Source organism: Apodemus sylvaticus, chromosome 13 (genome assembly GCF_947179515.1).
Source record: "Apodemus sylvaticus chromosome 13, mApoSyl1.1, whole genome shotgun sequence".
NCBI classification, from domain to species: domain Eukaryota; kingdom Metazoa; phylum Chordata; class Mammalia; order Rodentia; family Muridae; genus Apodemus; species Apodemus sylvaticus.
In genome coordinates, this window is record NC_067484.1 from 94,375,209 (window position 1) to 94,447,297 (window position 72,089).

At 44.6% G+C, this 72,089-nt stretch overlaps 1 protein-coding gene across 2 annotated transcripts; it reads right to left on the minus strand.

Annotated features, from left to right (window-relative positions):
* Nucleotides 1-16,788: 16,788 nt before the first annotated feature.
* Gata6 (GATA binding protein 6) lies at nucleotides 16,789-49,855 on the minus strand. Of its 2 annotated transcripts, XM_052155580.1 has the most exons (8): nucleotides 49,583-49,855; nucleotides 48,674-48,753; nucleotides 47,116-48,269; nucleotides 43,113-43,279; nucleotides 39,233-39,358; nucleotides 37,909-37,996; nucleotides 37,715-37,818; nucleotides 16,789-18,098 (listed from the first exon to the last, which is right to left on the minus strand). In XM_052155580.1, the coding sequence occupies exons 3-8, from the start codon at nucleotides 48,230-48,232 to the stop codon at nucleotides 17,931-17,933; spliced, it is 1,770 nt and encodes a 589-aa protein (XP_052011540.1). In that variant the 5' UTR covers nucleotides 48,233-48,269; nucleotides 48,674-48,753; nucleotides 49,583-49,855; the 3' UTR covers nucleotides 16,789-17,930. The 2 variants fall into 2 exon arrangements, with proteins under 2 accessions (XP_052011540.1, XP_052011539.1); XM_052155579.1 differs by lacking the exon at nucleotides 48,674-48,753.
* Between the last annotated feature and the right edge of the window lie 22,234 nt (nucleotides 49,856-72,089).

A 72,089-nucleotide genomic window follows, 5' to 3' on the forward strand; every position in this document is an offset into this window, starting at 1 on the left:
CATGCATACGTGTATTTGAGATGTGTGCATGAGAATGTCATGCATGTACACACTACGATTGGCACAATCACACTCATGGGCATGTTCATTACCGCCCACCCACTCCATGCTATTCTTGGAGAATAAAGGGGCTTGTCTTCTGCAGCCCACCCATGTTTGTAGTCATTAAGGAAGCTGTGACAGCAAGGGTAGCCCTGTGTGCATCACAAAGCTCTAAAGCCTGAGCTGGACCCCAGAACTCAGCGAAAACAGACAATTCCTGAGAGCTGTCTCTGACCTTCACACACACACAGCATGTTGTACACTCACGTGTATACACTTATAAACATACACGCCACACTCACGCGTATGTAAACTCATACACACACACAAACTCGCATTCACACACACTAATATTTTTTCAATTATTTGTCATCATCTCTATTAATATTTTCTTCTCATTGTTGCTTGTTTGAAGGTTTTGTTCTTTGAGACAGGATCATACTATGTATTGATATGTCAGACTGGCCTGGAACTTGAACTCTTCCCGCCTCAGCCCCTGGAGTGCTGTTGTTATGGGGGTGGTTACAAGATTCCTGGTTCTAGTCTGAATACTTTAATATAAACTAGGTCTGTCTGTATGTCTGTCTGTCTGTGGGGTGTGTGTGTGTGTGTGTGTGTGTGTGTGTGTTAGTCACTAGGAATAAACCCAGAGCCTCTTGCATGCTAGATGCTCATCAGGTGAACTTGATTGCTATCACCAACCACCCAAGTTTGATCCCTGGGACTCACATGACGGAGGTGGGGAATCAGCTCCTACAAGTTGTCTTCTGACCTCCACATATGTGCTCTGGCATGCACATCCCTCCCCAGATAAATAGCACTTGAATGGCTTTAAACATTTGAATTACTTCAATAAACCACTTTCTCCTCTGAGGTGCTAGGGGATTATGACAGGAAATAAAGCTCAGGACTAACATCCTCAGAGATGATGAAGTCAACCCTGCTAAGCCTATCTCCATTCTGACTCCTCCAACAATGGTTTGCAGTGGAAGATTGTACTTTTGTAATTGTTACTTTACTATTTGTGTGTGTGTGTGCATGCATGTGTGTGTGTGTGTATGTGTGTGTGTGTGTGTGTGTGTGCATGTGTGTATGTGTTCACACTTGTGATTTAAGTGTGGATATCTGTTTGGCACCTGTGCGGCTATCAAAGGACAACTCTGATGGTCTTCTTCTCTCACCTCTGTATTGGTTCTGGGGATCAAATTCTCGTGTGGCAAGTGCCAGACTTGGCCATTGGACCCGCCCTAAAGATTGTACGTGTGATGATGTCTATAGAGTTGTGTGACTGTAGATGGGGCATGTGGGGGAGGGGAAGGCTCCCGTAATGACTCCTCAATTCTCCATAGAAAGCAGGGAGTACACACTGTTTTTGAAAAGTAAAGAGAAGCACTTTGTGGTTCTCTTCAGGTGTGGGCTGCTCCAAACTGACCTCATCTGATGTGTTTTATTTGATTTGGGGGAGGAGTTGGTTTGGGGTTTGGGGTTTGTTTAAAAAAAAAAAAGGCAGGTGAGTTCCTTGACATCTACAAAAATGAGCCTCCTGCCTCAGACCTAGTACTCCAAATCTCGATAAAAATCCAGAAAAATCTGAGCAGCTGGTGGGTCAGGATGGGTCAGGGTGGGTCAGGGTGGGTCAGGGTGGAGGCATTTTTCCTTAGAGTTTCAGCTTAGAAACTGTAGTCATTACATTCTGTAACAACTCTTTAAGACACCCCATTTCCCATTTTGCAAATGAGAAGACTAAGGCTCAGAGCCTTAAAAATTGTGAGCAAGTTCACACAGTGAGAAAGCCAAGATTTAAGTACAGATCTATCATACTGCAAAGCCCTGGTTTTTCTAAATTCTATAGTTTTAGTCTTGACTCTACCCCAAAAAATCCTGTGTGCCGAAGGCCCAAGCCCACCTTCAGTGCTGTTGGGAGACAACAGAGCCTTGAGGTTCCATTCTGGTGAAGGGGTTAGAGGGGGGAAGTTGAGGAGGGCACACTCTTGAAGGAGATCTAGGTGTCACAGCTTGTATATGCTCAGCCCAGGGAGTGGCACTATTAGAAGGTGTGGCCCTGTTGGAGAAGGTATGGCCTTGTTGGAGTAGGTGTGGCACGGTGGGTGTGGGCTTTGAGACCCTCATCCTAGCTGCCTGGAAGTCAGTCTTCACTAGCAGCCTTTAGATGAAGATGTAGCACTCTCAGCTCCTCCTGCCCCATGCCTGCCTGGATGCTGCATGCTCCCACCTTGATGATAATGGACTGAACCTCTGAACCTGTCAGCCAGCCCCAATTAAATGTTGTCCTTATGAGTTGCCTTGGTCATGGTGTCTGTTCACAGCAGCAAAACCCTAAGATAGAAGTTGGTAACAAGAGTGGGGTGTTGCTGTGATAGAGACCTAACCATGTTTTTGTTTGGAGGTCCGTGGATTTGGGGACTTTGGAAGCAATGGAATGTTTTAAGTTGGGCTTAATGGGCTATCCTAGAAGGAATATGGAAGACTTTGTTGCTGAGTGTGATTTGAACTGTGTAGATCTGGCTCAAGAAGTTTCAGTGGAGAAGAATTTCAGAATGTGGCCTAGAGTCTGTTTTGTGGTATTTTGGTGAAGAATGTGGCTGCTTTTTGCCCTTGTCTGAAGAGTCTACCAGAGTGTAAGATAAAGAGATTTATATTAATTGCATTGACAAGTCTGAAGAAAGCACAGCAGAGATTTCTTTCTCTGGTCAAGTCTCATGAAGAGCGTTTTGAACAAGTGTAGCAAGCTTAGAAAGGAAAAATATCCCACCAACAGTGGAGAAGTGTTCCTTTTTCCACACATCCTCTCCAGCATCTGCTGTCCCCTGAGTTTTTCATCTTAGCCATTCTGACCATTGTGAGGTGGAATCTCAGTGTTGTTTTGATTTTCATTTCCCTGATAACCAAGGATGCTGAACATTTCTTTAGGTGCTTTAGAGCCATTTGAGTTTCCTCAGTTGAGAATTCCCTGTTTAGCTCTGTACCCCATTTTTAAATAGGGTTATTTGACTCTCTGGAGACTAACTTCTTGAGTTCTTGTATACATTGGATATTAGCCCTCTATTGGATGTAGGATTAGTAAAGCTCTTTGGTTCCTCTGAGAAAGGGAACAAAATACTCACAGGAGCAATAAAGGAGACCAAGTGTGGAACAGAAACTGAAGTAAAGGCCACCCAGAGACTGCCCTACCTGAGGATTCATCCTATCAACAGTCACTGCCGGGCGGTGGTGGCGCACGCCTGTAATCCCAGCACTTGGGAGGCAGAGGCAGGCAGATTTCTGAGTTTGAGGGCAGCCTGGTCTACAGAGTGAGTTCCAGGACAGCCAGGGCTATAGAGAGAAACCCTGTCTCAAAAAATAAAAAACAAAACAAATAAACAGTCACCAAACCCCAACACTACTATAGACAACAAGAAGTGTGTACCAAAAGGAGCAGGTCATGATTGTCTCCGGAGGGGCCCTACCAGAGCCTTACAGGTACAGAGGTAGATGCTAGCAGTCAACCATTGGTCTGGGCGTGGGGTCCCCAATGGAGGAGCTGGAGGGGTTTATAGCCCCATGGGAAGAACAACGATGTTGGCCATCCAGACACCCCAGGGCTTCTAGGTACTAAACCATCAACCGAGAGGTGCACATGGTTCTAGCCAAAAATGTGGCAGAGGAATGCCTTGTCGGGCATCAGTGGGAAGAGTGGTCCTTGGTCAGGTGAAGGCTCAATAGATGCCCCAACAAAGGGAAATCGAGGGGGGAGGAGGTGGGAGTGGATTGGGTGGAGGGGCATATATATGGAGGTAGGGGGTAGGAGGGGTTGGGGGTCTTTGGGGAGGGGGAATTGGGAGAGGTTTTACCATTGAAAATGTAAATGAAGATTATATTCAATAAATAAAAATTTTAAAAAAGAAAGGAAAAATATAAAATATTCAAGTATTAAAGGGGTACCAGGAAGTGAAATGGAACTGAATCTCCTATGTTCTAGGAGATAACAGATTAAGGGATTTGGGGGCAAGATCCCACTCAGCTAAATTTAGATCCAAGAGACAAAGTCAAACAGATCTCTGAGTTCAAGGCCAGCCTGGGCAGATTCTACGTGAAGAAAAGCTTAAATCCAGGCGTGGTGGTACACTCCTGGCTACTGGTCACCCCCCAGCTGATTGGAGCACAGGCCCTTGCCCTGTCAAATCCAAGGAGAGAGGGCAGGAACAATGAAGGTTCTTATTTATCAACTCTGAAGCCCAGAAGGAAACATAATTTACACAATGTGTCTGTCCATCTGGTGATCTCCAGGGACTTATGTGGAAAGCCGTTAGTTCAGCAAGTGTGTGTCCCAACTCTCTGTCCAGCAGGGCTTTCATTTGTCTCTGCAAGTGTAGTCTGAGGAGCCACAGGAGACCAGGGTCCGTTTGTGCTGCGTTCTGGAGAAAGTTTAGAGTCAGTGTTTGAGGACATACACAATCTAAAAATCCTTACTGGAGGGCTGGAGAGACAGCTCAGTGGTTATGAGCACCAACTGCTCTTCTGAAGGTCCTGAGTTCAAATCCCAGCAACCACATGGTGGCTCACAACCATCCTTAATGAGATCTGACTCCCTCTTCTCGAAGACAGCTACCGTGTATTTAGATATAATAAATAAATAAATCTTAAAAAAAATAATCCTTACTGGAAAGGTGGTGTAGTGGGTAGAATATTCGCCTAGCATGCACAAAGCCCTATGTTCAAACTCCAGTAGAGCATAAACCAGATGTGGAGGTGCATGCCTCTAACACCAGTTCTTAAAAGGGAAAGAGAGAAGCACCAGGCATTGAAGACTGTTCTTGACTATATGGGGAATTTGAGACCAGGCTGAGCTACACAAAATCCTGCCTCAAAAAGGGGTAAGGGGATGGTGAAGGGGTAGAGGGACAGTGATGTGGTAGGGGGACAGTGATGTGGTAGGGGGACAGTGATGTGGTAGGGGGACAGTGAAGGGGTAGGGGACAGTGATGTGGCTCAGCCAGTGAAGCTGCTAAAAAGCCTGACTGAGTTAATCCCACGATCCACAAGGTAGAAAGAGGCAACCGACTCCAGAAAGTTATCCTGTAACCTACACACACACACACACACACACACACACACACACACACACACACACTAAAGATTTAAAAAAAAAAAGGCAAACCCTATTTTCATGAGTCTTGGTGTCATGTTAACTTGTAAAGTAGAGCCCTGCTCAGGGGCTGGAGAGATGGCTCAGTGGCTAAGAGCACTGCCTGCTTTTCCAAAGGTCCTGAGTTCAAATCCTGGCAACCACATGGTGGTCACAACCATCCATAACAAGATCTGCCACCCCCTTCTGGAGTGTCTGAAGACAATTGCAGTGTAAACTCTCCCTCTCCCTCCTACATAGAAGCAATTATTTTTTTAAAATAAGTAAGGATATCCGAATTTCTTCAGGTGAAAATTCGTTGTTTAGGTCTGTACCCCATTTTTAATAGGGTTATTTGGTTCCCTGAGGTCTAACTTCTTGAGTTCTTAAGAAATGCTCAACATCATTAGCCATTAGGGAAATGCAGATCAAAACAACCCTGAGATTTCACCTCACACCAGTCAGAATGGCTAAGGTCAAAAACTCAGGAGACAGCAGGTGTTGGCGAGGATGTGGAGAAAGAGGAACTCTCCTTCACTGCTGGTGGGATTATAAGGTGGTACAACCACTATGGAAATAAGTCTGGCAGTTCCTAAGAAAACTGGACATGACACTTCCGGAGGACCCTGCTATACCTTTCCTGGACATATACCCAGAGGATTCCCCAGCATGCAATAAGGACACATGCTCCACTATGTTCATAGCAGCCTTATTTATAATAGCCAGAAGCTGGAAAGAACCCAGATATCCCTCAGTGGAGGAATGGATACAGAAAATGTGGTATATATACACAATGGAGTACTATTCAGCAATTAAAAACAATGAATTCATGAATTTTTTAGGCAAATGGATGGAACTGGAAAATATCATCCTAAGTGAGGTAACACAATCACAAAAGAATACACAGGGAATGCAATCATTGATAAGTGGATATTAATTAGCCCTGAAGCTCTGAATACTAAAAATACAATTAGCATATCAAATGATTCCCATGAAGAAGGAAGAAGAGGACCCTTATCCTGGAAAGGCTTGATCCAGCATTGTAGGAGAGTACCAGGACAGAGAAAAGGGAGGGGGAAAGATAGGAGAATGGATGGAGAGAAGAGGACTTATGGGACATATAGGGAGGGGGGGAACTGGGAAAGAGGAAAGCTTTTGGATTGTAATCAAAGAATATAGAAAATAAAAATATATATTTAAAAAAAAGTAAGGATAAAAATACCAAAGAAAGCACAATTTTAAAAATCTTTAAAAAACTTTATTGCATGTATTTATGATTCTGTATACCATGGTATGCATGTGGATAACTCAGGTTGTTAGGATCTGCAACAGTCCTTAAAATTAATCTTAATACAAGAAGTGCTTTATAACCACTGTACAAAAGTTCAGATAAGTGGTTCTCAACCTTCCTAATGCTGCAGCCTTTTAATATAGTTTCTCATGTTGTTGTGACCTCTAATCACAAAAGTATTTTCATTGCTACTTCATAACTGTAATTTTACTACTGCTATGAATCATAATATAAATATCTGATATGTTGGATATCTGTTATGCAATCCCAAGGGGATCTCAACCCTCAGGTTGGGAACCACTACTCTAAAGTCAATAAATTGAACTATCTTTTAAAAAGAAAATAAATCAAATCTATTCATATAGTACTATGACGTGTAATTCTAGAAGACAAAAAGATGAGGCGAGGCAGGAGGATATGTTACATAGCAAGTGGGGAACCTGCTTAGATTGTATGACCACGTACCCTTACCTCAAAAAAAGAAGGGAAGAGCTGGACATGGTAGTCCATGCTTCTAATCCTAGTGCTTGGGAAGAGGAGACAGTCAGTCTCTAAGTTTGAGGCCAGCCTGGTGTGAATTCCAAGTCAGCCAAGGGTACACGGAGAAACACTGTCTCGAAAACCGAACCAAACAAACAACAAAGAAAAAAAAAAAGGAAGAAGAGGGGAAGAGAGAGAAGGGGCAGGAAAGGGGGAAAGAAGGAAAGGAAAGATCTTGGTGTGTTTCCATAGTAAGATACCTGCCTAGCATTCATGAGAGTATAGATGTTATTCCCCAGCACTGGAGAAAGAAAAAGCAAAGATTATCTAGACATGTGTGCACACATCTGTAATCCCTGCACTCAGCAGGTGGAAGCAGAAAGATGGCTACACATTTGAGACTCACCTGATCTACTATAGGAAGTTCAAGTTCCAGGCCAGACAGAGCCAGAGCTACAAATTGAGTCTCTGTCTTAAAAAACAATGAAGTGCTATGAAAGGCCCCTTAATCACTCTTAATCACAGGAAAACACACTCAATCTCATCCACAACAAGATAAATACAAAACAAAACTCAAAGATACTAGAGACCAAGATCACTATGGTTGATAACAGACTCATTTGACTAAGAGAAAATAGACATTCTGCACACTGCCAGCAGGAGTCTACCCTGGGATAAGGCCTGTTAAGAGCAACTTGGCAGAACTAGGAAAGGAAAAGTCTGGCTGGATGTGGCTTGCTTGGCTCACTGCCTATTTTGTGTGCAGGAACCTCTGGGCTCCATCCCCAGCAGAGCATTAGCTGGGTACAGCTACACATGCCTGGGGTCCCAGTCTCAGAAGATGGAGATCATCCTCTGCAACACATCAAGTGTGAGGCCAGCTTGGGATACATAGACCCAGCTTCAATGAATAGTCGAAACACTTGCCTTGGCAACCCTACTTCTAGAAGTATGTTTCACAGTCCACTCTCGCATTATGAATCAACAAAAATGGACCATCAATTTCAGCATTGCCTGACAGCAAAAGAACAGGGCACAGATTAGATAATGACCACATAAGTGAAACAGGAAGCATGCCCAGCCATGCTCCGGGTCTGCTACCGCGTATACAAAACTACAGCATGGATGCTTTTATTGTCTGTGTGTGCATCGCCAGCGGATACACTCACTCCAGGTGACAGATAAGATAGGTATAGTAGCTTACATCGGTAATCCTAGCATTTAGGGGGCTGAGGCAGTAGGTCTGTCAGAAGCCAATATAGGCTACATAGTGAAACCCTTCAGCACATAGGCACGCACTGGAGTGAGGGAGAAAGTAAAACAAAAAAGAAAATATAGGAAAGAAATCAGATGGCGAGAGTCATGGCTGGGAGGGGAACTGGGTGGCCATTTCCCACTGCGTGCATCTCCTGAATTTTGTCTTAGTCAAGAATGTTAGAGGGCAGGCATGGTGGTACGCACCTTTAGTCAAAGCACTCTTGAGGGATGCAGAGGCAGGCAGACCTATCTGGTCTGCATAGTAAATTCCAGGTCAGCCAGGACTAAATAGAGTCATCCCATCTTAAAAAACAAAGTCACAACAGAAGACTGTTAATGAACGTGGCCAAATGTGCACCTTCCTTAGCCTTATATAAAACCTGTAAATCCAGATGCTGAGGGGTGAAGGGGGTCCCAGAGTGTGATTTTAACAAGAGCTGTGTGAGGTTCTCCTGTGTGCAGCATCACCATTATCATGGGAATACTAGCAACAGAGAGGCAAGCTGCAATAGGCCCTCACCAAGAAGATAGAGCCCACAACACCATGCCAAGATCTTGTAGAAGTGTCCTGGGGGGGGGGGGGATCTTTTGACACAACAAAACTCCGAAAGACTTTACAACAGTGAGGCATTCTTTGTGCCCTCCCTCTGCCCCCCCCCCCACTGTTGGCATGGGGCAGCGGGAGCCTAGGGGAGAGGGGCTGCAGGAGAGGGGATCTGGAGGGCCTGGAGAGGGAGAACTGGGTGTGGGGGGAGCTGGGGGATACTATGAGAATGGGGGCTGGTGGGGAGGGAACTGGGGGGGCTGGGGTGGGAAGGTGGGGGTGGCATTGGTTACAGTGTTATTTTCTCTGATGTTTAGAGGGGAGTGTTTAGGGTTAGAAATTTGGTTTTATTTGGCATCCTTTGAGCTTTTTGAGACAGGATCTCATAGAAGCCATATTGACCTCTAACTTGACATAGTTTACCATTTGTTTTGTTTTTATTTTTTGAGACAGGGTTTCTGTCTTGAAATTACCTTGTTCTGGACTCACTTTGTAGGCCAAGCTGACCTTAAACTCAGAGATCCACCTGTCTCAGCTTCAAGAGTGCTGGGATTAAAGGCATGTGCCATCACATCTGGCTAACCTTAAATTCTTGATCCTCCTGCCTCCACCTCCCAAGTGCCTGGACAGTGGGGCTGAAAGAATATAAAGTTCAAATTAAATGGAGGCCCTGGGGCCAGCCTGTAGACCACTGGATGAGCCACTTTGCTTGCCAGATCCTCTGTAGGCACATTTGTAAAGCAGGGATCGTGCCCCTAGTTTATTTAGTCTGAGATAAATTGGTTTATGTGCAGTACTTGGTATAGAAATCAGCATACATCTGGGCAGTGGTGGCGCATGCCTTTAATCCCAGCACTTGGGAGGCAGAGGCAGGTGGATTTCTGAGTTCAAGGCCAGCCTGGTCTACAGAGTGAGTTCCAGGACAGCCAGGGCTACACAGAGAAACCCTGTCTCGAAAAACAAACAAAAAGAAAAAAAAAGGAAGGAAGGAGGGAGGGAGGAAGGGAGGAAGGGAGGGAAGAAAGGAAAGGAGAGAAAGGAAAGGAAAGAAAGGAAAGGAAAGAAAGGAAAGAAAGAAGCAAGCATATAGGCTGGGGAGACAGTTCAGACAGTAAGGTACCAGCATGGAGACCCCTGAGTGCAGATCTCCAGTATGCAAACAAAGCTCAGGCGGCTGAGTGTGTAACCACCACCCAGGCAGACAGTTAGATCCCAGAGGTTTGCTGGCTGGTAAATTCAGCTTCAATGAGAGATACTGTTTCAAAGCTACGGGTTATTCCATAACAATAAAGAAAGATGCCTGACCTTGCTCTCTAGTCTCCACAGTATACACGACAACCATTGTACCACCTCCCACAAGCATTCATCACACACACACTCACACACACACACACTCAGAGAGAGAGAGAGAAAGAGAGAGAGAGATCATCACCTTCAAAGTCCCACATAAATTGACTGTTTCTTGGGCTGGTCTTGGAAGGTTAAAAGAATTCACAAACATAGCTCAATAGGCTGAGGATATATCTCAGCAGGTACAGTGCCTACTTATTGTGCACAAAACCTGGGTTTGATCTGCAGCACAGCGAGCTAGGATTGGTGGCACAAACATGCCAATCTTAGCATTCAGGAAAGAGAGCCAGAAGCATCAGAAGTTCAAGCCCAGACTCCACCGCACAGACAATTTCAAACCGTGAGGTTGTCTCATAATTATAGAAAGTGCGTAAAAGGGGAAGCACTTTGTGTGGAAACTGGAACACGGCAAGTGTTATCTGAGTAGATGCTTCTATCTCCTCAGTCAACTAAATGAGCAACAACCACAAACATATGGACCAAGCCCATCAACACAGGTGGGGAGACAGTGGAAAGTGTAAGGGGAAGACACGGAAGGAAACAATGAGAAGTTGGCTGTTCTAAGAAATAAAAAACTCACTAAAAGGCACTGATGAGCCAAGCAAAGCAAAGCTGTTTTTTCCTAGTCATGCAGACCCAGTGGCTGCCAGACTTTTCCACTCTCCTGTCTGGGTCTATATAGATGTGTAAATTTCCTGTGAAGGGCCCAGACCTAAGGTTCAAGGTGAGGGGCAGTGCCAAGTCTTACCTTCCTATTCTTGAGCGTGATAAGATCCACTCTCCGTGGACTTATTCTGAAGGCCAACGCATGGGGTGGGAGGTGGAGGGTGTGTGGCAACAAGAAGAGGAACAGAAGGACAGTCTGAGAGTGCTCCGATTCCACCAGCTTCAGACCTGGGGACCCCAAACCAGGCTGCACGCCCACGATTGCCTCAGATCTAATCTGTTGGCACTGTGGGACACAAATGCCCATGGAAGGAACTCCTGAGACCCACCCCTGAGGCACAAGAAACAAGTCATTCTAAAGCTGCAAGATGTCCAGATAATTATCTTAAAAGTGGCCATTAATAACTAAAATGAATGCACTTCTGCTAAGCAAACAGTTTATCTTTAATTGCTATAGTTTAGCCATTTTTACAATACTTAAAAAAATAAGTAAATAAAAACCGAGCCAAATAAAAAAATCTCTTTAAATTAGTGACGTCACCCCTCTGTTGGCCACAGAAAAACAATGCAGATGTGGGAAGCACTGCTGAACCTTGGGGAGTATGGGTGCCCCCCTGAGATATTAAGCTCTGCCTGTGACATCCTGTCCTTGATAAGGGTCTAGGAACCATTGACCAGGATCCATTTATTTGGAGTCCCTGTGAACTTCCTTGAGCTTGAGTTGTGGTATACTCTCTGCTCTGTGTAACACCCACACCCACCCCACCCCACCTGCCCTGTCTAATGCCTTCTTGTATCTGACTTCCATCCAGGGGTCACAAGCCCACCTGTTAAACAATCCACCCAGATAGGGTTTTAGGTGCCAAATTTTAACCAACAGACTGTTTGCAAAAGATTTGAGTTGCGACTGGTAGCATAGGCTTGTGACCTCAGCTACTCTGGAGACCAAGAGAGATCACAAGTTCAAAGCCTGCCTGGGCAACTTAGTGAGACTTTGTCTCAAAAGAAAAAGAAAACAAGAAAGAAAAAAAAAAACAGAGGAGCTGGGGGTGAGGGAGGGAAAGTTGGCAGACAGATCCAGAATTGGCTAGAGCGCTGGCTCTACCATCCTGCTATGACCCTTTAATACAGTTAACATGTTGTAGTGATCCCCCGCAACCATAAAATTATTTCATTGCTGCTTCCTAAATGTAATTTTGCTACAATTATAACGTATTGGAAATGAAGGATATCTGATAGGTGACCCCTGTGAAAGGGCCAGGACTCACAGGTTGAGAACTTCCGCTCAAGAGGAATACGGTTCAGAGGCAGAAACAGGAGAAGGGGAGAACCCCTTGTTTGCATGTACACATTCACACAGTAACCGTTTTTTAAAGAAAGTTCTGAAATGGCTGCTGTGGCAGCACATGCTTATAATAGCAGCCGCACACGCATGCTGGACATCTCAGCAGAAGTGAGGTCAGCGGTATATGCTTATAACCTCGGCACGAAAGCAGCGGTAGTAAGATACTGAAAGTCCAAAGCCTATCAGGACAGTCAGAATACATAATGAGACAATGTCTGAAAGGGGAGTTAGGGACTGCAGTGTAGGTTGGTGTCTTAGTCAGGGTTTCTATTCCTGCACAAACATCATGACCACGAAGCAAGTTGGGGAGGAAAGGGTTTATTGAGCTTACACTTCCACACAGCTATTCATCACCAAAGGAAGTCAGGACTGGAACTCAAGCAGGTCAGGAAGCAGGAGCTGATGCATAGGCCATGGAGGGATGTTTCTTACTGGCTTGCTTCCCCTGGCTTGCTCAGCCTACTCTCTTATAGAACCCAAGAGCACCAGCCCAGGGATGGTACCACCCACAAGGGGCCCTCACCACTTGATCACTAATTGAGAAAATGCCCCACAGCTGGATCTCATGGAGGCACTTCCCCAACTGAAGCTCCTTTTTCTATGATAACTCCAGCCTGTGTCAAGTTGACACACAAAACCAGCCAGTACAATTGGCCCCTTGTCAACTTGACACACAAACACGTCACTATTAAGCTTCAGCCTTACTTTCTTATTCATCCCCAAGATCTAAATAACTTAAAAAGTCCCATAGTCTTTACGTATTAAAAGTTCAATTACTTTAAAATGTACAATATCTTTTAAAATTCAAAGTCTTTTAAAAATTCAAAGTCTCTTAACTATGGGCTTCCACTAAAATACTTTCTTCCATCAAGAGGGGGAAAATATCAGGGCACAGTCACAAACAAAAGCAAAACTCAAACTCCAATGGTTCAATGTCTGGGATCCAACTCACGATCTTCCGGGCTCCTCCAAGGGCTTGGGTCACTTCTCCAGCTCTGCCCTTTGTAGCACACAGCTTGTCTTCTAGGCTCCAGCTGCCTGTGCTCCACTGCTGCTGCTGTTCTAGGTGGTCATTGCATGGCACTGGCATCTCCAAAACACTGCTGTCTTCTACTATAACTAGGCTTCACCAATAGCCTCTTATAGGCTCTTTCCATGGTGCCAAGCCTCAACTCCTTTGCATGACCCCTTCAGTCCTGGACCATCAATTGCAACTGAGGTTGCACCTTCACCAATGGCCTTCCATGGCCTCTCACAGTACCAAGCCTCATCTGCTCTTCATGACCCCTTCATGCCTTCAAAAACAGGACCACCTGGGTGACTCTTATATAGTACCAAGTCCAGCCACGGCACAAAATACAATCGTGGCTATCTCTGGAACCCAGCCTCTGTGCTCTCAGAAAACACTTCCAAGATTTCACCTCATTGATGCTGGTCTCTTCTTAATCATCACTAATTTCTTAGCTCCAGCTAACCAGCATCAATAGTCCCACTAACACAAAGGGTTGCTTTAGTGGTTTTGGTGTCTTGTTAATCACAGTTGATTCTTCAGACCCAGCTAACCAAAACCACAGAATCTTCACAATCAAAACATGGTCCTGATAAGAGTCTTTAATCTTCCCTCTGAAATTTCACAGGCCAGGCCTCCATCTTCTGTACTGTCCTTAAAATTATCTTCCAAGCTCCTACAGAACTTTCCTCAGAGCTCTTAACATCTTAATGGCTCTTCTAGCTAAAAGTTCCAAAGTCCTTCCCCAGTTGGCAATCAGTGGCAGAATGCTAGCATGACGTGTGCAGGGCCTCATGCTCACTTTCAGGTACTGTTGATGTATGTTTGTTCTAGCAACTTTACTATTATTTGTTTCCCATTTGAAATAATCACTCTTTTTTTTATTCGATATATTTTTTATTTACATTTCAAATGATTTCCCCTTTTCTGGACCCCCGCTCCCTGAAAGTCCCATCAGCCCCCATCTCTCCCCCTGTTTTCCCACCCAACCCTTCCCACTTCCCTGTTCTGGCTTTGCCCTATACTGCTTCACTGAGTCTTTCCCGAACAAGGGGCCACTCCTCCGTTCTTCTTGTACCTCATTTGATAAAAGAAAGAAAGAAAGAAAGAAAGAAAGAAAGAAAGAAAGAAAGAAAGAAAGAAAGAAAGAAAGAAAGAAAGAAAGAAAGAAAGAAAGAAAGAAAGAAGGAAAGAAAGAAAGAATCAAACTCTGGCTAACATCCCGACTTAGCAAGTTAAAAATACTTACTCCTCTTGTGGAAAACCCAGGTTCCTGCCCAGCACCACAGAGCAGTCCACAACCACCTACAACACCTGCTCCAGGGGATCCGATGCCCTCTTCTAGACTCCTTGGGCATCAAGCACAAACACAGTACATATACATATATGCAGACAAGCCACATACACACACACAAATAATAAACTCCTTAACCTTCTACTCTATAGACAGCCAGTACTGCCAACTGTAATACTTCAGCCCAGAGCAGTTCCATTAGGAATTAAGGTCTGCCCTCTGCCTTCTCAGTCTCCCTGTACCCACTACCTTCTTCTTAAAGGCACAGGGATCCACACAATCCACAGATCTTCACACAGGACAAAATGCAAAGCTGCTGCATCGTCCTGTACTGAGACCTGGCAAAGCCACTGTGACCTGTGTTACCTCCCAGGGGCTAATTTATCTGAGATCTGAACCTGTACCAAATTTCCAAGGCCTGTGGAAAACATTTCCCTTGAGCAAGAAGCTAATTTATTTGCCAGGAGAAGTGAATGGCTGCCTTTGCTTTCCTGACCCTCCCAGAGACACCAGGAAACAACATTAAGGGAAACTGGAGATAGACCCCAGACAGAGGCTTCACTTGTATAAGCCTAAAATCAGACAAGGGTTAACAGGACATCAATTCTGCAACCTGTGGTAATGGACTCAGGGGCTTTGTAAGCTAAGGAGCAACATCAATTTAAATTAATTCCCTACTGAAAAATAATAAACTGGGCTTGATAGTGCACACCTGTACTCCCAGAACTTGGAGATAGAAGTATAAGGGTTAATAGTTTAGAGGCCAGCCTGGGCTACACAGCAAATCCAGAGCCAATATGAAGATTGTAGACCCTGTCTTTCAAAAAAAAAAAAAAAAAGAATGTGTCAGTCAGTCAGACTTTAGGAGATCAAGGTAAATCTGTACAGTTGGAAGTGAGGGACTTCTGCTCTGTGAGTCGCAAGAAAGACAGCATCGTTTTAAAGGCCGGGATGAGTACTACTAATTGTGCTTAAAAAAAAAAAAAAACAAAAAAAAAAAAACTTGCTGCAAAAAGCACTGAAACTTTTCTCTGCCTCTTATCATTTATTCCATGGTTCCTAGAATCCCTTCCACCTTCTAAAGGAAGATATACAACTATTTGACATATCAGGATTGGAGAGGGTTTTATGAGATGCCCCCACCTCCCAAAAGTGATCATTGGGAAGCTTATTAACCAGAACTCCCATCATCTAGAAAAGTAATGAGACCTGTACAAGGAATGAATGGGACTGAACCAGTCAGTGCCCGGGGTGATCGTCAGAGCAGCCCTCATTTATAAAACAGTTGGCCCAAGGTGGACTGAACTTCAGGCATACTCCACCATACCCCTGGGCTGGGTTGGGGGGAGCTCCACACACCTCCCCTTTGTTGGTGGTTTGATTTGGTTTAGGTTTTTTTTGGTTGGTTGATTGTTCTTTTAGTTTTTTCAACACAGGATTCCCTTGTGTGACCCTAGCTGTCCCGGAATTCTGTAGACCAGTCTGGCCTTGCAGAGATCTGCCTGTTCCTGCCTCCTGAGTGCTGGGGTCAAAGGCATGCACACCCAAGAAGTGGGAGCTCTTGCCAACCTTCTTCAAATTCAAGTTACTACCATGTGACAGGCACTGTAGTGGGAATAGAGCATGGATTATCTCACAGCAATCCCAAGAATTCTATGCTGCTTATTTTGCAGATTATGGAAAGTAACAGTTGGATAATCTATCACAGAACAGAGCAGAGACTGGTGGTCTGATTGTATATCTAGCATTCTTAGCCAGTAGTCTAGCCTCTGGGGCAGCTGTGCTCCTGTGAATTTCCCAAATATACACACCAACCCTGAGTACCTACCAGCACTGCCTATAGTTTTCTGCCATAAAATTTCACCTACCACATCAAGAATATCTATAAAAAAATCTGAGAAAAAAGGTTCAAAATGCCAGCCATTCAAAGTTAAACACCACCATTTCCAGTTGTACTAATAATTGCCTAATTTCTTAAAATCCATGCAACAAAGGTTTTTTGGTGGGTGTCAGCCCTGAAGCCCCGGAGGTGCACTATGCAGAAGGAAGTTCCAGACAGGAAAGTGTCCTGTCCTAGAGCCCCAGATTACAGTCATTCACAAAGAAGTCCAGAACTGACTAGGATGTTTTCAAGCTGAGATCTGAAATGGACTGTTCACAATCTCAGACGATGTTGCTCCATAAAGGTCATATTCATTTATAAAAAGTACTTCCAGTTGGCATTTCCATGTGCCAATTCCAAATAATCCAAGGTGTACAATATCCCCCAAAGAACAATTCTTTTAAATAAAGGTCTCGAGGCAGCTTGCAAACACCACGGCACTTGTTTTATGCGACACCTTAGAGTCAAGCACAACAGTGAAACAAGATGAAAAGACCTCGCTGTACAGAACACAAAACAATACCCTTTTTATTTTTTTTAAAACTCTGGTGAAATAGGTTTCCATATGATATCCCATTAAAAAAAATAATAATGTAAACCAACCTGTGGGTTAGTCACGTGGTACAGACTTCAAGAGTGTTTACAGATGCTTAGAATATTTACAAATGCTGTTCTTTAGGTAGTAAAGGCTTGTTTTAATTTCCAGCAATTTTTCCTCAGTAAAAGAAAGGGGGATGTGTTGGGTGTTCTTGTATAAAAATTCATAAATGGAGAAAAGGCAATTTCCTGAGAGAAGATTTGTTCTTGAAATCTTTTTTTCGTTTAAACAATTGGGAATACAGAAGTGGGGGCTGTGGATGTAAGAAGCATATGTCTAAAGTTAACATTTTTTTAAATTATTTTAAGTACCATTAAGTTAAAATGTTTACATTCATTATAAAAATGCTGTTAAATCTTATGCAAATGATTTAACACTGATTGCTGCAACGCAAATTGCACTTAAAAAAATTATTGTGTACATGGAAGAAAAATATCTTGTTTGCTACCCTGTTTACAAATTCCAAGTGACCTCAGATCAGCCACGTTACAATGAACGTTGAGATAAGTCAGTCAGTGTCACAATGCAATCTTGCAAACTAAAATTCTTGTCGAGGCCCCAGGAATGCACTCAGCCTCCAGGATGGACCAAATGGTTTCCAATGCTCCTCTCCATGAATGCTTGTGAAATGTGCACTTAGATCAGGGATGAAAGAATTCTGGGATAACCAAGGTTGATCACAAGAAGCACATAATTTGGAGCAATACACATAAACATTTTGTTTTTAATCTCTCAACCTTCCTTTGCAGACAAGGCCCCAGTCATTGTCACAGTTTCTCCCACTGGTGTGGGGCAGAGCCAGAGGCAGGCTGGCTGGAAGCAGCAGGTCACATGCCCACAGCTGTCCCTTCCTGCAAAAGCCCATCTCTTCTTATTTCAGTAAGCTTCTTGGGAAATATATCTCTTTCAAAACAAAGGCACAGAAATCACGCATAGAAGGAATGTTATGTCTGCATTTTTGCTGCCATCTGGACTGCTGGACAAAATCAGACACAAGTGGTATGTATGAGGCCTTCAGAGGCCTCCTTGCCTCTTGGTAGCACCAGCTCAGGCCAGGGCCAGAGCACACCAAGAATCCTGTCTCACTGAGGATGTGACTTCGGCAGGGGAGGAAAGACTGACACCTATGTAGAGGCCATCTTGACCTGTATACTTGAGGTCACTGTTCTCAGGGTTGGTACTTTCTCCCACTGCAGACATCACTGGTGCACCTACCTGGTAAAAGAAGAGAAGGAGAAATGGTTATACATCATGTTGTTAGCTTGTCCAATCCTCCTGTCACAACACCAGGGAACAAATGACATAGTCAGCATAACTAAAGCGAGCCTCACTCTTCCTTGCCCAAATCAAGGGGCACACACTGTGCTGACCACTGTCAGTCAGTGCCATCCACCTGGTCCTGGCAACATTCTTAGAACAGTGCTGTTACCTTCAGAACCCAATGACCACCCAGCACGAAGCAGAGGTAGACAGGAAGGGGTTTTGAAGGACGGAGTCCAATTTGTCAGACTTAAGAGTGGAGAAAAAACCCAACCATGCCAGCAAGGTACACACTGCAAATGCTTTAAGACCAAACCCAAATAACTGGAATCTGCTTAGAGTTTAAAGGACCAGTCACACTTGCAAGGCTTCCTCAAAACTTCAGCCACAGCTGTTCACTCTCTAGTCACACCATTTTCCTCGCAAGACTCAGGCACCCTAAGTTCTCCGCAGCCTCCGGGGCTCCATTCCATACCGGTATTTGTTTGAAACAGGTTATGATTCCTTAAAATGTTTCAAATCAGCATTTTTTGGAAACATCACCCTGTTAAATTCTTCAAACAGCCATTTTGATGCGTTGGCCATTATTCTGAAGAGCCCAGAGCACCAGATACAGCTATGTTGAATGGGGTGTGCTCGGGCTCTGTGTGCCCTGAACAGTGTGCAGCCCTGAACAAAGGAGTCACACCGGCTCCTCCTCAAGCAGGACCTGTGTTCATCTCCATCCCTCACACTCCTGCACAAAGCTGGAAAGCAGTGCCCCAGGAGAAGCCCAGGTGGCTTCTCCAATCATGTGACTTGCTCCCTCCTCACACAAGCTTTCCAACAGACTAAACCCAACTATCCACTGGTCCCCCATCTTTCTCTTTCCCAACAACAACAACAACAACAACAACAACAACAACAACAAATCAGATTGACAAAAAACCCAGGAAGATTTTGGCCTGATAGCAGAGGTCTGGATCCCTGAGGACTCAGAAACTAAGGCAGGGGGATGTGAGTCCAAGACCTGAAGGCAGGCATGGGAGTGAATGCCTGTACCCCAGCACCCAGAAGGCAGAGGAAGGAAGGTGACTGTGTATCCAAGGCCAAGTCTGAGCAACACAGTATGTCCTAGGCCAGCCCAGATCACAAAATAAGACCATGGAGAGAATGGGGAGACAGACAGATGCAGTTCGTGCAAGGCCAATCTTAACAATACCCAAACTCAAAAGTAAATATGAAAAAGAAAAGGATGCAAAAGAGGAAGAAGGAAGGAAATCTCTAAACTCAAATTTTAATGTAACTATTACAAGCATAAAGGCCCAAAATGACAGCATTATATGAATCAGGAGAAATAGGAGGAGGGAAACAAACTTCACAAAGCTGTTGAGAGATCAAGTTCTTTGTTTTGTGTTGTTTGTTTTTTGTTTGTTTGGTTGTTTGGTTGGTTTGGTTTCTTTCTGTTTTGTTACTGTTGTCATTTGAGGCAGGGTTTCTTAGTGTAGCCCTGGCTGTCCTAGAACTCTCTATAGACTAGGCTGGCCTTAAACTCAGATATCCACCTGCCTCTGCCTCCTGAGTGCAGCCACCATGCCCAGCTCCAGATGTTTAAAATTGTGTACAGATTCTTGTGAAGTTACTGAAATAACTGCAGTAATCCTGTCAAGCTGGCTGCTGCAGACAGTGTGACACTCAGAGCTCTGACAAATGACTTTAGATCTTGATTCCAAAAACTCCATTATAAGCACATAAGTCTGAGTGACACAAAAACAGTAGCTTCTGTAGAGTGATTTCTGTCACACCCAACTTCTCGCCAACCCACTCATTCCAGAAACAGCCTGGTCTCTGGCTGTGTCTGATTTCTCTGAAACAAGGTGCTACTTCTGAGAAATTCAGAGAGTACTTGGATTGCCCAGTCAGCAGGGACAGCAGAGAGCTAGCCCAGTGCACCAGGGCACTCCACCACGGTCATTAACAAAGCTCCTGCTGGGGTTTGTTGGGAGTTCCAGGAGAGAAGGCTAGCCCGAAGCAGTTTAGCTCACTGTCCAGCTCACAGTTTAAGACAATTGGCAGGCAGGAAGTCTCAAAGGCCAAAGGCTTCTGGGTTACGATCTAAATCAGCTTGCTTGGTGTAGACAGGTTGAATTCCAAAGTTCTGGGTGGGTCATCTCAGGTGCACTCCAGTTTGCACACAGGTCACCTGGCTTAGGCTGACTCAGCATGTCTGTAGTCATGTCTAAATGGTGCCCTGCTATGTGAGCATTCTAAAGGGGCAGCCACACGGCAGCTGGTCACTGTGACTCCAATTCCAGTGGATCTGACACCCTCATGCACACAACACATGCAGGCAAACACCAATGCACAGAAAATAAAAATAAATAAACAAAAATATCTCTCAAAAATTACAAAAGAAAAGAAACCAGGTGGTGACGGCGGAATACACCTTTAGTCCCAGCACTTGGGAGAGAGAGGAAGTTGGATCAAGACAATTGTTGTTCAAGACAATTGTGGTCTACAGAGAGTTCCAGGACAGCCAGGGCTACACAGAGAAACCCAGTCTAAAAATAAAATAAAATAAAATAAAATAAAATAAAATAAAATAAAATAAAATAAAATAAAATAAAATAAAATGTATATCTAAATGCACCTATGCTGGAACATCATTGTTAACTATCATGTTTATATATAAAGTCTCTACAGTAAGACCTAGACCATATGTAAAGATTATACACATAGAAAGTACTGTTATTAAGTTAACATTGTTAAAGTGCTCTCCCCTGTTTATCCTCTCCCCAGTTCTATCGGCAGCCCAGGACAGCAATCATTGTCCAGGAACCAAAGCAGTGTAAGTGAAAGCCAAGGGTAAGTCTATGATTTGTTTGTCTGTCAGTCTGAGTCAGGGTTGGCCTGTAATTTACTATTTAGATTATGTTGACCTCAAACTTACAGAGATCTGCCTGGCTCTGCCTCCAGAAGGCTATGCATTTTAATTTTAGTGACAGCTCTTCATAAAGAGAAAGGCAAGACACTCAACAACCATTTCAAATGACCCTTGGTTCCTGTCTGTTTTGAAATGCTTTAAAAGAACATTTTTGATCTGTGCACAACACTCTAGAGGCTGAGCCTTGGAGGAGTGGCATGAGTTGGAAGCCAGCTTGGGTTACTCAGAGACAGAGACAGATTTTAATTCAAGCACACCAGAGTTCTGTCCCAAGAACCCAAGCATAGTGGTTTGAATAGGTATGGCCCCATAGACTCATGTGTTTGAATGTTTAGCCTATAGGAAGTGGCACTATTAGGTGTGGCCTTGATGGGAGAAGTGTGGGGGTGGGCTTTGATTGAGGACTCATGCTCAAGCTACACCCAGCAAAGCACACAATCACTTCTGCTGCCTTCAAATCAAGATGTAGAACTCTCAGCTCCTCCGGCACCATGCCTGCCTGGATGCTGCCATGCTTCCTGCCGTGATGATAATGGACTAAACATCTGAAACTATAAGCCAGCCCCAATTAAATGTTTTCCTTTGTAAGAATTGCCTTAGTCATGGTTTCTTCCCAGCAATAAAATCTTAACTAAGACACCAAGTAAAAACTGAGTGGGCTGCCTGTAACTCAAGATCTAGGAAGATGGAAGCAAAGGAAGGCTCAGGCCTTCCCACACACTTTAGTATTGTCCTTATACCTGAAAAACAATTCCAAGTTTCTGAGAAATAACTCTTCTGTATGTATGAATATGAGGCTATATAGGAAGCTCAGAGTCTTACAGAGGGCCAACAAACCCCAAAAGGCAAATGTGCACCTGAACACCAGCTCTTAAAGCAACAGCTGAGTATCTCAGGAAACACAAGAGAATTTTGTGCCAAGACTTCATAACTTTTTAATGTGTGTGTGTGTGAGAGAGAGAGAGAGAGAGAGAGAGAGAGAGAGAGAGAGAGAGAGAGATTGGTGGATGAGAATGGGGTGTGTATGTGCCACAGCATGTATATGGGCAGACAACAACTTCATGGGATCAGTCTTTCTCTCCCTCTTTCCAACTCTACATGCCTTCTAGGATTGAACTCAGGACGCCAGGCTTGTAATACAAGCACCTTTTGCCACTGAGATATATAAGAACATGGTATTTAAACATGAACTACAACACAAGAAGCCTGGAGCCTGCAGATGTATATCTGCAGTGGTATATACTTGGTGTAATATTAAGACTCTGGGTTTTCTCTCTCACCACAGAAGGAAACTAAAATTTAAAGTCTTTAGAACACTACAAAAGGCTGGTGTCAAGTAAACACACTGGTCCTTTATCTGTGGCCCATGAGGCTATATTTTGGTTTTGACAAAAGGCAATTAAAAGTATCCAAGGCCACTGAGAAGCTTATGCCCTACTGAACTCAGTAATTCCACTTCTGGAAATATATTATAAGAAAATAATACAAAAGAAAGGAAAGGTGGTACAAAGGAAGCCATCCATTACTGGACACCTTAAAATAGTTGAAACCATGGGAACAATCCAATATGGAATGGTCTGGAAACCTGGGTCATCCGCTCCATGAACTGTTATGCAATTATTAAAAATAATAAGATCGTGTAGCAAGATGGGAAAAATCCTGTCTTACAGTGCTAAGTGAAAACCAGCAGGGCATGGATTCCATGTCCTGGGCATAAGCCTGAGTGTCAGGAGTAGGGACATCTGAGAGAACTGGGCACCCTTGCCAGTTATTTCTCTGAGCATTCTCCTTTGAATATTCTAGTGGAACAGGGAGCAATCAAGTCTGCTGGCTTCACAAATCAGAGGTATAAGTTAAAGGCTCAGGTGATTGAATGGGACCACGAGGTTGATGAAATGAGGGAGAAGAAGTGGGTGGCGCTAACAAGGAGGGACCAGAGGGGACCCCAGTACATCCTTTAAACCATCTCTGTGCTGCCCAGCATAAACCCAAGCTTGGTACCCAAGCCTTGGAGAAACACACGACTGCTCTAGTTACAGAGCACTGTGTCTTGCTTAGAGTGACTCTCACAGCTGTTTTTAATTGCAGAGTCACTAACTCTCCCAAAGAAGTCTAGCTCATCACTGGTTTTCATCTTAAATCCCTTTCTCCCAGAGGTTTTATTCATGGATCATCTGAGGAGAAAAATATCAGAAAGCATTCATAATCTTGAAACCAGTGTGTACATACACATTCACCAAGCATGGAACATTCTGGAAACAGAGGCAGAAGGAAGAGAACAGCATGGACTGTATAGTAAGACCCAGTCCCCCTCCTCTCCTCCTCCCTCTCGTACGCACACGCACACACGCAGGCATAGTATCTCATACCTTATAAGTATCTCAGTACCCAGGAAGTTGAAGGACAGACAGATCAGCCTGGGCTTGTCTTAAAGGATTTTTAAAAGGGGTGGGAGATAGGGGAGAAAAAAATAACTGGGTACAATGGTGAACATCTGTAGTCCCAGCACTGCAGTAGCAGGAGGGCAGGAGTTCAAGGCCATTCTTCTCCTCACCTGCATACTGGACTGGAGGCCAGCCTGGAGGGTGATGAGACACTGTCTCACCAAAAAAAAAAAAAAAAAAAAGAATAGAAAAGAAAAAAATCCAAAACAAAAAAGCAACAACAATAATAAAAATGATCTGGTAAGAATTTTAGTTGTGGCGCAGCCTTTAATCCCAGCTTTTAAGAGGGGAGTGGATCTCTGAGTTAGAGACACCAGCCTGATCTATTTCCTTAGTTACAGGCCAGCCAGGGCTACATACTGAGGCCCTACAAACAAATCAAAGAATTTCCATGAGTTAACATTTTCCCACATCTAATTAAGTCCTTCAAAGGACTTTATCAAATGGTGGGCCTCTCAACATAGCCAAAGGCTCTTCTAGAACCAAAACAATTGTTCCTGGGGGAAAGCAGAGAAGAGCACTTAGGGATGCGGAGAGAGCAGAACCATCCTTCCTCCCTTCCCCAGGCAGACAGGCGGTTCAAGCCGGGCAGAAATCCCCTCTCTCTCCCAGATCAAAGTGCATGGAGGGCGGAGTAGAAATCTGTTCTGTGTTTCCATTCACAGCTTATCTGCCCTCCACCCTCCCACAGACAACTGAAAATGGAGGCACTTCCTGTTGAAAGAATGTGTTATCAGCACCAGACTCAGCCTAGGCTTAGCACAGCATGCACGCCAGGGTAGGAGGGAGACAGCAGCACAACCAGGCCAGGCGGGAAAATGCCCCTGGAAAGGAAGAGGTGATTCCAGGAACAGCTCAGGCTGCAACACATGGGAATGGTGGGGAAAGCCTGTTTGTCCGTGAGGCATGAGCGGGTCATCTCACATCACCCAGCTGCTTCTCTTGAGAATAAGCCATCCCTGTCCGCGAAGGCCCTGAATGGCAAAGTTATTAAAGGATTCAGATTTGATACATTTGAGCAGTCAAATGCTCAGAACAGTGCCTAGCACCAGCTGGCTCTCCGCAGTAATCTCTTTCATGCCCTGGCCTTCACATCTTCCAGGGATGGAAAACTGGGGAGAGCCCCCATAGGAATAGAATGTCCCAACCCAGCAGAGAAGAAACACAAAGACAGCTCTGTGGGTGAAAACATGCACTGAGCAAGCGTCTTCAATTTCCAAACCCAGGGGAAAGGGAAAAACAACTCATGAAAAGTTATCCTTCACCGGATGTGGGAGGTCTGCACATGTGCTTATACACACAACACATGCACATACGCGCGCGCGCGCGCGCGCACGCACACACACACACACACCACTATTCTAATTTTGAAAAGAAGAGAATACTGCCAGACATGGTGACACATGCCTTTGGGGAGGCAGAGACAGGAGGATCTCTGAGTTCCCAGGCCAACCTGATCTATTAATAAGACCCCATCTCAAAACGAAAAACAAATAAAACAGCAAGAAAACAGATAAACAGTTTCCCAGCTTATGAAATTATGTGTGCACATGTAGAAACACGCACATTTGAAATGGGGCTATGCTATGAGCCCAGGACAGCCTGGATCTCATTCACCATCCTCCTGCCCCCCTCACAGGTGCTGGTATTACAGATACATGCTACCATATATAGCATAAATAGCATAAATTTTAATTTTGTAAGAAAACTCAGTTGAAGCTATTGAGGAGGTATAGCTATGTTGGTAGAACACTTGCCAGGCTTCCCTGCACGAAACACCTGGGTTCAGTCCCGGGCACCATACACACCAGGCATGGTGGTGCTGCTGTAAGGACTGGGGAACCCAGAAGGATCAGTTCAATGCCACCTCAGCTGTACACCAAGCAGCAGCTAGCATGGGTGGGCTTCAGAGGTCTTATATCAAGGAAACAGCACGAAATCTACTAGAGTATCTGCAATTCTTCTACAGCTCCTCTCTGCAGGAAGGAACTGCTGTCTGTGCCCAGGTAAATTATAGGGCGAGTGCTCGCACTCTGGGATGGGGCTCTGAGCTTCAAGACTCTGATCTGCCTCCCCATGCAGGAGTGAGTCTGAGCTCATGAATCCTGTGTGAGGGGAGTCAGGCATTCCTCTGCAAGGCTGTGCTTTTGTAGCCTCTAGGCTAAACTCCAGTGGGATCTCTCCAGCTCCCTTCCACAAGAAAGAGAAGGACAAAAACTTAGGCAAAAATCCTGGAAAAGGTAAAGTGCTTGCATGGAAAGCTGTATGTCCACTAAAAAAGGCTTATTTTGATCCAGATGGAGGCAGAATAGGATAAAACTCAGGCTCAGTAACTTTCAAAGGCAACATGTGGAAGGTGCCAGAACACACAGTCCATGAGGACATGAGGACTGTCCTCAAGGCAGGGCTCTCCACAACAGCATGCACTCCTTCACTAAAAAGTGGCTAGTCCCGAAACTGCCTAACTCAGGGTTGGTTCCGATTCCTTCATGGAATTTCAGTGCTTGCCCAGAGAGTGAATGATTCACTAGCCACAACCCACCCTGGACAAAGAAGCAAGTTGTCTTGCACCTGTGCTCCCAGGAGAGCATCAGGTAGGGAAGGCAGACAGCCCAAGGCTATGCTGGTTGGTGAAGATAAACTGCCAGGGTCTGAGGATAACTCAAAGTCAATCGGAAACATTCTGAAGAAAAGGTTTGTGAAACTGAAATGGATTATCCTATTTAGTAGTCAGATGAAGCTGCATAGGACCCTGAGGCAAAGCCTTTAAACACCATGCATCACCATTTTCAAGTGCTTCTCAGGAGACCGGGTGAGGATACTAAACCCTGAGCTTCAGTGGAAAAACACAACCAAGGTCAGAACAGACAGTCAGCCATGCAGAGGGAGCTAAGGAAATACAGACTATAAAAATGCTATCGGAGGGGGGAAGCTTGAAATGTCTACTTCATATAACACGGGAACTCCTTTACATTTCCCTTTTAGAAAGCAAAGATTTATTTCCACTCTCTTGGGGGGTGGGGGTGGGCGAGTGCTATTCAAGCTTCTATTTTAAGTGGTGGCTGTTCTTAAGCTTCAAAGCAGTCTGTGGGCATCTCCCATTTACGCTATACAATACTCCAAGGACCAGATGGGAGGAATTATTCTTCCCTGTAGGAGGACAAGTCTTGCCAGCTCCCTATAGTCACAGGGAACTTTGGCTAGCTCTTGGCTGCCTGAAATCTGTTTCCTCCTGGCTGCTAATCTGTGAGCCCTGGAGTAAACTTCAGATCATATTCATGCTTCCTTACAAACCAAGCACCAAGCACTATAATTTAATGACAATGTCAAACATAAAGTTTGATACAATGAAAATGATATAATAAAAATGGCTTGTAACACTGGCGAAAATTCATGTAACTCTGGTGAAAGCCGACCGTGCCAATATACCAGAGAAGCAAGCCGCAGGCCCCTGGAGTTGGTCCCCTTGAAACACAAAATACTGTCTTGGAATTCTGTTTATCATATGACATGGGTGTGGTGGCAGATTCCAGCCAACACGCTAGGGAGGTGGAAACAGGAAAAATCAGGAATTCCCTGCTGGCCTCAGCTACAAAGCAAATCCAAGGCCAGCCTGGGCTATTTGAGATTCTGTAGTAAACAGACACACAAATTGAATACTAGGCTGTCCTGAAGCTGGATATGACTTTAGCTGGATTATGAGCCGTTAAGTCTGAGGATACCTGTCTTTGAAAGTATTGGTATATAGAGAAAGTTAGCAGGTAGCCCTAAGCATGAGCAAGACTGTCAGACTGAATTTAATTCGGACCCATTAAGTCTTCATTTTGCTGGTAACCCTTTTGGCAGACACCCATGAAATACATAATAAATTACTTTGATTCCAGTAAGGGAATTCATTTTCTTCAAAGACTCATTTAGCAATAACATTTCAGATCATCCTAAGCCAGCTTTCTTGTCTGTAGCTTTGTTTTCCCGTAACATTATTTCATGTTTTGTGACAATTTTGTATGTTTTTTAGAGGTGGGGATTTAAAAAAAAAAACAGGTAAAAAAATCTTTAATTTGGGGCTAGGAGATAGTATATTTTCTTAGTACCTTGCCATAATACAGAGAGAGAGAGAGACAGAGAGAAAGAGAGACAGAGAGAAAGAGAGACAGAGAGAGAGTTAGAAAATGAAAGTATTCAAAATCCTTATTATTTAAACATTCTCTGCTAGGGTGACTTTCTGAGAAGGCTAGATAGTGTTCAGATAGAATTACAAGCTATTAGAAAGGCTGTGAACAAAGAGAGAGAGGGTGACTGGTACATAGGGAATGTGAAGACAAAATGCCAACAAAATATTTATGATCATCGTTTGCAGCATGTGGCAAGTGGGATATTAATAACTGAGTTGATTGGCCAACTCCCCAAGGGGGAGGGGTAACAGCTCTGACTTAGCTGCTAGGAGATGTTGGTTCCAGTCCCCGATTCAACACCAGCATGTTCTGTGACCTTAGGGAGTCACTCAGTGTCCTGGTTTATAAATGAGGGAATAACGGTGCCTAACCCCAGTGCTCAGACCACTGTGAGAGATTAACAGTTTTTAACTCTTTTTTCATTCTTTAGACATGAGTGCTTGGGAATATAAGCGCTGAGACTAAAAAATAGGCCTAGCCTCCTGGCAAGTGTCTGCTTAGTCATTTCATAAAATTGAGAGTTGGTGAGGTACTTGGTGGGAAAAGGCACGTGCTACCAAGCCTGATGACCTGAGTGCAAGCCACAGGATCTTCATGGTGGGAAGAAAGAGAGAATGGACCTTACAGGATGTCCTCAGACCTCCATACACAAGCCGTGGTCACATGTACATGCTTGCGGACACTAGGTCATAAAAACCCGAAGTAGTGATTATTATAAATAACAACTTACTGTTTAATAACACTATTAAGTTTATTCTTACAAATAACATGATAATTTCTGCCTAATATCTCCCTGTCATACACTTAGTACCATAATACATTTTATTTTCTATATTGATTTAATTTAGATTATTATGAGGATGTGTAAAACCTATGTGCTAGAGATGGCTCAGCTTAGAGTCTGATGACTACATCATTAGGATCAAGGGTGCAACCCCTGAAACCACATTATAATGTTCCCTAACACCTGCAACTCTAAGCCCAGAACCCCCACAGATGCTTGTGCTGGTTCCTGCACACCTGTACATGTAATAAAAATTTTAAATAGGGCTAGAGAGATGGCTTGATGGTTAAAAGCACATACTGACTGCTCTTAAAGAACCAAAGTTGGTTCCCAGATCTAGATTGGGCTACTACTCAAAAAATGTTTGACTTCTGGTCCAAAGGAAATAATGCTTTCTCCTGGTTTCCATGAATATCTGAACTCACATGTATAAACCCACACATACCTGGCACAGACATACACACATACACCTAAGGCCAAGCACATATTCTTAATTTCAGGGGAGGCAGAGGCAGACAGTTCTCTGTGAGTTTGAGACCCTATTGGTCCACATAGCAAGTTTCCAGTCACACAGATCTACCTAGGCCAGATGCATGGTCACTATTTTCCCACCTATTTTAGTGGTAAGATATTTGTTTCTTAAATTACTAAGACCAGTCAAATGTAACAAAATATTATTTCTTTTGTCTAAAGAAATCAGTGTTGTATGCTGTAGTAGTAACAGTGATTGCCCAAGCCAGACCTGGTCCCAATTTCAATCCTTGACTATTAAACTTGCCACATGATGTTGGACCTCTTCCTCATCTTTGTGTTCCACCCAGATGGATGATTAAAAGTACCTATCACATAAAAGATGCTTTGTGGAAATTAAAGCCTCACCCCTGTGCCCACTAACTTACAAGTGAGAAAGTAGATGACAACAAGGCTGGGCTGTAGAGATAGACAGCTTAGTAATTAAGAGTATTTGTTGCTTTTGCAGAAGACTTTTGTTTTAGTCCCACACACAGGGTTGTTCACAAGCAGTCAGTTCTGAGGGTTGGATGCTCTCTGGGTACCAGGTATACATGTGGTAAACAGACATACATATAGGCAAAACATTCACATATATAAAAAAGCAAAAAACAAATTGCTTCCCAATAAAAACAGCAGGAGTCCAAGCTGGGGAAAGTGGTTCAAGCCTGAAATCCCAGTACTCAGGAGGCTAAGGCAGGAAAATTCATGTGATTTTCAGACCAGCACTTACATACATGCATGCATACATATATACATGCATACATACATACACATACATGCAAGCAAAATTCTTTTAAATATAAAATAAAACAATTCTTTTTTTTAGGGGTTTAGTTTTCAGGTGCTCTGTGAGGTACACGCAGAACACTCAAGTGGTGATGATGGTATGTTTTCCCAGCTATAAGGGTAGAGGTAGGGCACGGAATCAGGAGAATCATCTGCACCCAGTCAGGCCAGCTTGACCCTCATAGGAAAACCCCACGAGACAGACAGACAGAAGACAAGCTAGAGAAATGGCTCAGTGGCTATGGAGTGCTTCCTGCTTTTTGACCATCAAGTTTAACTCCCAGCTCCCAGCACCCACAATTGGCTCAGAACCACCTGTAGCTCTGGAGGATCTGAGACCCTCTTCAGGCCTCCATCAGCACACACATGTATGTACCATGTATGTATGTAGCCGAGCATGCTCTAGGCCCTGAGTATGGTTTCCAACACCACAGGGGACGAGAGGGTGGGAAGGTGGTAACTTTCTGCACCAGGACCAGCATAACATCTTGGTAAACCCAAACTGATTCCAACACAGTAGAGAAAAAAAAATCTTCTAATAAAAAATTTTACACTAGTAACCCAAGCATTCAGGAGATGGGTAGATCTCTAAGGCCAGCCTAGTCTACAGAGTGAGTTGCAGGACAGCCAGGACTATACAGAAAAAACATGTCTCAAAAACCAAACAAAGCAAAAACAAAATAAACAAAAGAACTTGGGTGAGAGGAAAAGCATGAGCTAAGGAACAGAAGCAATGCTTTCTAATTTCACCAAATGTCTATACGGGCTGCAAATGTCTACACAGAATCCTAGTACCTGTGGAGGGTGGGGGACAAAGACAGACAGGAGGATCAGAAGTTCAAGGCCAGTCTCAGATAAGTTTGAGTCCAGACACCTACGTAAGACCATGTCACAAAAAATTCAAACAACATCTAGGACTGGAAAGATGGTCCAGTGGTTAAAACCACTTGCTGCCCTTATAGAGAACTGGGGGTTCAATTCTCGGCACCTACGTGGCAGCTCACGGCCATCACAACCCCTGGCTGCAGGTCAGGGTACCCAATGTCTGATTTCTGCAAACACCAGGCACATACACAAATGTAGGCAAAATACTCATGCACAAAAAATAAACAAATCTTTTTTTAAATGTCTATGAAGAGAACTTCAAACGGTTATTTAACCTACCCACTTTACACACTTTCTTCTGAGAGGTTCACCAAGCTTATTTTGGTCTGTCCTAGAAAGTGTCTGCCCCTAGGTCACTGCTGCTGAGGACAAGCACTTAAGGGTGTATGTTAGTTAACTCCTTCAAATAGCCACCAAGCTCAGGGGTGCCTGAAGCAAGGACAGGGCAGTGTCTACAGTGTCCTACAGAGAGACAGACACAATACCCAACACCTATTAAAATTCTGAAACAGACCCAAGCAGGATGGAGACCATCAAGACCCAAAAACACTATCCAATAGGGATTCGCACTCTTCTGCCTCTTTGTGTGTCATCAAGGGACACAAGTAAGGAAACCTGCTTCCTGACACAGCAGAACTCCTGTTTCTGTTAGGAGGTACAGCAGGGCCGCCTCCTGCCCTTCCCACCCTTAAGCCTCAGGCTGAGAAACCACCATGGAAGGCTGTGAGTTCAGTGCATATTGATGAGTCCAGGAGCACCCTGGCACTATTTAAATTATCAAAATATTCCCAATCAAAGATATGGTAATTATTGGAGTCCAACAGATAGAGAGAAAGCACACCTGTCATGGAAGCCAGGGTTAGCTAAAGTTCATTATTTACAAATGAACATAGTTTGGGCTTTACTTATTGCTGACTTGACAGGGCTTTGAAATATTTTTTTTTAACTTGGAGCTTCTTTAAAAAAAACACAATTTCTTTTTAATTCTTAATTATGCTATTAATTGGGGTACTTGCATGTGAATGACAATTTATTGGTGTGGGAGTCAGGACAGCTTGGGGGTATTTTCTCTTACTTCCACCAGTGTGCCCTGGAATTGAATTCAAATCTATCAGAGTAGACTATGGTCACCTTTACTAAAAACCCAATCTCACCAGCTCTCGATCCCCATTTTTCTCTCCAAACAGCCATTGAGGGAGAAATACATAAACAAAATACAGTATGCAAAAATCTCAGATGACTAACTTTTTTGAGAAAAAGAATCATCATAGGCAACTACTTAGGCAAAGAGGAACATGCCTGTAATCCTAGCACAGGCCAGTAACTCCCAGGGTAGGAAAATTAGGAGTTTGGAGTCACCATTGGCTACATAGGCTGAGTTACATGAGACTTAAATGACTAGGGGCTGAAGAGATGGCTAGGGCACTGTCTGCTGTTCCAGAGGACCTGAGATTTCTGGCACCCTCATGGTGAACCACAGTATAACTGCACTTCCAAAGGATCCAACTGCACTTCTGCTCTTCCTGACTCCCAGGCCTCCTTGGACACCATGCACACACATGCACAGCAGGCACACTCACACACTCACACTCACACACACACACACACACACACACACACACACACAGACAGAGGCAAAACACCCATTCCATACACATAAAACAAAATATTTTTAAAACTAGCTGTTACCGAGTTGCTTCAGGGTTCTTCTGCTCCCGTAGGTTCTTTCCAGCTGCGGCCAGAGCTGAAAGCCCTCTGCTCTCTGCTGCTCTGCTTACCATGGCACTTCCAAATCTGAGCAGCAGAGAAAGACCTTCGTGTCTTCGTGCTAGCCACTCTACCAGAAGCACCTCCATATTAGGAACAGTTCCAGGTGGGAGACCTTGTTTTCCTCCCCTGTAAAAGGTGTCTCCTATACACCTGCATTTCTCAACACCCAGCAAAGCAGAAGACTAGATATTTACCAATGCCACAGTGCAGTGTTGCATGTTTAATGATGACTGATATTATAGCTTCAGTGTAACCTCAAGCTTTTTAAGTAATTACTGATACTATTTTTAGGCAGGCAAAATACATTCATCGATTCTTTATGCTCACATATTAATTCTCTGTACATAGCCCAAGCTGGCCTCAACCTGGACTCTCCTGCCTCAATTTTTGAAGTTCTGAGATTACAGGTATGAGCTACCACTCTAAGCAGGTGAGTGTTTCAAGTGGATGTATATTAAGTATCTAACAATGACTGAAATTGTACATGTTAACCTTTTACTCCTAAATAACAATAACAAAAGTTTATATCTTGCTCAACACCTGGAATTAAAAAAAAAAGTCTGCGTTTTTTGTTGTTGTTGTTGTTGATGTTTTTGTTTTGTTTTGATTGGTTGGTTGGTTGGTTGGTTGGTGAGGTTTCCTAATGAAGGATTTCTCTGTGTAGCCCTGGCTGTCCTGGAACTAGCTCTGTAGATCAGGCTGGCCTCAAACTCACAGAGATCCACCTGCCTCTGCAGATGTGTGCTCCCCCATGCCCAGACCCCCCCAAAAAAAATTTTTTTAAAGGCGCGGTCTCAGTCTGTAGCCCCAGCAGACCTGGAGCTCTCTGTGCTGCATGGCCTTGAACTCAGAGATCAGCTGTAATGCTAAGATTAAAAACCAGTACCACCACATCCAGCAGAATTTAGTATTTTATACGCCATGTAGAATGAACACCAAGTTCTATTGTCAATTAGGTCAATTAAGTGTTTTTCAATAAAAAATTTAGCCATAGTAAGACAGACTGTTGCTGGCACATTTGGTAGTAAGGCCATGCATCAACATGTTTTCTTCTCATCGATGCCAGGCTGCATGGTAGGGAGCCTCCCCAACACCAGGTAGGAAAATACTCCTTTTCTCCCTTCAGTCTGTGAACCCCACACCAGCATAGCTTCCCACAAGGAGAAATTGAGTCACAAGTGACCAGGTTCTGCATGGATGACTCACCAGAAGTCTTCCTTATTTTCCCAGACAAAAGACTCATTAAAGCACAGGTCAAAGCTGGTACTTAAGGCTAGGTCAGAAAATCATAGCCAGCACCATGGAGTGTTAGAGCAGATGCAATGCTCCAGGCTCTATGCCTGTAAGGAAGAATGATCTGGTCTAGCCAGGAAAGGTGGCGCTCAGGAGGCTTGCCTAGGGTACACACAGAAATCACGGCTAACCTAGCAACTTAGTAAAAGGTGAAAATTTAACTTCATGTTAAAGGCCAGCCACACACGGTGAACATCTTTAATCCTAGCACTTGGGAGGCAGAAGCAGATAGATCTCTTTTAGTTCAAGGCCAGCCTAGTCTACACAGGGAGTTCAGGAGAGCCAGGGCTACAGTGAGGCCCTGCCTCAATATATAAATATATAATATATATAAAATATACAAATAAACAAATATACATATATATACATATATATATGTGTGTATATATATATGTATATATATATATATGTGTATATATATATATATATATATATAATCATATTTTAAAAGGGTTGGGAATATGCTCAATGTATAACACTTGCCTAGTATCTACAAGGACCTGGACTCAACCACTTGTACTGCAAAATAAGAAAAAAAAATGTAAAGGCTGGGCAGTAGGATGGCCCACTGGAAAACTACTTGTTACAGAAGCCTGACTACCTAATGTAATCTCTAGAACATAGTGGAGAAAAGAAACTTCACAAAGTTGTGCTCTGACCACCACACACTCACCACTACATACACACATATACAATATAAATATACAATAAGTTCACTTATATGAATCACAGAAAGAGAAAGACAAAGAGGACTCCTTCCCATACCCCATTGCTGCTGGGAAGGGACCTGGGGCCTGGCTCAGGCTATAGCAGTAGACAAGACAGCCTCACTCGTGTCCCTTGGCCAAGAGAACCCAAGACCTGGTGCCCGTGTGAATGGTCCACAGGCCAGCTAGCTAGACATGCCACCAGGCAGCCTGTCACCACCGGCTTCCCAAAGGGAGAGGAAAGACAGCATGGGGGCTGCTGTACCTGTGTGGGGGACAGTGTTTGCATTCCACAAAGGAAAGGCAGACATGTTACCCTGTCATCTCTGAGTAGAGGGATGGATATGTGGCTCCAGTCCTACCATTTGTGCCTGAGATTCCCTGATTCTGTAGTCCAGTTATCATTGCACTTCAACCCCTGCAGCCACACACTTCAAATTTCTTACGATGCTCATCGCAGTGTTGTCAGGGGGGTGAAACATTCTCGAGTGAGATTTGTGCCCTGAGCCAGTGAAGACGCTGTAAGTGAGACACCAGACTTGAGCGTGTATGGGAACTTAATGTTTTCTTCAACTACAGTGATTAACAGGTTCCACAGTGGATCAGTCAGAACTAGTGGCTTACCAGTAGACACTGTGACCCAGACAGGAAAAAAAAAAAAAAAGCATACTTCTGTCAATGCAGCCACCTATAAAAGTGCTTCTGCCAGCTTCTCACAGGCTTCATAATTCTCTCTCAGTTGCCATGCTGACCGTACCACAGAACCACGAAAGTTCAGTGCAACCAGATAAAGCACCAGAACGTATTAAGGGGCCAAAGAGGCATGAACGAGCCCTCCTTGGTAATAATCTAGAGAAGGGACAAGACACCTGCAATTACTCTTCACACGGAACAGTATCTAAAGTTGGCCTAGTTCCTCACAGAAAGTCAGGAGAAGCTTATGAGAATGTTGATAGTAGGGTTGCCAGGCAGGGAAAGGCTGCCTGTCTCTGTGGCAGTCCGGTAGTCTCTGCAGGAGGCTGGTAAGGAGAGTGGAGAAGCAACCCCATCCAGGGCAGATGCTGCTCACAACAGCTGCCACAGGCTCCCCAGGTCCTGTGGAGGTTTCAGAGCTAGGATCGTGAAGGTCTGCAGCCTTGTAAAGGGCCTCTCTAAAACTTCTTACTGCTCTGCCTCCTGATCTCTAAAAGGATACTGTTCTTCCTCTGAATGGAACAGGCCACTAACAAAGCAAGCCTAGAGAACCAGCCCACAGTTCTTAGGACCCTCATCTGGTCAGATCAGGTTCCCCTTCCAGGGTTTTCATTTTCTTTCCAATAGACTGGATTTATTAAGAGCAATTTTGAATTTTTTACATCACAAAACCACAAGAGCAAATCTGACAACATTCACAATAGCACCACGCCCCAAGCAAATGCAGGAAGCCTATGGCATTAAAGTTCAAACTAAGCTTCAGCCACACACAAACTGGACACTACCTTCCTTAACAGTAACTCGGGACTAACCACAGACAAGACAAAGACAGTGGCTCCAAACCTTGCTGTTCCTTAATACACCAGAGAAAATAAAACATCATTTTGCCCCATTTACCTATACAATCTGAGGACCAAAGAGTAAAAGAAACCAATCCTCCATTTCCCAACAAGTAACAAAATCGATTTACCACCTCAGATAACTGAAGCTGCATTCAACACTGTAATGAGCACAGGAGCCAGGGATGGGCCAACATGTACAGGCACTGGCTGTCTGATTCCAAAGCTGTCCTCTGATTTTACATTATGTGGCGCACATATCTAATGGGCACATGAATATCCCACTCATATATCACACACACACATGCAATATAACACACATACACAATCATTTACATTTATAAAAGCTCCTTATCCTAACATTTGCAACAAACAGAACCGGCTGGAAGACTGAGAGTCATGGCACACGCCCTTAATCCCAACAGACGCAGAGGCAGATGAACATCTTTGAAGAAACTCGATCTACACAGAGTTCTATGTCAGACAGGCCTGAGAGACCCTGTCTCAAAAAAAAATATGTAAAAACTTTTTGCTACATTATTCTTTCACTATGTCCATTCAACAAATATTTATAGAAACATATTATATACCAGCTACAATGTTTTTAATTCTTTGGCAATTTCATAATGTATAGAATAATGTTTAGTTATTTCAATCTGTTTTTCATTGAAGGAATTTCAACACACAGAGAACCATCAAGTCATCTCAAATATGGATACTGTTTTTTGCATGTTAATTTGGATTTGACTGAGGCAGGACCAAGGCAGAGAGAGAGAGAGAGAGAGAGAGAGAGAGAGAGAGAGAGAGAGAGAGAGAGAGAGAGAGCCTATCGAAGCTCCCAGACACTTCTAGCTTGGCGCTTTCAGTTTCGCCTGTGGCTATTATATGGAAACACAAGTTTCCAGGCCCCACACTCAGAAATTTTGACTAAAAAACTCCAGGGTGGAGCTTAGAAATCTGCAGTATTTTGAAGTACCCTAAACAATCCAGAGCGAGCCAAACTATATAGTCAACAGCTTCTAGATAAGCAAGAGAGTTATTCCTAGTGTAATCCTGGCAGAAAGGGAAGAATCTAGGCGGTACTCTTTTATAGAGTCCTGCCCAAGGGCTGGGAGTGTGTGCCTGTAAGGGCCTCTGTGGAACAAGGGGCTGAAGGCTGAGGGAGGTCTGGAGACCTGGACGGACGTTAGAGTGGGTTCCCTTCACAGCTGGACAGAAACTGGCAGGTACTGCTTGTCATTGCTGAAATGACCCTTTGGGATTAATGACCACTGGAAGCTGCAGGTCTCCCAGCAAGAGCAGTGGGAACAACTGCAGAAGACTTTGCCTTGGTCAGATCTGAGAAAGTAAATCTGGAGTTGATAGACACCTAGTTATTTTACTAATCTAGGTTAGGAATACATAGGAACTCTCAGAAGCAAACAAGCAAGGAAGGAGAGAGGGAGGGAAGGAGAAAGGGAAGGAAGGAGAGAAAGACTGAAGAGAAAAGCAAACAAGATCAATCTGAAACTTTAACACTTCTTTTCTCTGGGCTAATCTAACCACTAAAAAAGCTGTACCTTAATTAAGAGGTTTGTAAAATACTTAAGTTTTGACTTTTTGTTGACAATCAAATATAATTTCCTCTGAAAAAAAATATTCTTAGGTACCAATTCACTAAATTGTTGGTTCAGATTATTATACTGCTGATAAGATAAAATTTAAGATAATTTAATGCAGAACAATTCCCTCAGGAGTCCCAGGCAGCTTTCACACTTACCCCTGAGGTGGTCGCTTGTGTGGAAGGAGAAGTATTTTTGGTGCAGTCATCTGAATTAGAAGAAGAGGAAGTGGGAGTCATAGGAACAGAGCCACTGCTGTTACCTGCAAGAGATGAGCCGTGAGCCCGCCTACACCCACAGCCAAAGCCAGAGAAAACACTTTCCAGAGAAAATGCCATTTTGTCATACTTACTGGAGCAAGCTTTTGACTTATTTATATTTTTAGGTTTTCGTTTCCTGGTTTGAATTCCTTCTTTTTTCATAGCAAGTGGTCGAGGCACCTAAAAAAAATGTCTTACATGTAAGTATTACACTGAAGGGAATTTAGACAAGAGATGATTTTTGAAAGCCCTCATTTTAAAGTACCTGGGAATTTAGCTCAGTAGGCAAAATGATTATGTGGCCCTAGGTTCAATCCCCAGTACCAGAGAAAAAAAAATTATTTTATTTTATTTTTTTTTAGTATAAGGACTCAGGTGTGCTAGGGGAACATTACTGAGCTACATTCACTAGCTTTAAACTAATTAAAGATTTGGCAAAAATTTCATCCACATGTGTGCTGATATTTATTTATATATATTAATAAATATCAATATACATCAATAGATTGTAAATGCATAAAGATTTCCCCTTTATCCAACAAATAGATTCTTTCAGGAAAAACAAAGTAGTTTATCAATCATGGACAATTTAATATTTTCAACTTTATGTTTATTATCTGAAATAACAATTATAGAGCAAATATTTCTTGTATGACTCTTTACTCTTAATATCCTTATTTATAAGAGATCAAATACCTTCTCCCTACAACACAGGTTATTTACTTTAAGGGCTGATCATTATTAGCCAGTGGCTCAGGCGGAAAATCCAAGTACTCAGAAAGCTCAGGCAGGCGGACTGCTGCACCCTGGGCTGTTTTTTCGAGGTCACGCTAGGCTATAGAAGCAGACCTTATCTAGATAGAACTAGACAAACACATTTGCAGTAAGCTCTGCAATCCTTAATTGAATAGACTCGAACAGAAGCTATCAAATATAATTTCTTCAAATGCCTTTGCCAAATTTCTTAAAACTTAAGATTTATAATAATCATTATTTCCCTATCAATTTTGAAGTATACATTTTACATTTTTGCATTTCTTTTTCTTTTCTTTTCTTTCTTTCTTTCTTTCTTTTTTTTTTTTATACAGGGTTTCTTTGTGTAGCCCTGGCTGTATTGGATTAAAGACACGCACTGCCACACTTGGCCCATTTTTACATTTCTAAAATTGAGATGTTTTACAAAGAATGTTAGTGTCAGATTAGTTGGTAGCGGGTTTTATTTCCTGGTCCCTTAGTGGCTGAACCGACTAGATCACATTACAATTAAGAGCAGCCTGAATTCACTACAGGGCATGTGTACACACACACATATTCACTTTTAGACCTTTTTTTTTCATTGCTGATTCTGTCTTATAATTAAAACTTTACAATTCAGGTACTAGCTGTATGTATTCATAAACAGAATACGAGACATACCCCATGGAGTTTCATATAGAGCCCGCAAGCATTGCACACGGGCTCACCCTCAGCGTTTCTACGCCATAAGGTAGTAGTTGTGGTATGACAGTTGGCACAGGACAGTCCAAGCCGCCGTGATGAAGGCTAAAAAACAGCACATAACACGGTAAGTGGAGAAATGTGACTTTCACATATTTTAATGATTTTATATGTACATCAAGTTTCTATCTTCAAAAACCACTTTTCCTGTTAACTATACATAAAATGTCTTGTCAGGAAAAATAATCTGTCAAATATAATTAGGCAGACCTTCCTGAACTAGAAATCTTGAGGACTACATAGTGTACTTAATCCCACAGGTAAGATCTCCCCCAGCCTATTACTGCACGTTATACAAAAACCTGGAAACAATCATACATTGACCATGCTAAACTAACACAGCATTTGCCTGTGTCCATAGTGGCTGCTCCTCCAAGATGTCAGGTTTCCACACATTGCTGTTGGGGAATTAGATTCTTAAGTTACCCCAAAGCAGAGCTAAATTCTAGAACATTAACAAGAATACAACCAACCACCACAGCCTGAACCCTGAAGCACAGTCACAGCCACCAACGTGCTAAATGGCTTTGGCCCATCTAAACATTAGACATAACCACATCTATTTTCCAGGCACATGTATTAAAAATAAATCACCCAGAAGCCACAAAAAGATGAGTGAGAGTCTAGGACAGCAAGCCTTTAACCTCAGTATGAGGGTAGATCCGAGTTCTAGGCCAGCTTGGGCTACACAGAGAAGCCCTGTCTAGAAAAATTGAGAGGGGGGAAGAAGAGGAGGAGGAGGAAGAGGAGGAGGAGGAAGAAGAAGGAGGAGGAGGAGGAAGAGGAGGAAGAGGAAGAAGAAGGAAGAGGAGGAGGAAGAGAAGGGAAGGGGAAGGGGAAGGGAAGAGAGGAGAAAGAAAAAGGTCAGGATCTGAATAAATACTCTTGGGATTGTCATCCTGGTGCCTAAATTCTGCCATATCTGTTTTACAAAAGATTTGATCACATTTGATAACGTTCTTTTGATACATTGCCTTGTATGTGATGGTGTTAACCCTTTTATTTGTCCCAATTATTCTTCAATATAAATAGTTAACTGAGTTAACTGGTATCACCAGGGTAAGCCACATCTAATGCTGCCCTTTATGATCCTAACATTCTTAAAAGAATAAATTTCCTCCAATTCTCTAGAGAAGGGGGCGGGTTGTTGAAAACAATATAGCCGTCTCCCAGGAAGACAAAATATGACTTATATTTATATTATCATACAAATTGTGTAAAATTATTAAAAACAAGTTGTGCTATGACCAGATACATGTATGTGCATATATATACATGTATTCCAAAGGCTATAGAAAAATTATAAAGAATTGGAAAAGACATGTTGGGTATATACATTGGATATTTAATTAAGGGTCAGAGATTCAGGTTTTCAAGTTCTTTGCAGACAAATATAAATGATTAAACATGATTTTTCATTTATAGTTCACACCTGTTCTATTAGGTTAGCATCCTTTATAATCAAGTTGTAAAAACAAGGACACAGTCATGAACCCTTTAAGCCCTGTGCCATTTCTAAGAACTTGGGGCTAATAATTCTCAGGATCTGGTAAAAATACACACACTTGGCAGATAGAACTGCTTAAGAAATTGTTTTGCTAAAACAAAACAAAAAATATATCAGCAAACTTTACACACCACCGTAGGCTTCTTTTCTCTTCCCCTCTTTGGGACTCAGAGGAGGTAAGTTCTCCTTCTGAGGAGCACTCCCTTCCTTCCCTCCATCAATGTGAAATTAGTGAAGGATGGACGGAATGATCTGTTTTATAAATGAGCCATTTATGACAGTTTCCAATGGAAGTTGGAACCAATGTGGAGCAAAACTGTTATCAGAATTTGCCATTATAACAAAGAGCGTTATGACTGTCAGTGCAGTCTATACTGAAGGCGTCTCTATAAACATGTGAAATGAAGGTCAGTGGGCTGTAAATGCTTCTTATAACAAGTGATCTCAGTTCTGTTCCTCGCTGACAAGGAATTCAAGTTACACCATAAATGTCTTACTTTGCAATGTAATACAAGTTCAAATTCACAGTGATTGGTTCTGTTCTGCTGGCTAAACAAACTGGGGTTCAAGATTCTGTTTCTGAGAACTAAGCCACACTCAGCCAAACCATAAGCCCACAAAAAGAACCAATTGATAGTGGCACACCCCACAATTGGTATCCTTTATAACTCATTCACAAAGCATATTGGCTGACCTTGGTTACTGCCAAGACACCTGCTATACAGAAAGAAAACTAATTGATTTACAAACGTTTAAATTGTTTTTCTTATGGGTGACAGTTATTTTTTACTAGTGAGTGCATGGCTTAAATGGAGTTTTCTAAATATAATTGTTAGTTAACTGTGGAATTCAACAAGAACCTAAAAACTACCACATACACACCAAGTTTTTGCTCAGTTTTGAAAAAAAAGTTACCTTTCTCAGAGCTCAGCTCAGACTCTGCGTGAATATAGCTTTCCCTCTAGAAAGTAATGTTTCATTGTTCATGCTTTGTCTGATAAATGAAAGCAAGAACTTCCTTGAAATATTTTCTTTTTAATAAAACACATGAGGATCTTGAAAGCCCCTGAGCCAATCCCATCCTGAATTTAAGGATACCCTTTAAAGAAGACCCTAACCGGGAAAAGTTGTTACAAGTTTAAAGCACATTCCACTCAAATTAACCTCAGCTACTTCATTTTAAATGCATTAAAAACAAAACAATCATAAAACTAATTGCCTCTCCTTAAGGTGTCAGACTTACACTGTGATGCAATTCCACTCTAATCTATTTAACACAAACAACATGTATAGCGTTTGTTCTGCTAATTAGAGAATAACAATTAAATAAATTACCTATGTCCTTAAGATGTCTGGCATCTAACTGCAAAGCATCTACTTTAAATGACTGTTAGTTGGGGCTAGACGAATGTTAGCCTTAAGGTGCAACTCATGAAAGCTTGCTCCCCCCCACTCCTTTTCTTTTCTTCCAAGCTTTATATTTACTAACAAATAACTGTATTAGCTTAATCATGGGGGGGGGGAGAATGCCCCATACTTATTTAAAAGATGGACAACACTTGAATTGGTGACATTCACAATTTGGGAAAACTCTGCCTTCTCAAGTTTTGTGCCTATCTGCAACAACTAGATTTCAAAATAACCAATGTCTGAGCAAATAAACTTTCCCCATACAATTTAAAAGGCAGAGGAATCGAGAGCTAAACCTGGGTCTCCGAGGAAGGGCAAACAGCCCAAAGAGGTAGAGCAAATCAGCAGAAGAGCAATTTCTGTGGTATCCCATTGGCTGGTCAGGTATTGAAGGGGAGTCTGCTTTCTCCAAACCAGCAAGGAGGACTTAAGGCTGACTTCCCTTTGCCCACTTTTGCTCTGCAGATGTTGCCTGCAACCCCAATTTCTTGGTTATCCATTTTGTATACTGATCAAGAATATCTTTTTAAGGTAAAATATATATGTATGTGTGTGCTTTAAAAAAAATGAGAGGCAGAACCCGGGCTGAGGGTGCAGTTCAGGAACAGGTATCTGTTAGATCCGGGCTACCAGCTGCGACTTCTGCGACTTTTCTTCTTTCTTTCTTCTCTCCCTCTCTCTCCCTCTCTCTCTCTCCCTCCCTCCCTCCCTCTCCCTCTCTCTCTCCCTCTCTCTCTCTCTCTCTCTCTCTCTCTCTCTCTCTCTCTCTCTCTCTCTCTCTCTCTGTTTTTTGGGAAGGCCTTTGGTTCTCCACGGGCTCTAAAGGAGGTGTGGGGGAGGAACGGAGGTGCTGCAAGTCCCGCACCCTGCGACAACACTTACCACGCGCTTCTGTGGCTTGATGAGAGGCCTGCTGAGGCCGTTCATCTTGCTGTAGAGACCACATGCGTTACACAGGTAATGACCTGTGCCATCTCGTCTCCACAGTGGCGTCTGGATGGAGCCGCAGTTCACGCACTCGCGGCTCTCTGACAGGTCCTCCAACAAGTCTGTGGGGGGAGCAAGGACCAGAGAGAGGCCTGTGAGGTCGCCAGCCCCGTGCACTGCACAACACACTCTGAAAGTCCTAGTCTTGTGATCAGAAACTGGAAGCGCACCCCCAGCTTGGTTGCCCTAGATCCGCTGGCCACTGTCCCACACTCTGATGTCCCCCGAGGAACTAGTAGAAACCTCAGGGAAGTCAGAGGTCCTAAGAATGACAGGATCCGAAAGGTGGGGGTGATCAGCTCTGGTCCCTATGCTGTCTAAAGGTTTTTACAAACGAGGCCCATAGTAATTATAAACTGCAACTTGCCAAACGTAAGGGCGCTGCATAATATTCACTGATTGCTGCCCTGAAATACTTGGGACTCGCTGCCCATTCCTTCTTATCAAGTAATTTAAAGTATTTTCTGTACTCATAGCATTTCTTTCTTACATGCCTTTTCTTCAATTAAAAAAAGACAAATCATATTAAAAAGTACTGTTCTTATTAGCACTTATATCAATTAATAATAAATAAGTAAAGGTTTTCTCGGGGAAGGGAAAGTGACATTAAGCATGGAGACTACATTTTACTTTCCATGTCATAAGGATCTAACACTGAGATATTCTGATTTCTATCTAATATCTATTTTAAATGTTTGTTCCCATCTTTCAGATCATGTGGTTAGCTTTGGGGATTTAAAAGTAACCTAAAACTTAATTATAAAAAACAAATCCAAAATAATCTTAATTAACAAAAATGATAGCATTTGCTGTTCCTGTGCAAGGAGGTTAATTATAAAAGCACATCGATTCTCTAAACTGAGATTAAATGTATCACATACAGACTTTGTAAAATCAGAACCCTTTCTGTTACAAAGAGTTTGAATGTTCTAATTTGACATTCTTCAAGAAATACTTGAGTCACTTTTAAAGTGAATAACTTTACACTTTAGCGTTTTATTTGAAGACTATACTGCAGGCAGACAGTACCACCCCTCAACCCCAGTGTTCTGAGTTTGTGTTGACAGTCATTAATCTGGTAAAAATATCTAAATATGGTTTTAGCATTAAAATGCTTATACCATTAATTTTTACGTTACCCAAAAAAAAAAAAGTGTCCTTCATTTCTAGAGTTATGTCTTGAGATATAAAGGAAACTAACATCCCACACAAGTGAGTTCAAAGTTATCCTGGGGACACTGGAACTTACAACACATCACAAAGATTTATTCTTCTCTGCCCTAAAAGCCACTATTGACCACAGTAATCAGTAAAATACTCAGGACTTCAAGGACACTGAAGTTAAACAAGGCTTTTGCCTTTGTTGTTGACTTTAAAATGTTACCTATCAGAGAGCTCCTCTACCAGAGTGGGGCATTGCCTGGAGACCCTGGCCATAAGAACAATAAAAAGACTCCCTGGAGAAAATTTTGTGAATGTCCCCAGGGAGAACAAAAATTTGAAATTCTACAAAGTTTTTTAATTATTATTATTAAATAAAATTTCTTTAGCTCATTTTGTTTCCCTGCAAAAAGAGCTGGACAGCAATAATTCTAAAATGACAATAGAAAATAGACTTTAATTGTAAAATCTGGTTGTGCTGGGAGACTGGCACCTCTGTCCTAAGTGGTTCCTTGGGGTGCTCCTGGGAGGTGAGAGACTGCGGTCAGATGTGGAGCTCTGCCCAGTGGGAGCAAAGGGATGGGGGCTGTGAGGCTCATTTCAGTGTGAACAATTTCAAATCCACCCACCAGTCAGGGAAAGAGCAGAGAGCAGGCTCCTTGCTGAGCACAGCACTCAAGTTTTTAGCCTTGGTGTTTGCTCAAACCACTTACAGGGTCTACCTCCAAAAGTGGTTTTAAATAATAGCATTATTAAAATAATAATTGTGGTGGCAGGAAGATGGCTGCAAATTCAAGGTAAGCAAGGGAAACAGGGAGACCATGGCGGAGATGAGGGAGGAAAAAAAAAATCAAGATAAAGAAACAGGTATGCCTGTGTGATCAAATTTGGGTCTATACGCCTAGCCTTAGTTGATTCTTTTCTTAGAAGGCTGCAAAATCTGGATATTCCCAAATCCCTTCACTCCAAACCCCAGTTTCAAAAATCTGCTTGACTCTACAGAAGATTTTTCCAACTTTGCAATGCCCAAAGACTAGAAGGGGGGAAAAATCAAGGAAAATATAGGCTAAGTTAAAAACCAAAAGAATCTTCTATGGTTCCTATGACAGCCTTTTTCAAACAAACCCATTACTGTCAATGTCTAAAGATGGAATTGTCTCTGCACAAACTACCTTCTCAGTCAAATGAGATGGTTAACGGTTCAAGGCTAGAGAAAAAAATTTAGAGGGAATTCGAAGAGATGTCAAGAAACAGGCAGACATGGGGTAAACTCAAACAGCAAGCACCCTGCCCCACGAACTATTTGGGGTTTCCTACTCACATCCAGACAAAAGCTTCACTGCCCAGCCACTCTTTCTTGTTCTTTGAAGATTTTTAGTCTCTTGGTCTCTACCCCTGGGAGCCAAACATGGTCTTTATGTGGTAGGAAGGGTGACAGCCTATCAAGGCTCTATCAAGTCCCAAGCTATCAGAACATTCTCAACAGGGTCCTTTGCCATGCCTGTCTTCCAGTCTGACTGTAAAGGTGCACAAGGAAGGAATGTGCCAGAGATCCTGGAGGAAGGGGGGGGGGGCAGGAGGACTGACTCCTTTACCAAGTCTCTTGACCTCTCTGTGTTACTAGTGAGGAAATGATCAAATCAAATCGGGTTCCTCACTTTAAGCCACTGGGTTTTTAAAAATACAAACTGAACAACATTCCCATTGAGTGTTAACAGGTCAGGGGCCCTGAAAGGACATCCCTAAACCTAAGGGGGAGGGGCTTCCAGAATGAGACACAAAGATTCTTGGGAAGGACCATTTGGACAAGTGTGCCTCTATTCAAGACTAACTACTACCTTCAAATAGACGGCTACATTTTTCCTTAGAGGAACAGTTGTTAAACGGGTAAAACCCAGAGGAAAGACTTCGGAACTCCAGGCTCAAAACAGGATAGCTAGAGAAAGAAATCATGCCTGGCTCATACCTTCCTCTGCTGAAAGCAGAGCCACTTTCCAAAATAAGTTTTTTCCAAGGTAACCGATAATAGCCTCTGACATGGAGAATATGAAGGTAACTATGAGCAAAACTCTGAAGGTCCTGATCTGGCCAAGTAGAAGACACATCGCTGAATCCCACCCAGCATATGACAAGCCTGAAGGCCTATTGGCCACAAAAGTCACAGATGACCATGTTCCCTTTGCCTCCCCAGTGCTTGGGGGACACAGCGATGCTTGTAGATGCCTGGGTCTCAGGGCTTTAGGTGTCCTATTTGAAAACCAAAGAAAGGGACGAAGCTCCTCAATTTAGCAGACTGAATTAGAAAAGACTGAATAGGTCCATGTGTCTAGCTGATCAAGTGCCCAACATTCCAATTGCACCCAGTCCTGGAATCTCACTCACCACTCACCCAAGCCAGGATACTAGTGGAGATCCGGTCCCACATAACTCTCAAACTAAAATGCACGTTTTCTCAATTGCCTGGTTCTTAACTACTCACGAAGCGCCCTGACCATCCCTATCCCACCCCCATGCGCATCACCTTCCGATAGCCCTGAGATCATAGAAGTGCATTCACCCTCTTTCTTGACAGGAGTATCCTCTACAGCATTGCTACTAGCCTCTGGGCCTGTCACAAAACGGTCTAATTAGTCTTTGCTGGCCCAGGTGCAGCTCTAGTAAACAGCTGTTCCACACCGCTTTGCGTCCCAGGGTCCCCAGCCCGCACCCCCACACAGCTGCACAATCTGATCTTTACCTGCGCTGGGGCCTCGTGGTACCGGGAGTGGAGCTCCCGCGCGGCTCTGCAAGCTGTGGAGCACCGGGGTTTCGAAGGGTCCTGCTGGCCAGGCGGGAGTCAGCGGCGCGCCCATGTAGGGCGAGTAGGTCGGGTGATGATGATGGTGGTGGTGGTATGTTCCGTTCAGCGGCCGCGCTGCGGACAGCGAGCTGTACTGGTGCTCCCGGCCACCCATGGCCGCCAGGCTGCCGCCACCGCTACTCATGCTGCCCGCGCCCGCGCCCCCCGCAGCCACGTAGCCCCCGGGGTCCCGTGCGGCGCCGTTGGGCATGGGTGGGCTGGGCGAGTAGGGGAAGCGTGCCGAGGCGTGGGCCGTGGCCGATCCCGCACCTCCAGGTCCCGCCGCGCCGCCGCTGGCTGTGCCACCCCCGCCATACGGGGGACTGTCGGCGGAGGCCTGGGGCCAGCCCGGGTGGGCGCCCGCTCCGCCCGCGTGATTGCTGGGCCCGGTGCCCGCCCCCTGCAGGTAGGGCAGGCCGGGCAACATGGAGCCCACTCGCGTGGTGGGCACGTAGACCGGGGAGCTGGCGGCAGCGGCCGCCGCGGCCGCCGCAGCTGCGGAGTGCACGAAGCCTCCGGGCGCGCCGTCGTAAGCGGCGGGCCCCTGGCTGGACAGGGCGGCGAGCGTCTGGTACATTTCCTCCGGCTGTTCGGCCGCGAAGGGGCTCAGTTTGGCGCCCCGGCTGGACCACAGCAGCTTGCTGGCGGTCGCGGCCTGATCGAGGTCAGTGAAGAGCAACAGGTCTTCCCAAGTCGACAGGGCGCTCCCGGGGCCAGCGACCCCGGGCGCCGCGGCTCCGTGGGCAGCGGCGAAGGGATGCGAGGCGTAGGGGCTGAGCAAAAGCGAGCGGCCCGGAGGTCCCGCCACCGCCTCGGTGTCGAGCTGCGGCGTCCTGCAGTTGCTGGCGCCGCAAGGACCGCGATCCCCGCCCCGGGAGCAGGAAGAGGACGAGGACGAGATGGGAGAAAGCGGCGAGGAGGGCTCCCGCGCTGGAAAGGGCCCGGAGTCGCCGGCGTCCTCAGCAGCAGCCCCGAAACCCTTCGGCAGGCACCAGCCGCCGTCAGTCAAGGCCATCCACTGTCCCGCGCTGCTCCAACCTGACTTTTGGATCCTAAGGTGGGATTGAAGAACAAGATGGGAAGACAGATAGAGTGGACTTACTAAACGGGTAGACGGTCTACAAACACGTTTCACTCCCTCACCCACCCCTCTCCAAGTTTAGGGTATTCCTTAAATATCCCGCTTCTACCCGGTACTTGAGGTATTAGAAAACAGCAATTGAACTCTGTGTAGCAGCCAAGGGATCCTGGACAACCAGGGTGCTCGCCTCGGTCACGCAGGACACGTGTCCCTGAGCCCTCCTATCCTACCCCTCCATAGCATCCATCCTCTCTGCAAAGTGCGCCTGATCCCAATAGTGACCTCGAAACCGGCCGAAGTTTTCCTTCTGTCTCAAATTGGCTAACTCTGAGCCAGTGACACAAAAGAATTTAATGCGCGGTAATGCTGTCTCACCTTGCCTCCTAGTAGGTGCCCCTTTCTTGGGATGCCTCAGTGAGAGAGTTCCGCGCGTGGAAATAGCTAGAAAAGGCAACCTGTCCCCGAAAACGAAACCGCCGCTTTTTCTCGGAGCTTCCCGGACCTCGCTGAAGATCCAACGCGAGCTCCAGAAAAAGTTACCCAGCCCAGAGAAAGTGGGATGCCAGCAAAGGCATAAGGATCTAGGAAATAGTGCTGGAAACCCACTCGGCAAAACCTCACGTCCAACCACGTCCAGGCCAACCGCACACCTTAAACACAGACCGCCTTACAGCCACCAGCGCGCGCACTCAGGCCGGCCGGGCCACCCCCGGCCCACCCCATGGTCAACTCCAGAGGGGGAAAGGCCAGATCGTTCTGGAATTGGACGTAGTAGGGTGGAGCAGAGCGCAGAGAAAAGGAGGGGGAAACGCAGGAGGGGGGGGGGATGAGACCGCCCCGGAGCCGAGGCCACCCCAAAGGGGAGAGCAGGAAGAATGACAGGGAGACTTGGAGGGGGTGGGGAGCCAGGCAGGCCTCCACCGGGCTGCTTTTCCAAATCGCTTAGGCTCATCGGAGATAACCACACTAAAATTAATGCCCACACACAGACCCGGGCAAGATAGCAAGAAAGAAGTTTCTCTGCCCACTGGACAACGGGCTCCCGCCCCTTGGCGCTGTGATAACTCGGAGATAAGCTGTGGGCAGATAAGCACTGGGGGGCGGGTGGAGGCTGGTCCGGAGTATCCCGGGAACCTCGGCGTCCCTGCAATTCTCTAGAGCGAAGGAGGGGACACCCTCGGAAGCGATCACAGTCCGGGAAAGGCCAGGGAGCTGAAGGCCCAAGGGCCCGTGACTGGGTTGGAAGGGAGAGGAGGAGGCAAACAAAGGAGAAAGCAGCCGAACCTCGAGCGACGTGCGTGAAGAACGGCCGCGGCCGAGGGTGCTCCGGGGCGCGGAGAGAGGCGGAGGGCGCCGGCGGGAGAGCGAGAGTCCGGGGTCTGGTAGGCGCTGCTGGTGAATAAAAAGGAGAGAGGAGGCGCCTCTTACTGCTCTGCCGGAAAACTGCAGCCAGCGCTCCTGATTGGACTCACCGAGCCCTAAACAAACAGCGCTCGCCGAAGGGTGCCAGGCTGTGGGTCGGAACTGCTCTCTACTAGCTGCTGGGTGCGGAGGTGAAAAGGAGGAGGGATCCAGGGGAGGAGAAAAAAGCGGGTGGGGAGGGGACGGGGAGGGGGAGGGGGAGTGCTCAGCTCTAGCGGACAATAAGAACTAGGCAGCCTGCGGACGTGGGCTGAGCTGCTAGCCCTGTCCTCAGGGTAGGGACGAGTCCACCACGGGGACGCCTAGCTAGAGAACACCAAGGGAGGGGAAAGGACAACAGCGTGCCTGACCTGGCCAGCGACCCATATTCATCCAGTGCTGGAACACATCCCCAGTTACACACACACACACACACACACACACACACACACACACGAGTCACAACCGGGGCAGAAGGGGGAGGGAAATTTGGCTCGGGAGGAGCTAGATCTTCTTAGACCCCGCTGACCGCCGCTGCAAAGGGAGGGGCTCGCCACCTCCTGGGTCAGGGCGTCCCCAAAGTCAGCGGGGAAGAGGGGGGTAATGCCTAACTGGCCCTCCCAGCCCCTCCTTCCAAATTAAGCCCCCGCCACCCCCGCACAGTTGCTTGCAACTGACCTTAAACTTTCCCGACCCTACTTAGGGATGCTCAGGTCTTGGGGGACGTTAGGGATCTAACAATCTGGGAAAGGAACCCTTGTGTATTCTCTACCTCGCCCCTGATCTTAAAATATATACTAAATTCCTGGGAGGTTTTTTAGAGTTCAGGACGACATTCCTCAGCCAACCTTGGGTTGTGGTGAACGGAAAGGTTGAATCTATGAGGTGCTGGGGATCCTCATGAATGAAAAACACTGCGGTGTCCAAGGACGCTAGTTTGGTTGTCGCGCTCGCTCAGAGTTTTCTCTGGACTTCGGGTCAATCAAAGATAACGCGTTGAGAAGGAGCGGGGTACCCTCCCTGGACCCAGAAAGAAATACCATCTCTCCACCCCCAGTCTCACACACACCCCTTAGTCGCTCCCTCCAAATGGTTATCAAAACTGTGTACAAACTGATACGGTTCTTAGCGGGCCAAGGACTGGAAATGAACACTGTTGGGGTTATCAGTGCCGATCTGTCAGCAGCGAGTCGCGCACTGCTTGTCCCGGGAAGCAGCAGTGATATACGTCTTATTCCTTCGGGCTCACAAAGGGGAATTCTTTCGATAAGCTGGACTCTGGAAGAAGCTGGACTCTGCGGGAAGGGAATTGAACGGGAGAAATGCTCTTGTGGGAGTGGATTTTAACACGCACACCCCAGGTAAATTAAAGTAAATGTTTTCTATAGATCTTCCTGGAAGCATTTGTTGTTGTTTTAGTTTCGTTTGATATTTATTTTTATTGTTTTTCCAATTGGAGAAAGAAGTGAGATCCAAGCAGATTGAAACATAGGTACTCTGTAAAACACGATTTCGAGAGACCTCATTGAGAGGGGGTTCTTTCCTTGAACTGTACCTGTGTGCTGCGGGAGAAGGGAGAAGACTTACTGGGGAGGGGGAGGGGGCCTCCGAATCCAGGAAGTTAACATGAATTCTCCCGCTTCATTCTCCATTGTAAATCGCGACCAAACATTTCTGAATTTTAAACCTGCTACCGAGACGGTCTATAAACCGTTCTTGTCTAACTGCGTCACTTTTACCATGTTCCTTTTTGCCTCCTCTAGTTACTGTGGCTTCAGCGTGACTGCCTTTCGGAGAGGCTGGAAGTAGAAAACTCTGGAATGGAGAGGCTAGCAGCTGGAGAAGGATTCGAAGACTTTAAATTTTAACCGAGTTCGATCGAAAGTTACTACCTCGAGAGGCTGGCACGGGCGGACCCAATTTCCACCATGGCTTCCAGCGGCTTGCATTGGGTTGTCCGGTAAGTTCCAACCAAATTTTTAAGCGGGTTGGGTTCTGCGAAGTTCATTTGTAAGCAGTTCATTAAAGCTTCGGACATCGTTTTTCATTTGAGTCCAATTTTCCGAAATAATGTCTCCAATTTGCTCTTAAAAGCAATTTTTACAGTTCATATTTGCTAATAAAATAATAAATGACTTGGATAACTAAATGTGGCGCCCTGGTTGTGAACGGCCTTCAAGGTTGAGGGAGATCGAGCTCTGGCGCGAGCCTGGTTCCCGTCCTGTGGTTTTATTGTTGGCTCTTTTTTTTTCTTTTTTCTTTTTTCTTTTTTTTTTAAAGTTCGGGGAGTGGGGGTTATCCTGCGTAAATTTTCTGGAACAATAGCAAACCACTACTGATCTGCTTTCCCGAAACTAGGCATCAGAGACTAGCCCTTGGAGCCTCAGGGACAGAGGTGAGGAGCTCGACCTATATTGACAGATTCGACAACATTCGGGCTCTAGCGGCTCGGGAAGAAACCCGTAATTTTACACTCCACATCCCCAATCATTTTAGTAGTGCCTCCAACCTCAAGAAAAACGATAGATCATTGTTTTTCCTTTCAGGGCTCAAAATTCACATTTAAACTTTTTTAAAGGCTGGTTTTTCGAAAGAGGAATAGGTTAGAGAAATATTTTTCCCCAGTTAATGTAAAAATAAAACCTGTCCGGTTGAGTAAGACAAAAACCTAGGCTGCCTGCAGACTTTAATTTGGTTTCCACCCCCACCCCCCCCCACACACTCAAGGACGATAACCCAGCCCAGCAGCAAAGGCAACATTTCAAAGCCCTCCCCCACCGGCCTCAGGCTGGACTCTCCAGGGAAATGGAAGCCAGCAGAATCCGGGGTGCCGAGGGAAAGGAGGAGAGACCTCGGGGAGCCCCAAAAATGAAGATGGTCCCCATCATGCCCCAGATAGCTTCTAGAAGTTTCTTCCTTGGTGGTTTTGTTTTGTTTTGTTTCTCTTTCTTTTTAAACTCCTTTTCTCTTGTCCCTCCTGTCTTCCCCCCCCCCCCCCCCGCTTTGCTAGTCTTGACCGGAATTGCTCCGCTCAGAACCATTTAGACTCGAGGAGCAGGCCCTCCGAACAGAATCTAATTCCTACGCCCGAAAGAAGGCTGGCCTCAGGGCTCTTTTATTTGGTCGGCACCAAACCACCTCTGGCCTTTCAAATCTAGCCAGAACACAGCAGCCAATAGGGCAGGGGGCGGGGGCTCTGTAGTTAAAACGGAAGAGGTGTTTGGGGACTCGGTGGCGCGCGGCTTCCGGGGGGCTCCACAGACCTGGGCCTGGAAGCGTGCCGCTGTACATCTTTGTCTCGCAAACTCAAGCTCATTACCTGTCGTTTCACAAAGCTTCTCTCTGCTACAATGTCGATTCAAAAATGGGGCAGGGGGTGCAGATAACATACACATACAATTTCTGTGTTAAACATGGTTTGAAGTTTAGATTTAAAAATATCACGCTAAGGCTATAACTCACTGGTGAATTGCTAAATGTTTAAGGATGTAGGTTCGATTCCCAAGCACTACGGAAAAAAAAAAGAAACACACATTTATAAAGCCTAGTCGACTATACCACATTTCTTACTGTCTTAGGGACTATTTCACGGGTCACCTTGGCTTCCTAATTTTCCCCAATGTCCCAGTCCAGTAGAGAGTATTTGAACTGGGTGTGCCCCTACTCGGAACCCCAGCCACTAAATACGGTATTCTCTTTTCCCTCCTCCTCCTCTCTCCCTTCGTTATGAGTCCCTTTTTCTTTCTTTTTACCCCATTTCTTCCCTTCCCTTCCCTTCCTCCGTTTTATTCATATTTTCCTATAAACAAACAAAACTGCTCCAGACTTGATCAGGTGACAGCGGAAGAGCGAAGGTCGCCCCAATTCACAGTGTTGGTTCTCTTTCTGCCGGACCTCTGCCGAGCTAATGCACCGGTCCCGCGCGGTGGGAATCAAGCAACACGCAGGACCCGACCCTGCCCCCGTGTTCCCGCAGTTTGCAGCCCCCAGTGACCCCAGCCCGCAGCCGCCAGCTCAGCACGGAGGTGGGCTCGCTGTTGCCCGAAAGGTCACTGAGGTGGCTTCCCTGTCCGCGCGCTGTTTACGTGACTTAATGTACTTCTTACGCGGCGGTAAGTCGCAGCGGCGATAAGGGGGCGGCCGGGGAGGGTCACAGTAAAAGCCCCACGCTGGGCGCCTGCGGCCCACCCTCAGCCATTAACCTTTTTACTTTATTCTTTCCTCTCTCTCAAAGCTTGTTATCTGGGCCACCCAATAACCGACGAAAGATCTTCCCTCCCCACGGCTCCCATCGCCGCTTTAAACCAAATAAATTTAGCTATTAAGGGCCAAGATGTCTGACTAAAGATCGAAAGGTGTCTCACTGGGATCCCTTAAAGCAGCGAGAAGCTAGCAGTTCTCGAATCCCGATAAAGAAATTCCACGCCGGCGCCGGGCCTCCCTCTGCAGCCTGCTCGTTTGCAACGCCCTGAGATCACAACCTCAAAGGTCCTTTGCGACCTGTGACTGCAATTGAGGCATTGTCTCCTGGTTTCCTGGCCTGGGATGCTCAGGCATTGGAACTAACTCTAACCTTAACCCTAACCCTAATCCTAACTCAGAAGCTGTAGGACCTAAAACATTCCTGCCAGGCTTGCAGAAGAACCAAGGTCAGTGAAACAAATCCAAAGTTCCATTTAAATTTGCCCCCCCCCCCTTTCCTTTGAGACAAAGCCTTCTATTATGTATGACAAGGTGGCCTGGAGCTCTTGGTCCTTAAGCCTTAGGCCTGTAGAGCATTGGAATTACAAATGTTTATAGCCTTGTCCTACCGGTTTTTTTTTCTAATACTAATAAAGACAAAACCAAATCATATCTGTCTACCTTCCCCATGGTTCATTTTAGGATCAGAGAAGCATCCCCTATCTCCTGGGGGTCATGAACAGGATGTCTGAAACCCTGGCAGATCCGATAGACCTGCAAGTCCCAGAATCTCAGAACTCAAACCCAGGAAGGGTGTAGACTCTCAGAGATTAGTTTGGTCAAACGCAGTATTTAGAATCATTATTAATTACAGTTGGCATGGCTACTTGAAGTCTAAGACTGTATGTCAGCCAAAGCTATCACTTCCCTCTCAAAGGATGAAACCCAGGGTCCCCACTTCACAGATTTAGGACTCTGAAAGTCCAGGGAGAAGGGAGGTATCCCTCAGATAACTATTCCATGGCTTTGCTGCTTAGAAATGGAAAGGTTCTGGTGGGGAAGCAAGGCTGAGATCCCCAAGTCCTGGTGGGTGGGACCTCTGTTTTGCTGCTCCCCCAGTCTACTCTCTGGCAGATTCTGGACTCGTGTCTAGAAGGCAGTCCAGTCCAGGTTCTCCTGTCCCATTATGCTGGGGTGTGAACTTACAGAGCCCCTGTTCTTATTCCTTCCAAACAGTTTACTTCCCAGATACCCTCCTTGTGTTGCATTGCCCTCTAACCCAGCCTCAGAAGGGGGGAAAAGGAAGCCCTCGGAAAGAGAAGGGGACTTTCTGCTCCATGGGTTAAGCTAGACCTCAGGTCTCCTAGGGTGTGGGAGCAGAGCAGCTGAGAGCACGGGTACAATGAATTCTGAGGTGTGGACCCCACTGCCCCAAACCTTCATCCGTCAAAGCCCTTCCTCCCTGTTAAGTAGCATTTGCCCTTTTCTTTCCCTTCTTTCTTTGTTTCTTTCTTTCTCTCTTTTCTTTCTCTCTTCTTTCTTTCTCTCTTTTCTTTCTTTCTCTCTTTTCTTTCTTTCCTTTTTTTTAAAGGCCAGACAGGGGTTGACACAGTAGGGGGAAAGAAAAAAGAAAGAAAAAAAAAACAGAAAAATGAGTTTTTGAGAGATTTGATAAGTTATAGATGCCGTCCTTGAGTCCAGGAGAGGGTAGTGACCAAGAAAAGTTACTACTCAGAACTATGACCTCTCTCTTCAGCTATGCTGCTAATGTGCGGAGAGTTAAGGCTAAAGGGTTTGTCTGCCACTGTGCAGCCCTCCATCTTCCTGCCACTCATCAACAGATCACGTCCTGAGTATGCATGGTAGGGGGAGAGAAACAGGAGAGGACTCCATGCTTGCTGAGTGTTTACAGTCTAGGCAGTTGGCACCTCTCCTGGAGACACAGGCAGCTTCACAGCTTCCTGGAAGGAGCTGAGGGGAAGCTTTGGTTTCCTCTGAAAGAGCATGAAGATTGGAGTTGTCTTCTAGGCTGTGAAGTGGCTTTGGAAAGTTGAGAGTTCCTCTAGCTTAAACACTGAGGGAATTTGTAAGAGCCACTGGGCCAGCCCAGAACCTGGGGCTACTGTGCCTCCTTCCAATACTTCCATCTATTTTCTGTGTAAGGAGGGCAAGTCGTCCAACTTCTCCGTTCCAGTTCCCTCTTCTGTAAAAGAGAGCTTTAAAAAATCAAGGCAAGGCTTCCTGACTATGCCTGTAATCACTGTTCTTAGAGCTAGGGCAGCACTGTAATTCTCAGACCAGCCAAGACTACACAGTGGGCAAGATGGCTCAAAGGGCAAAGATATTTCCTGACAGGACAAACCAATGACCTCCTGCTCATGAGCTGTGACATGTGTGCATGTGTGTGCACATATATACATAAGTGTAATTTAAAAATTAAAGAAAAGCTAGAAGAAAGGAAGTAAAAAGAATAGAGGAAGAGGGAGGGAGGGAGGAGGGAGGGAGGGGAGGGAGGGAGGGAGGGGAGGGAGGGAGGGGAGGGAGGGAGGGAGGGAAGGATAGACTCCCTTATGGGATCATTGCAAAGACTAAGAGCTTTGGTAGTAATGTTTGTGCATAGTAAGGTCTGTGAATTATTACTGACACCCGCACATATACTGCACAAAATTTCAACTTTGTATGTGACTCAACTGCCCCTGTACTAAATGAATTCCCAGAAAAGCACTCCCATTTGACTTGGGGGGCTGTTTTGAGCCCTCTGCGTACCAGCACCATGACTTTATTGCATTATGGTAGGGAAGAGGGTGGGGGTGAGACAAACATAAGTCCTTTGCTGGCTTGTGGAGCCTTTGAAGGGAAAACATTCCTTGTTCTCCCCTTTGCAAATGCAAGCAGCAGACTCTAGCATCTTCTGCAGAACCAAGATAGCAATCTTGAAGCTTCTCAAAAAAGAATCTCCCAGTCCTCCACAGCAGCCCTCCCTGCCAACTCTGCTCTAGGGATAGATAGAAGGGAATTAGCACACAGCCATTAAGAAGGGCAACCTAGGAGGTTGGCGCTAGATAGTAAGAGCTTAGAAGAACCAATTTAAATTGGTCTACACATAACCAGCCCTACACTTCTCTCAAGCTTTTTATCTTTCAGCTAGTATTGTAAATTTATCCCAGTTTGATTTTTTGTTCTCTCTCTCTCTCTCTCTCTCTCTCTCTCTCTCTCTCTCTCTCTCTCTCTCTCTCTCTCTCTCTTTCCCAACACCTTTTTCTTTATTTAAGGCTGGAGTTAGAAGCCAGGGCCTCCTGCATGCTAGGCAAATGCTCTATTCCTGAAACACATACCCTACAGGAACACATTATTGATCATAGGCTACTCTAGATTTCTTCAGACTTGGTTTCTTTTTTTTTTTCTTTTCTTTTTTTTTTTTTTTTTGCCCTTCTTTTTCCCCTCCTTCCAATGTGTGTTCGAAAACAAGATCCAAGCCAGACCATGAAGAATCCTGTTCTCCAGCTGAGAAGACAGTGAAAGAGATGCACAGAGGCAGAGCCCACAGTGGGTGAGTCTCCCTTTCCTTCTCTGCAGGCAGCGGGCCCCATGTAGGCCCAGAGACTGTTTCCCTCTGGTCTTTGACAGCCCAGATCTTCTCTCAGTTTGATTTACTGAGTGCTGTCATTTCTCTGCTCTTTACTTTCACAATCACACATTCAGACCTGATAAAGTTCAAGACCCTGAGTGCTTGCAGCTTCCCAAGACTGACAGTCCTGCCCTCCAACCCAGCCAGCCGAGGCTGATTGAATCCTTGTGGACAGGAACCCCCCTCTGAGGATCAGAAGCAGCAGTTAGTCCAAGGGGACAGGGAATGCCCTGGCCCCCTCTGCTGTTTCAGCAAACTTCAGCCCCTTCTTTCCTGAGACAGGATTGTCAGAGATTTGGGGATAGGGAAGTGGATGAGCTGAGCTTCTGTGTGCAGAGCCGGTTAAGACGGGAGGCAAATTCCTAGACAGCTGCCCCGAGAGCTGGATCTCCTAAATCTACTGAACAGCAACAGACTCAAGACCGAGACACTTAACCCCGAGGTGCCTCGGTTGCTCCGTCCATAAAATGATAAAAATATTGCTTCATGCAGACACTCATCATGGACTAATGACCAGGGTCCTACTTGCCCAAGCCATCCTATAGGCTCCTGAGAGATGGGCGTGCATATATCTGGCCTGGCTCTTCAGTTCCTGTCAGGTTCAACACAAATTTAGATGTTAATCTAAACACTACACTAGTGGGCTAAACAAAAGGAATGACTTGTCTCCAAGAGCCAAACAGTTAACGTAGACTCAGGTTTCCAGACCACTGCAATGTCTTCTGATGAAAGATGCTTTCTAAATATCTTATTTTCTGCCCATGATTATAAGTGAGCAAACCCCTAAGAACATAAACTACAAGTGGTAAGCAAGGATGGAGACCTTTTATTCTTAGCATGGATAGTGTGAGGGCATTGTAGTTACTAAGCATCATTTATTTATTGCCCAAATTCATGTCTTCATTTATCTTAAAAAGCATCAGAATTTTCTAGTACTGGGGAGTAGCCCCGTGGTAGAGCACATGTTCAGCATGCTCTGGGCCCTTAGTTTAACTCCTAGCATCACAGAACAAACAAGCGAATCTGATGTAAAGTAATTATGGTAGTAGTGACTCAAGTAGATAGCTGGCAATCTGAGTGTTCTCACCTCGGTAATTATAGAAAAAGGAGAGACGACATTCCTGGACTGACAGATAGCGCTGTGCCTTGGTGGCTGGGGCCCCAAAGAACTCACAGAATCTGAAATCTCTCTGAAGAAGATCATGTCTGCCAATATGAAAGCCCTTAAGCAAAGAATGTCAGAAGCCCAGGACTAAAGCACTTAAGATTCGTCCTCCCACGTGTCCCACACCATGAGCACTCTGAAGGAACAGTTCACTGACACAAACATGGAGGAGCAGGTGGGGTAGGACAAACTGTTGGTCAAGAGAATGAAGGAAGACAAAGAACCCTGGGAAGAGATTGCCAAGGGTCACCAGCCCTCCTCGCTGAGAGCTTATACTTCCAAGTCTGAGTCCAGGCAAAAATAAGTCTTTATAAGGAACAAATAATCAAACCCTGGGAGGAAAAAGTTGGCTAAATTGTGGCAGATACCAGTAATTCCCATGACTTAAGAGGCAGAGGCAGGAGGAACACTAGAAATCTGTGGCCAGCCTGCTTTACATAGGGCTAGGCCAACAAGGATTATTTAGTGAGACCCTTTCTCATTTTGTTTTGTGTTGGTTTGGTTTGGTTTTATGAAATAGGGTTTCTCTGTAGAATTCAATTTGTAGATGAGGCTGGTGGGAAACTCAGAGATCACATGCCACCCAACAGGATTATGAACTTAAAAAGATAGAATTTGTCTCTCTAACTCTCCAGCCTAAAGAAAGCTAAATAATATCTAAGGGGACAACTGTAGTAACCCTTTTAAAAAGTCAGCACGTTTGTCAGCTACTGTGTTTAGAAGGCACATTTTATCTGGGAGAAATGATGGCAGTAAAGTATTATATATTATATAACACATTATAACATATAAGTTCCAGTACTTAGGAGACAGAGGCAGACCCATGTATAGCCAGTTAGAGGCCAGTTCTGGCTACTTGAGACCCTGTCTTTAAAAAATGGAAAACCAAGGCAGGGCAGTGATGGTGAACACCATTAATCCCAGCACTTGGGAGGCAGAGGTAGGGGGATCTATGTAAGTATAAGACCAGACTGGCCAACATAGTGAGTTCCAGGATAGCTAGTACTATATAGTAAGATCCTGTCTCAATAAAACAACAATGAAAACCAGGGCAGCAGAGATGGCTCAGCAGTTAAGTGCACTATCTTGCAGAGAGAACCCAGGTTTGGTTCCTAGCAACCATATGATGGCCCATAACCATCTAACTTTATCCTGTCCCAGGGGATCTGACATCCTCTTCTGGCCTTTGCAGGTACTTTATGCATGTGGTATACAGCATATAGACATACAATGCACATAAAATAAGAATAGACGATTCTTTCTTAGAAAGAAAATCAAAACAAAACCAGAAGGCACTTGTTAGCTCTCTAGTCTGCAGATATCATTTGTGTATCACAAAGCTGCTTCTTTCTGACCACAGTTCTGGCCTCTGTGGAAGAACTAAGGATAGACTGATATCAAATGACTTCTCCTGGAACATCCTCAGTCAGATTACTACTCTGTTTATGGTACCACAATTAAAGGCATGTAATTATCCAACAAAAACAGTATAAATGTTACATTGCTTTTATAGCAGTACCTAGCTAGAGTCTAGCCAAAACCACAGCGTAGATCCACAAATAAAGCAAGCCATCGACCTTCAAGTTTCTTTCTTTCCTGGTGTTGCTTTTTTTTTGTTTTGTTTTTTGTTTTTTGTTTTTCCAAGACAGAGTTTCTCTGTGTAGCCCCTGGCTGTCCTGGAACTCACTGTGTAGACCAGGCTGGCCTCAAACTCAGAAATCTGCCTGCCTCTGCCTCCCAAGTGCTGGGATTAAAGGTGTGTACCACCACTGCCCGGCCTGTTATTGCTTTCTCAACACAGGGTTTCACTGTGTAGCCCTGGCTGTCCTGGAACTTGCTCTATAGACCAAGCTGGCCTTAAACTCTCTCTGCTTCCTGAGTCACCAGCCCTGCTCAGCTTTCAAATTTCAAAGGCCTTTCTCGGTGTCAAGAGTTCAGCATGTGCTGAGCCTCTGTGGAAATAGCAGGGTGAACAGACAGGAGCCCATTTGAGTCAGATGCTGAGTCATGAGTTCAAATACAGAGACACAGAGAGAGTTTATTGTCTCTCTCAGGCTGTGAGTGAGCCCTGATGCAAATTCCTCCATAACACCACTTACCATTTTCCTCATTTGTCCAGAGGAAATAAAAGTGTCTTCTATATCCAGTATGCTGTTTGGCAGGAAAAATGATGAAATTCTACTTTAGGCCACTTATGGGGAAAGCAAGGGAAAGAGGATATCAAGGGATCAGAGACTTGAGAGGGGAGTTGATTAAAGGCAAGATGAACAGGTCAAAACCTTTGAGAGGATAAAATGTAGCCTACTAGGGTCACTGTAGGCCATAAACAGCCTAAGTGTGTTGGTGCACATATGAAATTCCAGTACCTTGGAGTCTGAGGCAGGAGGATTGTTCAAGGTAATATGAGCCAAAAATCCTTGATCAATGGGTGGTTGTGGAGGTTCAGCAATTAAAGGTGGTTTATACCACCTTTATACCAAGCTGAATACAGTCAGTCAGTATTGTCAAAGGAAACAGAACTGACAGAAGGAAGACAGATATGTGGGTGCACATATATATTATGAATTATTCTAATACGTAACATTCTATAATAATAAATCACTCTATGGTTTATTAGAATGACTTACAGGATATGGTCCTAGAGTAGTCCAACAATGAATATGTCATACTGGAGCAGCTGAGAGCCTGGTGATAGTCCACAATGCTGGATGTCTCCACAGCCCCTACCTGGCACCAAAGACATGGAGGATTAGTGACGATTAGCCCGAAGTGTATGCTGGGAGCTCAAAGAAGGTGTCTCGAATTATCAGCCCAGGATGCAATAGGAGCCCAAGATGGGCTTGCCTGCTGGCACGCAGAGCAAGGCTTCTTTCTTGTCTTCTCATCATCTGGGCGCAACCAACCAAAAGATACTGCCCACTCTTGTGGATTTGTTGTCTTTACACTGCTTTTTCAGAACAGGATTTCTCTGTATATTCCTGGCACTTCTGGAACTCTCTGTACAGACCAGGCTGGCCTTGAACTCAGAGATCTGCCTACCTCTGCCTCCCTGAGCGCTGGAATTAAAGGCTTATGCCACCGCACCCTGCTGATACCACCCACTTTTAGGATATATCTTTCTGCTTCAAATGACCAGATCAAGAAAAGTCTTTTGAAAGAATGCCCGGAGGTTTGTATTATTCCAGAGCCAATCAAGTTGACAAATAAGACCTGAGTTCCACCTTGGGACCACTCCCACAAGCTGTACTCTGACCTCCATGTGAACCTTAGGATGCATGTTTGAGGTATACATGTGAGTGCTTGTGCACACACAAAATGAATAGATGTATTGAAAAGAATTTTAAGCCAGGAGATGGTGGCATACGCCTTTAATCCCAGCGATTGGGAGGCGGAGGCAGGCGGACTTCTGAGTAGCATCGATCCAGTGCTGTTCGGTGCAGGTGGTGATGTACTTCATGTGATTTTAAACCTTGGAGGATTTGTACATGGAAGCAAAAGGATCAGCTCTAAGAGTGTTCTCAGCCACAATATACAGAGTTTGAGACCAATCTAATCTCTATCAGGCTAATCAATCAACCAACACAATGAATCAATCAATAAAAGAAATGAGGTTATGAGACTTTGAAGTAGCAGCAGATTGTTTCACTATTATTATCCATACACAGTAGGACATGCCTTGAGTCCCGGCACTCTGGAGATCAGCAGAAGCAGGCAAATCTATAAGAGTGTGGTCTAACTAGTGAATTCCAGCCTAGCCAGGGTAACATAGTGAGGCTATGTCTCAAAAAAATAGAAAAGACAAAAACATACTAAAGTATGTCCTTTAAGACAAAAGATAACTGTCAACTAAAAAGAAAGAAATTATCAAATCTCAAAACTATTAACTGGGAAATTTTACCATCAATATGAAACATTTTAATAGAAACAAATGTAGCAATGAGGGCCAAGGCAGGACTGAGTTTGCTGCAGCTACTATAATGAAATATTGGGCATTAAAATGAAGCCCAAAATAGTGGCATTAGGGTGTAATACTAGAATGTAGGCTTAGTAATGCTAAGGTGGTGATTTCTTCTGCCTAAGGGTTTCCCCAGAGTCCAGGCCAGGAACCTGGCACATAGTAGATACACACTTATGAACGAATGTCACATTAAGACACACAGAGCTCCCCAGACCCTAAGTCTGCCATTTCCTTCCCTCACAGAGACACTGTATCACCTGCTTCCTAGGGATGCCACCACATGTGTGTCTCTGAGCATTGAATTCCCAGACTCCTATGTTCAGTGGTACATGCTGGGGTCTCTTGAGCAGCAATTCAGGTCAGATGATCTCCTGATGGCAGGGGCCAATGAAGGCATTGTGAAGAGAAAGAGACTCAGACCAGCAAGGTGATGTCCTACATGTTATGATGCAGCAAGAAGGCCCTCCCTGGATGCTAGGATCATGTGCTTGGTCTTAGGCTTCAAAATAAACGTGTATAAATTCTCTAGCCTCTGGCATCTGCTTTTAACAACAGACTAAGAGGATCAGGAACAAACCCAAATAAATAAATGTATGTAATGAAATATTTTAAAAGGGAGAAAACAAATGAAGACATCACGTGCAGACACACACACATGCACGCATGCACGCACACACGCACTCATACATCCATGCATGTACGCACACACACTCCAGTTTTTTTTTTAACCTAGTGTGGACTAGAATTTGATAAATATCCCAGGGTGGCTTTGAACATATGGTTCTTCTGACTCAGATCCTTCTGAGTATCATGACTATGGCTACATGAGTCTATTGCCAAACTCGGAGGCTTATGGGGTAGGGGGAAGAGAGAGGAGTTGAAACAAAATATGGTGGCACATCTGGAAAGAGAGATCCTCAATAAAAGAATCGTTCCATCAAACTGGCCTGTGGACATTGTCTAGCTTAATGATTGATGTGGGATAGCCTACCCCATCGTGGGTAGTATCACTTTTGGTCAGGTGGCCCAGAGGTGACTAAGAAAGCTGTGTGTGAACAGGGGCAAGGGGAACAAGCCAGCAGCAACTTTCTTCCATGGTCTCTGCTTCAGTTCCTACCTTGGCTTCCCTTGGTGATGGACTATGACCTGCAAACTAAAATACCTACCCACCTGCTTTTCTGTGGATTTGCTTGTTTGTTTGTTTATGGTTTTCATGGTGTATATCATAGCAACAGAAACAAAGGTCTGGTTGTGCAGTCCTGGCTAGCCTGGTGTGAACCAGACTGGCTTAAAATGGGAAGTAATCCTCCTGCCTCTGACACCCAAGTGCTGAGATGACAAGGGTGTGCCATCATGCCTTGCTCTGTTTTGTATTAATTAATTAATAAACTGATCAATGTGGTATATATAAGAGGGGAGGAGGGGAAAGAGAGAAAGGCAAAGCATTAGCTAGGAAAACCTTCTAGGTGCAGGCTTCTATCTCTACCTCCCATGTCATAGGGTTCCACTCATCCAGCATTTTCACTTGGGTTTCAGGTATTAACCTCGGATCATCAGGCTTCTGTAAGCAGTGCTTCTGCCTGCCAAGCTGGCTCCCTGGTCCCAGTTCTGTCTTTCAGGGTTTGTTTGTCTGTTTGTTTGTTTGTCTGTTTGTTTGGATTATTGGTTGGTGAGCTAGTTGTTGAGACACTATGTCTTATAATTCAGACAGGCTTGGAATTTAGTACATGCCAAAGCTGGCCTTGAAGCCTTAGCCTTGGCCATCCTGCCTCTACTGTCTAAGGGCTGAGACTACAAATGTACACCATTAGCCTGGCTTATTTGGTGCTGAGGATGGAACCTGGGTCTTGTTGTGCATGTTAGGCAAGCACTCTGTCAACTGAGCCATACTCCCTGCCCATTTACTTCTGGCTATATATCCTCACCAGGCCCTCACCAGAAAAGCAGCAGTGTGAGGGCTGGGCTCCTGTAGTGAAGTCCTATTGGACTCTCTACCTGCAATTCGCACACTGGTTATCAATCCTGAGATTCTTCACCTTCCTGACTCCTTTTTCTCTGACCAAGCTCTCTCCTTTCCAACTCCCCTAAGTCCTAAACTTTTCCTCCTTCTCAAAATCCCACCTGATAAGTTAGGACAGACACAGTGAGCACTGCCTGGGTCCCTACATAAAGTGTCCTTTCTGTGGAACTAATACTCAGTCATCCTCTGGTTCAGATTTAGTCCCAGAATACAAGAGCTCTCCTTGTCTCGCTATTAGGTATATTCTTGAAGTTCAGATCATTTTCTGGTTGATTTAGACTATAGTTGTTAATTCTCCATTTCAAAAATAATGATCAACTAGCTGTAAATTTCATCATTTCGTTGCTTAAGTTGACCCATTCCATACTGGTCTTCCTTCAAGGTACTAATGCTTAAGAAAAAATGTCAGTTTATTTTTTTCAGAGTTTTATCTGTGCTCATATTGACCTCAAACTCCATGTGTAGCTAAACTTCCTGCTTCCCTTCCTGAGTGTAGGGGCACATCACTAAACCGTGGTTATGGAATACAGGGAATCAAATCCAGGGTTTGTGTGTGCTTGGCAAGCAGTCTACCAACTGAACCATAGCCCCACCATGTCCCCAGTTGCTTTTTAAATTAAACTGCATTTTATTTTTGTGTGTCTATTGTATGGTCCTGCATGGACCATGGCTTGTGGAGGTCAAAAGCCAACCTGCATGAGTAGATTCTCTCTCTCCAGTTACCTGCCTCCCAGGGATCCCGCTCGGGCTGTCAGGCTTGCTGGTGGGTGCTTTTGCCTGCTGAGCCACCTCACGGGCTCTTGACCAGATGCCTTGGACTGTAGACCAGTCTGGCCTGCTTAGAAAGTTCTTGGCCTACCCAAACTGTACAGCAAGGCCTTGTTTCCTTAGAGTAGGTATGTATGTGCATATGTGGGTGTAAATATGTGTCTTGGTGCACTGGTGGGAAACAGAAGGCAACTTTTTTACTTTCAACATGTGGGTCTTGGGAATAAAACTCAGGGGGTCAGGCTTGAAGGCAGGCGCCTTTACACAGCCATCTCCTCAGCTCTCTATCAATAGACATTCCCCACCCCAACTCTAGCAGTAGATTGAAATGGAAACTTCTAGTTCTTCAAAAAGTTAGGTCAAATGATGTTTTGCTGGGGCACATGCTGAAAGGATGCCTTGCTAAAGCAAACACATGAAAGACTGTTTTCCCAAAGCAGACACAGGTGAAAGGATGTTTGGCTATAGGAAACACGTGGAAGGACCATTGATTAAGGAGTATAACTGACCCCACGGTGGGAGATGAGCACTGAGCATTGGTTTGGTTTGTTCTGCCTCATTATTCTTCGCTAACGACATGCATGTACTGGTTCATCTTACATAGCGTTGTTAAGCTCAATGTGTGGTAACTCTGCCATTGAGAGAAACTCGTCCAAGAACTACTCGTGAGGTTCCTACAGCAACTTGCTGCTTCTTTAGCCTCACTTCAGGCTAGTTGTCAAACACAGCGGCTTCTTCAGAATTGAGCTACAGCTGTGGGTTCATGCCTGATGTCTGCTTGCTGAAAAGACTGGACTGTAGCTGCTGGTTTGTACCTGGTGTCTGCTTGCTGAAAAGATTGGACTGTAGCTGCTGGTTTGTACCTGGTGTCTGCTTGCTGAAAAGACTGGACTGTAGCTGCTGGTTTGTACCTGGTGTCTGCCTGCTGAGGACTGGTCCATGGCTGTCGATTCATATTTGGTATTTGCAACATGATTGAAATGCTGCCGAAATGGAGCTCTCTGCCAAAGAACTATTGCTAAACTAGTCCACTTCCCCATATCCTAATAACTTTTCTCTTCCACTACCTCTGCTGCGTGGTGGGCTAGTGGAGAGGTTGAATCCTTATTAAAAGTAGGTTGCAAAAATGTGTGCCTACAGTAGACACTATAGTTATATACTTAGTAGTCCCTGTAGTTAGATAAGGGCAGAGACTAGGATATAGACATGAGTGTTTACAACCTTTGGGTCATGCTCTTAAAGGGAAAAGAATCATGCCCTCCCTTCTCCCCAACAGTTGGCTGGAGTTTAGACAAGATGGCAAGCTCCAAGCAGTCACATTACACCAAGTGAATGTAAAAGCTACGTGCTGAACAGCATGGGCAGCAGGAGAGATGGGTTTTTGCTTTGCTTAGTTTTGTTTTTCTAAACAGGGTTTCTCCATGTGGCCCTGATTGTCCTGGAACTCATTCTGTAGGTCAGGGTAGCCTTGAACTCACAGAGATTTCACCTACCTCTATCTCTGGAATTGAAGCCGTGTCCCAAAGCCCTGTTAATTTTAAAAGGTATAAAGGGCTCTGCTAACTCTCATGTCCTAAAGAAAGCTAAGTAACATAGATGTTTTTGGTCTAGGACACAACGGAGATTAGATAAGGACCACTTAGTATTGAAACAAAATAATAGTCTCTTAAACAAATAAGTTTTTATATAATAAACTGAAGGGCTAGAAATGTAGTTCAGTTCATTAAGTCTTATTTCTAAATACATGAAACCTTAAGTCAGATCCCCAATACCTTATTAAACCAGGCATGGTAGCACATACCTATAATTATAGCACTGAGAAGGATTAAGAGTTTAAGGCTAGGGCTGGAGAGATGGCTTGGCAGTTAAGAGCACCAACTTGCTCTTCCAGAGGTCCTGAGTTCAAATCCCAGCAACCACATGGTGGCTCACAACCATATGTAATGAGATCTGACACCCTCTTCTGATGTGTCTAAAGACAGCTAAGCTACAGTGTACTTCCATATAATAAATAAATAAATCTTAAAAAAAGTTTAAGGCTAGTCTTGGTTACAAAGGGAATTTGAGGCTACTTTGGGCTAAAATTTGATAATTTGTCTTAAATATATAAAGTTGTGGATATTAGTGATAACCAAGCTGCAATCATAGAACCACAGAGAGCAGGTGTAGAGTAAGGGCCTAGCGCAGTGGGATTCAACCTTTGGAGTCACGTATTAGATATCCTACATATCAGATATTTACACTATGATTCATAGTGGTAGCAAAATCATAGTTATGAAGAAGCAATAAAAATAAATTTATGCTTAAGGTCGCCACAACATGAGGAACTATATTACGAGGTCAAAGCACTAGGAAGATTGAGAACCACTGGACTAATGAGTACAGATAAATCTTATTAGAAAAGGGAAACAGAGCCAGGCAGTGCTGGTGAACGCCTTTAATCCCAGCACTTGGGAGGCAGAGGCGGGCGGATTTCTTCTTCCTCTGCCTCCCGAGTACTGGAATTAAAGGCGTGTGCCACCACTGCCCGGCGGCAGGCGGATTTCTGAGTTTAAGGCCAGCCTGGTCTACAGAGTGAGTTCCAGGACAACCAGAGCTACACAGAGAAACCCTGTCTCGGAAAACAAAAACAAAACAAAAAAACAAAAAAAAAAAAAGAAAAGAAAAGAAAAAATAATTATGGGTTGAAAAGGGCTGTTGTAGAAGAGGGGAATACAGGAAGAAACAACTAAAACTAAGAGGTATTTAGGGGGTTGTAGGAAATCCTAAAACAGTAGAAACTTCCTAAAATATACATATATTTGATGGTGAACTAAATGAAATTGCCAAATAGTGGAGACAGAGTCCTAATCTCTTGTCACCAAATGAAGCATCCAGTTATAGGATTGGGTTACAATTAATTGAGTTGTTAGCCAAAAGAATCCCACAGGAATCCCCAACCCAGGCTGCTGCCTGGACAATAAGTTGCCCTCTTCAAACTGACAGAAGCTTCCATTGCTAAAGACAACATCCACACAACTCAGTGACCATGAGAAGTTAAGCTAGTGCCTACCCTAGAGTCTTCAGTCCTGTGTTCCATTGACTTTGAAACAGCAAGGGATTCTGCATGCTGCCAAAAGAGAAGCGTCAAGACCCAGCCAGTCCCAACCCCCTTGGTTTACCATGGCATCGTGCCTGAGAGAAACGCTAAGGCAATGGCGCTGCATGCTTGTGGAAGTAACCAATCAATAACTGATTTGACTTAAGGCCAATTTCATGAGATGAAACCCAGACTTGACACTTCTTGGTTGAAGAACCAGACACTAGATAACCCAGGGACTTAGAGTAAAATCAAATACTATTGGAAAAAACAAATAAAATACCCCCCCCCCAAAAACCCTGCAGTGATACTATTACTCTAATGGCATTCTGCTATATTTAGATTAGTGCCTTGCTCAGCCATCACTAGAGAAGCTTGTCGGGCAGCAGATGGAAACAAATATAGAGATTCCCCAGCCAGACACTACACAGAGTATAGGAGACCCTGAAACACTAGATGGGATGTCTCCACCAAATCCCTCCTTTCAGAGCTCAGGGAGGCCCTCAGAAGAGAAGGCAGAAAGAGTGTAAGAACCAAGTAACCAAAGCCCTCTAGATTAACTTGCAAAGCTCATATGAACTCAGAGACTGAGGCAGCATGCACAGACAGGACCTGCACAGTTCTGGACCAGGCTGTCCACGTTCATGGCTCTGGGTAGGTGTTTTAATGGGACCCCTGAGCCTGTGAACTAGAGAACCCCTGATTCCTGTGCCAGCTCTTAGGTTCTTTTCCTTCAGTTGGTTTGTCTTGTACAACTGCCACATGATAGTTTTTATTTTATAATATTTTACTTTGTTATATTTTATTATTATCTCTTAGAAGCCTGTTCTCTTCTAATGAGAGATGTAAAGGCAGTACATCAGATGGGAGAGGTGGGAAGGAACAGAGAGGAGTAGAGGGAGGGGAAACTGCGACCAGAATATATGTGAAAAAAGAATCTATTTTTTAATAAAAGGAAAATATAATATCATATACATATATAAAATACAATATAAATACAGAAACACATATACATAGAAGCTTTGTCTTTGTGGTCCATAAGCTAACAAGCTAACAACACTGAAACCAATGAATATATATATATATATATATATATATATATATGTTTTTTTTGAGACAGGGTTTACTGTCTGGCCTGGAACTCACTCATTAGACCAGGCTAGCCTGGAACTTCCCATGCTAGCATTAAAGGCATCTGTTACCATCACAACATGCTATAAAATATTAATATTTTTGAGCTGGGTCAGCAAGGGGGTATGCACCTGCTTCCAAGTGGGCCTAACTGATTCATAAATATCGATTTTTTTTTGAGTCAGGGTTTCTCTGTGTAGCCTGGCTGTCCTAGCACTCACTCTGTCGACCAGACTGGCCTCCAACTCAGAAATCCACCTGCTTCTGCCTCCCAAGCACTGGGATTACAGGCGTGCACTACCACGCCTGGCTGGCCTATCTGATTCAAATCTCCAGGACTACACAGTAGGAGAAAACCTACTCCCACAAATTGAACTCTGATTTCCATACCTGTGCTGTACACAGGTACTCATGTCTGTAACCATCCATCCACACACATACACAGACATGCCTCTTCATGCTCACATACCAAAAGATGAATAAAATGTACTAAGCAGTTAAGAACTCAGAACCTCCAAGTCCTCCTTTGTAATCATTTTCTCCTCAACCTCCTCAAAGCCAGAAACAATCAATGCTACAATTTTAATTTTTTTCTCCAAATAGATAGCTCAGATATCTGATGGGTAGTGTTCGGTTCAGGGCCATCTATGTCCTCTCTGAGTGTATGATTTTGGTGATGGGAGTGAAAATATCTTTGGGGGTCTCTAAGCTTCAGGATTTACAACCTCCAGGTTCTCTAGATAGAGCTATTGCCACTCCTAGATAGAAGCCCTGGTGCCCTACACCCCACCAGACCCCTTTTGCCAACCCCATGCTGGACAGCCTTCACCCACACAGGCCATTCCCACTGGTTCCCTGGACAAATAAGAATAAGCAAATTATATCCTACTGTTGAGAGTAGCCTTCTCAGAGTGTGGTCAAGGAGGTTTAAGTGTCCATGCAGACTGTTACTTATCAGACGTGTTGGAGCCCAAGAAGTCTTTCAGATTTGAAAAAAAATGTGGAGATAGATATAGACATAGACATAGATATATGATCTATCTTGGGAATGGAACTCAAATCTAAACATAAAATGTTTGTCTCACATATGCTTTAGGCAGACAATGTGAGGATACTAGTCTACAATCTTTTTACTGCCCTTAACCTTGCCTGGTGGCACATATGTGTACTCCTATCTACTCAGGAGACTGAGGCAGGAATATCAAAAGCCAGAGGCCAGCCTGGACAATTTAGCAAGCACTTGTCTCAAAATAAAACATAGAATAAGATCTGGAGAAGTAGACCAATGATAGAGAGCTTGCCCTTGTACAAAAGCTAAAATTCAGTCGTCTGGCATTGAAGAAATGTTGACTGGGTTAAGGTTTCCACTGTGACAGATTGCACAAAACCCAGTGCAGACCTTTTCACTGCAGGACTGCACCAGCACTCACAAAAGATCGGCGTCTTTTTTCAACTAAGCAAGGGCTACACAGTGAAACTGTCACCAGAAAGAGAAGAGTAGTCTGGATAGTCTGGGCCTGTGTGCACAGTGGTGAGGGAGAACCTGTGGATGGAGACCAGGCTTCCACAGCAGGACTAGAGCACAGTCCTCATAGGGACTTTGCTTCAGGGTGATTTTACTCTAAGCAGTTTTCTACAAATGCTCGGAATAACTCCAGCACTTGGGAGACTGAGGCAGATGGATGACTGTGAGAGGTGTTAGCAATATCCTATAGAAAGAAATAATAATAATAATAATAATCAGACAGATGAAACCCTCCAGGCTGGGGAGATGTAAAGGTGCCACCATCGGGCCAATGGGACCACCAAGTAGGACAGAGCTGAACATCAAAAGCTGTCCTATCCTGGGGAAAACCAAACACTACTGCTCTACAAAAGGAACAAAGTGACACGATGACACCTAAAGACTTTCTGCTGTACTCACAGATCAGTGTCTTGCTCAGCCATCATCAGAGAAGTTTCCTCCTGCAGCAGATGAGAACAAATACAGAGACTCACAGCCAGACAATATACAGAGAGACCTTGGAACACTCAGCCCTAAGTAGGAAACCTCCATTAAATCCCTCCCTTCAGGGTGCGGGGAGGAGCCTGCCAAGGAGGAAGAGCTGGAAGGGGAGAAGAGGGAAGAAAGGTGAGTGGGGAAGGAGAGGGAAGGAGAAGGAGCAGGAGGAGAAGGAGGAGGAAAGATTATGAGAACCAGAAGGGATGGGGACTTTAAGAAAACGGCCTTCTAAACAGCAGGACCAACAACACACATATAAACTCAGGGACTGAGGCAGCATGCACAGGGCCTGCCTGGACCTACACAAGATGGGGCCCTATAACTGAGAGGAGAAGTGGACACATTCCTAACCCAGAAGCTACCTCCAATCGATAACTACTTGCAAAAGAAAAATTAGTTTACTCTAAGGGAATCTAACTGAGGAAACAAACTATTCTTAAGAGTAGGCTGGCCAGGT

Coding starts and splice junctions, on each gene's coding strand:
- Gata6 (XM_052155579.1), bottom strand. CDS start 48,232: ATGGCCTTGACTGACGGCGGCTGGTGCCTGCCGAAGGGTTTCGGGGCT. Junction 37,997..39,232: donor TCTATATGAAACTCCATGGG/GTATGTCTCGTA, acceptor CATTTTTTTTAG/GTGCCTCGACCACTTGCTAT. Junction 37,819..37,908: donor TAAGTCAAAAGCTTGCTCCA/GTAAGTATGACA, acceptor CATCTCTTGCAG/GTAACAGCAGTGGCTCTGTT.